The sequence below is a fragment of the Ascidiella aspersa genome, chromosome 3, assembly GCF_963924565.1.
Source record: "Ascidiella aspersa chromosome 3, kaAscAspe10.2, whole genome shotgun sequence".
Lineage (NCBI taxonomy): Eukaryota > Metazoa > Chordata > Ascidiacea > Phlebobranchia > Ascidiidae > Ascidiella > Ascidiella aspersa.
The window spans coordinates 35354388-35426476 of record NC_139449.1 but is presented as its reverse complement, the minus strand read 5'-3'; the positions used below and the strand labels follow the sequence as shown (position 1 = coordinate 35426476).

Sequence of the window (72089 nt, the reverse complement as noted above, 5' to 3'; positions counted from 1 at the left end):
AAATGATTGTGTGGGTTGGTGGGTACAACACACCCCTTTTATAAACGTAGGTAACACAAAGTGAAGCACATAATACAAAACATAACACTCAGGGACGCTGGAGAGGGGGGGCGCGGGGGGGGGTTCAAGCGGCCCTCCTGCCCTTTGCTAACGGGGGCAAGGGGGGGGGGGGCAAAAGTGCCCTTTTCACGAAAAATGCTATATTGCTTTCACAACGTTAAATATTATGCGACGGAAATCATAAAGGGGGTAGGGATTGAGCTACGAAAAAATGCAAAAAAATTCGTAAAATGACATGGTTGACATTTGTTAAAACATTTTTGGTATCATTTTAAGCCAATCTAGAGGGCGTGGCCGCAAAAAATTTTCCGGGGGAATGCCCCCGCACCCCCCCAATATTTCTGCTCGCTACACTCGCTTGCGGTCTATGTTGCCCTTACCAAAAAAGTCGCTCCCCTTGCCCTGCATTCGCTCCGGCGTCCCTGATAACACTCATTTACTCCATCTTCAGATAGTGCATTGCGAGAGAGCCAGCGAAGAGGAATGGGCGGAGAGCTTCATGAACCACTGTAACGCGATAAGGAGACAACGTTTTGCTCATCTTCTAATGCTAACCACAGCTACAGGGAGGAAGCTTAGAACATTCTTCGATTCAACAGGCAAGTGATATGTTTCATAGCGTTTATCGAATGTCTACGGGATTATTTTTTTTTTTGACTTTTTAAAAAAAGTGGAAATTTTGTCAAAGTGGAAATTTTGTCAAAGTTATGTTTTTCAAAATTATTTTAAGTCAAAATCGTACAAAATGCACAAAAACTGTAATGAGATTTTAGAAATGGTCTTTCAGTTTACAATTTTACCAAAATTTTGTTTTGAATTACAGGTAAAAACATTTCAACTGTATTATATATTTATTAGAGCAATATGCTATATACGTAAGCCGACAGAGTTAACCACACAGACTGTTTTATAGCATTATGTGAAGCTCGATATTTGTTTTTGCGTCAGAGAATTATGTATGTCTGATTTTGGCAAAAATATCAACAGTAATTAATTTGTTTGTTTTTTTCAGTGGTAGTTTGCAATTATCCATTCACTATTTCTATAAAGCTAAGTTTTGCTAATTTTTTGTGATTCTTTTTACGTTGTATTTCAATGTAGCGGCTATTGAGTAACTGTTTACTAAAAAAATTCTAAAACAGACAGCAACTTTGTTTTTCTCTGGCATTTTTATTGCAATACTGAAAATCCGTTTTGGGGGCTGTTTTCGTTACTAACGATACGTGACGTTCGATATTTTCTAGGTAGGGTTGCAACATCTGAACGGCCACACAGTTTGCTCACAATGCCACCAACCAACATAAAGGTGGCCACCATGAGGTATAGGGAACACAATGCAAGGGTCAGAGAAGTAAGTTGCAGCAGTTGAGGTTTTATATAAAATGTTCCTACAAGACATATAGTAATGATAATCAAAAACAGCTCCTCTGGTAAATATAATTGTTTACCAACCTTTCGGCAACCTACTTAAATCGCATTCTTCGGGGCGAATGACGCCGAACGCTCGTAGTACAACATATAAAAACACGCGACGAAAAAAATGAAAGAAAAATTGCGAGCCACAACACGATAAAAACAACGATGAAAACAAAAAACGCGTTCAGTAATATTGTTTAGTATTCTGATTTAAAATTACCCCAAGCTATACTGTGCCTCTCAAGTTTGTCATTTAACGTTTTTCTACTTGGTTCGGATGACTTTGAGTTTCACTCTGGCCAACTCCAAAATCCTAATTGGCGTTTTATTCAATGTTTTTGAGTGAAAAGTGTTAAATTTTTCAATAAAAAATTGGTTTGCTTTTCTGCCAAACTTTAAATAGTAGTTGCAGTTTTAACTAAATCTATTACGGGATTGGTAAACGTTGACAGTCACAATAAGTTTTAAATATAGACAAAAAAAAGAAGTGTCACAACTTGTTTTGCGTTAATCAAAGTGGCTCCTCTGGTAAATCTCTCCACCGTCTGTTTTCAATTGTACTACGTTGGATTAACTAATCTTGTGTAATTGAGTTGGACTTATATTTTGCCTCATATGTGCTTACATATGTAGATACCAGAGATAAATGTTTTAAAGATATGTCTTGTTGTCGGGTCAATTGTTTTATACTTGAGGCGTGGCGATTTAAAACTGATGACAAAATGGCTATTTGGCAAAACTGACTTCTGAGAGTGAATATTGCTGCGTTTTTCAGATACCTAATACTAGGGATGTCCGTTAGTTTACATTTTAATCCGGTACAAATACCCGACCTTTTTGAAGAAGCAGTATCGCGATCCGCGCCTATTCAAAAAAAATTTTTTTTTCTTTTTTTTTTTTTTTTTTTTTTTTTTTTTTTGTTCAAATTTTTTCCAGGTTATTAGGCCAAATTTTCCAAAGCGTTAAGAACTTTAATTACTAACAGTTGTTAACCTACTTGTTAAAAATAAATTTACCTTTCAAAATTGAATCGCCGCATTGTATCGCAAATCATTGCTAAAATCCTATGTTTATTTTACATTACTGTAACCCAGTCTTATAAACAAGTCATTTTGAAATGACTGTGTAATTTGACGCAATGACTTAAGTCCAAGTGAAGTCATTTGTCTAAAAGAGTAGAGTTATTTTACCAAAAGCCTTAAGTCAAGTCAAGTCATTTAAAAAGTCAAGTCACGAAAACAGTGACTTATGTATACTTAGTCATTACAACACTGCTGTAATCTAATCACTCGGTCAAACTTTCCCCAGATCGCCCCCAAGGACCAGACCCTCTTTTTCAACCCCAAAGACGGCTGGGGCCCGCTGTGCGAGTTCTTAGGGGTGCCGGTCCCCGATGAACCCTTCCCCCACCTCAACAAGAAGGGGGCTTTGGTGGACAAAATGGTGGAGGATGCACCAATGTTCATGCAACTGCGCAAAGAAATGATGATCAACCTCTCGCTGCTGCTGCTGTTTTTAGCTATTTTTCTTTGCTATTACTTCATGTAGTTTCGATAACGGGGTGGCCGATATGTCAAACGCGAGTAACTTTAGTGATTTCCGACACATTAAATTCCTATACCTGATATTTTCGGCAAATTTTGCGCTGTCCCGATAGCAAATAACATAACCGCTTTGATCAACATAGATATCTGGCTATAAATATGCTTTTGCTACCAGGCATTGTATTTACTGTAAAGAATCGGGGAAAACAAAAAAAGTACAGAAAAAACAACTTTTCACGATATCTGAAAGTTAGTACTTTTCTTGGTATTCTCTTCCGATACCAATACACGATATATTTGGAAAAAATACGGTTAATCTTACCCTATGCCAGATGACATCCTTAATGTGACCAATATTGGTGTAATAATGTGACCAATATTGGTGCAATTCTTGTAATTTTATTCCGCTACCAACGTACTATATTTGGACAACAGTTACAACCGACCGATCCCATACCAAATGGCGTCATTTCCAAGTTCAAACAAGCAAACTGATAACATTGAAACCTCAAAAGAGTTTCTTTTGCAAGGTGTTCGGCTTAAATTTGTTTTGCGTTGGAAATCGAAGTTATTTCCGACTGTGGATTTCACTATTTGCTGTCAAATTTTTTTGTCGTGACGCTGCATTGGAACGGAACTATTAACAAGTAGAATAATTTAATTTTATAACAATGAAAAAAATATTCCTAAGATGTTATAAGTCCGAAAAAAAACGCGACAGTTTCACTAAACTGTCAATCATTCTTTAATTGCTTTTAAAGTTTTATCAATGTTTAACGCATGGCAAAACATAGATTTACTTTTATATAGATTTTCAAATATATTTATTTTTTGTAGCATAAAATATTCTTGAAAAACCTGCGCTGCTTATCTTTTGTTAATTGGCGAACTGGTCGAACTTACGTTTTATTATCGCCGATTAAATCAAGAGCATGTTGGTCGTTGCTTTAAATGTGTTATTATGTTGTTTGTTCACTTGCCGATCCAAATATGCGGCCACAAGTTTTTCCCAAAACTTTGCCCTTTGCGAAAACGCTGCGAAGCGAGTCGAACCTTGTAGAGAAAAAATCAAACTGCGCTGTTGTTTTGCCTGGTAAGAGAACGCCTGGTCTGCAAATCCAATAAAAAAGATCTTCGTTTCTGTAATGAAATCTAAATACCTTAGCTTGCTGCAGTGGCGAAAGTAAGCTGAGTAGGTGCGAAACGGCTTATGGAATGAGAGTTATTTTCAAGGCAATGTCACAAACTATACTTGCGCCTTTTTTAATAACGTTATTGCAAAAAAATATTATTGTATAAGCTGAAATATTAACGCTGGGGGTTTCCGATATCCTAAATTTGAACAAAAAAGAACGCAATCTGATCCAACGCAGAATAACATCATTACTGGATAAAATATGCCATATTGATCAAATTGTTAAGTGACAACTGTAATGGTTTTTAGAGTAATGAGCCCAGATTTGTTTTGCGTTTAAAGCCTGCTTACCATCGACTTTATTAAAATATTTCCAAAAACCTTGCTTTCAAGGCAGTAAACTGTGCGTTGGATAGCAAAACATGGTTTTAACGAGCAAATTTACTTGGTGAATACCTCGCTCCGATCGGATATTATCAGGCATTCCAACTTTTTGCCTGCCTACGGTCTTGACTTGATTGTGAGGTGATAATTTACACAAATCTCTAGTAATAAACCAGTAACATCTGATAAAAGACTTTGTACTGCTTGTATTACACCAGAATATAGGACAGCCGTTTATCAAACAGGATTCGCACATTTTAACAGACCTAAGTATAATCTTACCCAAGAACCCTTTTTTAATGACAGATTGCTGCAGCTTCGGGAAATATGTATGCCAATACATAAAAAATGGGTATTCTACTGTTGAGTAATGCCGTTCTCACGAAATACCATAACGAACTCAAAAGTTCCTTAATCGACGCTGGAAATGGCAGTATGAAGTGTTTTTTTATTAAAAGCACATATGTTGTACGCAACAATCCAACTAAACACATCTCAAATGTCTAAAATGTCTTTGCGGAGACTTCCAATTAAAATATGGTTCAACGCCTAAATTCCAACTAAGATAGTTCAGTCTTGCATTTACGAACTGCGCTCTCACATTTTCGAAATACAAACCTAGCGGTAAAGTTTCAAAGCAACATATTTCCGTTAGGTGGCGCACTTGAAACATAAAATTACCGAAAAAAAGATAAATTCTCGAAAGCCTTATTACAGGCTTACCACGCATGAGTTTGCCGGTTGCATAATATGGCGAAATCGCGGCCGGCATTTTCAGCCAATAACATGATCCCATTTCTGTTTGCGCGGGTTTGTGCAAATTGACTTTGGCCTTTTTCCCCGTATGTTCATAAGGGCGGCTTGTAGGTAAGGCTTAATGTTACGATTAACGACGCGATTCAGTTGGGCCGTAAAACTCTGAACAAAAGCTGGGCGGATTAAGCTAAGCAATTAACTATTTAAAATCTCAATCAAGATACTGATTCTGGAAGGCCTACCTGGACAACAGGACTACATCTATACACAAAATTACACCAGAAGCATCCAAACCTAATTCTACTGACGCCAGACAATGTCCAAGTAAGGCTGAGATATTTTTCTACGTATTTTTTAAAGGCCGTCGACTACTTTTGTTGGCGCTGGTCTGGAATCTTACCAAAGCGTTCAAACAATTATTAAAACAGCGTACAATATTTGGGTTAGGGTGTCGGCTAGTGTTTGGGTGAGGGTGGGTCAAGTATTATTATTTAAAAATATTGCTTAACCTACCCAAACCCAATCGTTAACCCGCACCCTAACCCAAATAATGTTCGTTGTGGTAGGATTCTATCTAGACCAATCAGTAAGCTTCAGATCTATTAAAATCTTAACACAAACCTGTTGTAGTTAATAGTCACCCGCTTAAAACCGAAAGTCAACAAATAATGGGTCGCCGACCACTGATAAGTCGTATTAAACTGGATCTCAAGAGTTTTTATTTTGGGAAAAATACTTAATTGTTGGGCAGGATAGGGTGTGACGTAATGCTTACTGCAGCTATTTACTTGGGTTAGGATATAGCCTACGGCCCTACGGGTTAATGTTTGAATTGAGGTGGTCAAGTATTATTATATTTATTGCAAGTAGCTGCATTTAGCTTTACGTCATACCTTATCCTGCCTTGAACCCAACATTTGGTCACATGTTTTCCGTTATTAAGGCCTTAGCTTAGAGGCACTAAGTGATTATGGTTTTGTCCGTTGAACTGGCACTTAATGCGGTTATTATTCTAAAGACTGGTAAAATGAATCCGGCTACAATCTATTACATGCCAATGACGGTGAAAACGTTTTAAAAAAATACTGTTTTGTTTCTGAGCATCTAGCGCGTGCTTACAGCTAATTAGACGGTAAACCTATGGTAGCATTTCACTTACGTTTTTCGTGGTAATGTTTATCTGTTCTGAAGTGCTTACACAAACTGGCTACCCCACATTATTTTAAGGCCTAACATTACTTCTTTAAAACCAATAATTTTCGGTTCATCTATTTATAACGAAGAGCTATTTTACATACAAAGTATGCAGCAATACATAACACCACTAAAATCAATTTATAGTGACGAAAAAGTAATTAAAAACACAACTACGTGCCTCATTATTGAAACGCGCGATAATGCACTGATTGCAACGAATGGTATAAGCTGTCAGTACCCAGTGTACGTGACTCGTATTTATAGATTTCAGCAATTGGGTCAATAGAAAGGTTTAACACGTGCTGGCGTAAATAAATCGCAGACAAGAGAAAAACTGACCCATTTGTGAATTTTAGGGTCTCGTGATGTTTGTGCAGTGATCATACTTTTACGACTTCAGAGTAAATAACACAGCCCAAAATAGTTCTTTGATGCAGTAACTTGGCTTAAATGTACTTTGGTAACTGTTTTCAAGTCGCTATGACCGGACTTTATGTCTTTAAGTGAAACAACTTGATTTAACTAAAATCATTCGGGCAAATGACTTTACTTAAACTTAAGTCATTATCGGCAAACAATTAAGATTAAGTTTTTTACTTGATTAAATTCGATGGTAAATTGCAGTGTTGTAAACAAGTCATTTTAAATTGGCTTAAGTCCCAGTCAAGTCATTTGTAAAACAACTTAAGTCCAAGACAAGTGTTTTTGAATAAATAACAAGTCAAGTCCCAGTCAAGTCATAATTAGAGCAAGTCAACTTCGAGTCATGTCCTTGTTAAAAAATAAAATTTGAAACTATTAAAATTTTTAAATTTGTACTAAAAAATAAGAAAAAACGCAACACATAGCAAGCAATTTGCTTTATGTGCTAAAATTTGGATAAATAGCTCAATTTTACAAAAAAATACTTAAAAAAACGCTTCATTTTATTTTAACCCAAGTCATTTTTCTCCAATGACTTAAGTCAAGTCAAGTCGTTTGAAAACAGTGACTTAAGTCCACTTAATCATTACAACACTGGTAAATTGGCTTGCCAAACCTAAAGTTTACACGTAGAACGAGTTGCTTGCTATTTAGCTAATTTTTATGTTGCTGGGCGAAATGCTGCTCGAAAACGAATAAGCCAACTTTTAAACTTAAGACTTTTGCTTCAAACCAAATTAAAGCAGTTTCAATGGCGTGGACTTTTCCTGCTTTAAGTTAAAAGTGTTTGATTGGAAACGTTTTTTTACGAATGACCTAACAGAAATTTAAGTCATCTCTTCAAGTCTTTAAAATGTATTTGTGCAGCATTGCCCAATGTTGACAGCAAACTTTGTAATCGACGCTTTAAATAGGCGGCTTGCTCATATGCATATAAATTGAGCTGAAAAACCAACAGGCCATTGCGTGGCGCTTTTACGTGTGATATAATATGCTCGTAGTAAGCAATATAAATGCTTTATATTTAATTGGTCTAGGGCAGGGATGTCCAACATTTTATTATAGTGGGCCGCATTGACACTTGAAACAATTTAATGGGCCGCAGAACCTATTAAGTTTCAAGATTAAGTATTGGCCTTTAGAGTTATAACGGGCCTTTAGAGTTATATATATATATATATATATATATATATATATTACCCATGTTTTATACTATTAGTGCGCCCCTAAACGCTAACTGGTACATTTTAAGTAGGCTAATATTGAACGTTTAAAATACTACTTAGGAGTGAAAATGACTAGCGGGCCGCACAAAAATTTCAGGCGGGCCGCAGGTTGGACATCCCTGGTCTAGGGAAACATTATCTCCATAAGGCCTTATACAGTGGTTCGGCTTACATTTTGCCAACGCTTTATGCCTCGTCATTCTTTGTAAAAAAAAAACGGCGTGTAACACAATAGACCTCGTGACCAAGTCTTGTGACACGGTTATTCCCACCTAACGCGCCTCATGTATTCTGGCTTCTTGGAAAAACAGGGGAATTCAGTTCGCTACATGTAATTTGCTTAATGCATTTACACGCTAATGTGGACGTCAAACTGGTGCAGCGTTGTCCGTTATCTACGTAACGTTTTAATAAGCTAGTGTATTGCTACTTGCTAGCTACAAGTCAATATTTTCATCCATGAAATTAAAATTGTAAAAACATATGTTGTACTAATGTATGTAACGTTTGCGTTTTATATTGTTAATATGCTAAACTAGTACAGTAGACCTCCACGATTAAACACGATTTTTAACCTCTTTGTTTTAAATTGTTAAACTTTTTTGTTGTTAATGAATCACAATCGCAATAAGCTACAGAGTTTTGGAATGTTTGCTTTTGAATTGGTACAACAGTTAACAAGTAAACCAGGGTAACTCTTTGTAAAGCTGATAGTGATACAGACCCAGTACCAGTGTAGTGCAGTTTGTGCTTAAAAATGAGTGCCTGGTTCGAGTCAATATGTGGCTCGTGGGTGAGTAGAAATATAAATCGTTTTATTTATGCTGTCAAATTAGGCCTACAGTACCCTTAATCCGGCCCGGGGTAAGACACTGTGGAGATTAATGATTTAGATCAGATTTTGACAGTTTGCGTAGTTTTAGTTGTGTCGCGTCAAAACACGACGCATCCGAAAAGTGCGCTGTGACCCAAAAAGCATTCGGAAATAACCTTACTGGGCGTGCTGTGATGATGCAAGCAAAAACACGACGAACGTTGTATGTCTTTAAAGGGCGTCAAAGTTCGAAGCATAATGGATGGAGGTTGTAATTATACGTAAAAACAAATACAGAAGAACACATGATGGAAAAGCTTACCGAAATCAGTCGGCATAATTAGGATTTAATGTGATTTTCATGTGTACTATATTATCGTTGGTCAGAACGACTCCAGAAGGGCTTGATCACAGATTGTGTACATGAATGTTTCGGTTGCATTCAAAGTGGGTAGCATTTTGTAAACGTTTCGAATAACTCGGGCGATAAAAAAATAAATTTAAGCAATGAGAAGGCTCTCATTACATTAGTCTTAATTTCATTTGTCAACATTAGGCGTCTAATTTGTCAAAATATACCATAAGGGCAGTTACCCACAGGTTAATAACCACTGCAATGTGCCGTGAAGCTAATTGCACGTTGAGCTAAACATGATTTGATTTATTTAAAATAGGTTCCTCCGTCACCAACGTTTCGGCTATACGGCAAGCCCTTTTAACACTGTGTGTCAGTCCCTGAAGAAGGCTTGTATAGTAAGCCGAAACGTTGGTTAAAGAAATATATGACAGAGGAACCTATTTTAAATATACTATGCCTGGTAGCAAGAGCATATTTATGAGTTGATTTAGTATACATTGCATTCGAAGTGCTAATTTAGCGTGTGTCAATTGTCTTAGCATTTAAACACACAGTGACCTGTGTCACGCCTTATTTCAGGGGTCCATTTGCGTGATATTTTACGAAAAGTATCGAGCTGTTATTGTGACGTCACTCTTGGACAATCGCGTGTTGTATTATTTACCTCAATAAACGCATAAGCCGCAGGAAAATGCCCAGCAAGCATGTTGAACAGAATTACAATCGAGTCAAAAACATCGGACGGTGCTCCGTCAATATCAGGCGAATTAGGGCGTTATTATCGATTAAAACCCAAGGCACCAGCCAATTAATGATAAATCGTTTTGATTTTTAAACATATAAGCGGGGTTTGCAGTTGACGTGAAAAAATACCATCAATATTAAAAATGAGGAAAGATTGGTTTAAAACGGTGTTTTTTAAATGAGGCCTCGTTGCGTTTTATTGAAACCAGTTTAATTTGACAGTTTGTGTTTAGTTGTTTGTATTAGTACTGATTCAAATGGCAAAGTAATTCAAGTATTGTGGCTTTTTTATAAATACTAAAATGGCAATCCATTATTACATGTAATCAAAGTGGTACAACCAGGTTAAAGACTGCGAGAACCACTGGTTTATAATGTTATACACCTACTTCTGTATTAAATTTGATAAATAAGTTTTTCGCATGTAAACAATTCATTAGTTTTTATTGCTGCAATATAGTGCAACAACGATACACCCGCCCTTCTATTTGGTCTTTGCACGAAATACTCGGAGCTCATGTTCTATGACGTCACACAGCACTACAATCATTTTTGTCCTCTCGAAAACTACCGCGGTTACGTCATAACTAAACTCGACCACTTTGCACGACCGCCGGATTTATTATTTCGGTAGCCGGCTCCACTCTTTTTTAGTGAGCTTCATAATTGCGTTTCAAGAGGCTATTCGCCTTGACACCAAAGTAGTTTAAATCGGCATATGATCACTAATGGGTGCACGTAAAACACCAAATCGTGAAAATTATGCAAAACGTAAAAAAATAAATCCTTTGGTAAAAAAACGCTAACCCCTACCCTAACTCGAATCAATAAAAATTATCACGTATTGGTGCGAGCGTAAAAGAGCGATCCGGTCAAATGGCCACTTCGAAAAAACCGGAAACTTTATGCCTGTTGCAAGATGCCGGCACAGGTGAAGGTAAAATCTTGAAAACGAAGGTCACGAGTCGATAAAGAATGTCACGAGTCGAAAAAGAATGTCGCGAGTTAAGCGACCAATGGACGCCGTTGCTTCAGTCACGTGATTGCAAAGGCCGATTTGACGCGCAAAAATATTCGAGAATCGGACGATCCACGCGTCATAAAGGGTTTCGCGCGTCATGTGTGTAACTCACATGACCGGTGATCGCCTTAGACAATAGCTGCGCCTTTTGGGCTTTTCTCAATCCTTCAACAATTGCCATGATCGCTTTGAAAGTACACCTTTCATTTTTACGTTGTATATTCTTCGATATTGGAATTATGGCTTACAGAAAATCATTTGTCGCCTGAAAAAATATATTTTTTATATAAACGTTGGAAAATCGTATAGACACGCAGTTGTGTTTCTCATTGTGTAACTTTACCGGTAGATCGTAAGGCGACATGATGACTGTTACTGGTTGTAGTACAATTAAAGTCTAATTACTAGATTCGCTTACGTTTCTTCAAGTTATATTATAAATTCAGGATGTTCGATAATAATTTTGGATCGCCGCCGATATCCGATGCCGAGTGTTAGCATCAGTACTCGTCCGATACTAGGGTGATATCGGTGCCAATTTGATACCAAATTAATTATAATAGAAATTTCAGCGATGGTATCCAACGCAGTGAATTTACCTTAAATGTTAAACTTAATAAGATAGGTTAACAACTGGAGGTAACTAAACTCCTTAAACGCTAAAGCAGATTTCAGCTTATTAACTAAAGAAAATATATAGAAGGGCGTATCTTTATGGAATTGAAAACCATTGGCAGCAGGTTTTCGCTTGTCGATCACTGTTCCGCTGACGCGTATATTTACAATAAAACTCAAAGTTTAAAAACCAGAGTAAAACCAGGATCAGACATTTTTTTAAAAGGAATATATATTTCGCCTATACTGGCATCGTCAGTTCCTATAGGTAAAGTAAAATACATAATATACAAAGCAAAATAATAATTAAATTAATGAAAAGGTCAAAAACATACGGAATCACTATAGGTTGAGTAAAAAAGTTTAAAAACAAAAACATGAGGCTGAATTAATGGAAAATTCCTTCAAACGTTTTAATTTCACATATTTAGCTTGTTCGAGATTTGTAGTTACGCCAATTGGTATTGGACCGATATCAGATATTTTTGTCCGAAATATCAGCATCGAGGTGAAATGTGAAGTATCAGACATTCCTTGTATAAATCTAGCGCTTTAAGTCAGTGGTTCCCAAACTTTGTTGGATCGCGGCACACTAAAAAAATGCTTCATATTTCGGGGCACACTTTTAACAGAACACAAAAGAGTTATTTTGCATTTGCCTTTAAACACGATAAACTATATAAATCTAAATGTTTCAATATTAATAATTTGTAATGGATAGTGCGTGTTTAAGTCTAAGTGCTAGCGTGTGAACCTATTGGTAATATAAAGACTTTATTTTCCAAAATTACAAAAAGTTTCCGCGGCACACAGCTTGGATATCACTTATTTAATCGATTAAACCCGGTAAAAGTTAGCAGGGACTGGCGATCGCGTTAAACCGCCTCGACTGTTTATAGATTTGACACGAAAACAATGTAAAACGTCAAGCCTGGAAAGCATGTCAGAGATGCCGGGCATTAAGACTACAGCGATGATCACGTGCGTTGGTTGCTAAACTATCGCAGAAAATAACTGAACGTTCGCAGGGCTGCCACAGTTGGTTATCCAAGTAACGATAGTCAATGAAAGTCTTTGGAAAACCCCCATGTTTTTTTCGAAAGTATTCGGACAGTTTTGGAAATTTATTTGTGTCCAGCTTAAGCTATGTGTTTTGAAAATGCCTGTAAAATAACGAATAAAAAAAATAGTTTTTGTTGTGAAGACCGCGGCATTTTCACTGTTTTGTTTTCGAATTATATTCAAAAATCGCCGAGCGATCTAGTTTTAGGGCTTTTAAACTCACAAATTTTCTTTGAAAAGTTTTTAAATGTTTTTCAGTTATTTTCATAAAATCTTGTGGCCAACCCAGCGTACAACTTACTTGCAAGCTACCACGTCGTAAGTAAGTTATCAGTGAGTCCCGGGCAATTTACTTGCTTTGCTTTTTCCACCATACCTTGGACCTTGGTTAATATTCAGAAATTTTATACCATTGGAGTTTTCCAGGGACTTCATACTTTGGCGTTTTTTTAGAAACAAAATTTTGCTCTTTTTGTCATTGATACTTTATGATGTTCAATATCGTACCTATATAGTTGAAAAAAGCGATAAACCAATGTATTTAATTTTCAATAAATATTTATCGGGCCAAATAAGTAGAACAACAATATCAAGTCCTATGCTATTATATAGTTAGCTTTTTGTAGACATTTTTTCACTTTTATAATCCTTAATGCAACCTACTTCTGTATCGGCTGTAAATTACATTCTACGTCGAACCTAATCTTCCGGTTATTAAACATTAAAGTCGAACATATTCTTGTATAGTTTTTCGTATGAAATGTTGCTGGTTTCTGCCCATTTTTACGAGCATTATGTTGTACACTTGTGTGCAACAATTTTTTTTTGTCCGATTTGGCTTTACTTTCTATTTGCGTTCCCGAGCCTCGATAGCCCCCAAAATGGGCGAGTATTTTTTGGGAATACCCCGTCGAGGGATGGCGGGCTTTCGCTTTTTTCGTTAAAACGCGCGATGCATAACACGCTGTGTTGCAGAGTATGGTGCAATCCAGTGTTTTTGCTCGACAGCACGACGTAAAACAAGCCAGTGAGTAACACTGCTTCTCCTTTTTTGCGAATTTTCGTCAGTCAAGGGTTTTATAAGCGTCTGGGATCAGCGGTTTCTTAAAAGGGGTTTGGGGACCAATTGTCATCCGTCGAGCAGTTTTAAGGGTTGCAAAAAAAAGTTTGTTTTAACTTTGGCCTGATGAAGCACGATTGTGCGAAAGATTGTCGAGAATCAATAAAATTTGCCTTTTTATATTGCCATTTGAATATTACCCTATTTAAAATTAGACAAATATGACCATTTACAAAGATTAAAAGAAAGTTTTTTAGTCCTTAGTACAACCTTAAAGGGGTAACCGATTAGCAGGTAAATCATCTTGATAAACTTCGCTAGAAATAATAGGTGCTTTTATTGTGTCTGCTTACTGAAGTCGTTATGCGGAGACGTTTATTTTTAAGTCAGTTTTATTTTAAGGAAAATGAGTAAACCAACTTAAACGGGGCCACAACGTGAAGTTTCAAAAAACTTTTGAACACCACTGGTATTGACCTAACTAACTAACTAACTATTAAATCACAATAATGTCGAAAAAAGAAAGAACCAGCATCGCCTTAAGCACGCATATTTAAAAATTGTAACAAAGTACTTCGTTTTGATGCTGAATTTTAAAGCCAAAAATATTTAGTAGATTAACATCGAACTTAAGTGAACTTAAGTCACTGTTTTCAAATGACTTGACTTGACTTAAGTCCTTTGACCAAAATGACTTGACTTGACTTAAGTCTTTTGGTCAAATGACTTGACTTGGACTTAAGTCATTTTGGCAAATAACTTAGGAGTAAATTAAGTGTTTTTCATTAAAATTTTTCTCAAGTTTTGCATATTAAACACTTTTATTGCTGTATATTGCGTATGTGTTTTTTTAGTTAAATTTTTGCTTATAATCGGACGAGTTTACCAATTTTAATAGTTTAATAATTTACTTTTATGTCAATGACATGACTTGAAATTGACTTGCTCTCATAATGACTTGACTGGGACTTGACTTGTTATTTTTGCAAAAGACTTGACTTGGACTTAAGTTATTTTTCAAATGACTTGACTTGGACTTAAGTCATTTCAAAATGACTTGTTTACAACAGTGCTTACTCGACTCTTTTGGCTTTACTATTCATTATCAAGCTGCATTATAGAATCGTGTATAGTGTTTCCAAGTACAATAATTCGTTTACATATGCATTTCTGCTGTTTTAATTATTCATTTTCTGCTGTGTTAAGCAAATAAAGACCTTTGCAGATGTAAATTTAGCTGATTCAGTGCATTTTAAGCCATGATTCACGCCAAAGACGTCATCGTTTGATTTTGGTCACCGATTGTAGTACTTTGAATGTGTTATGCGTAATATGGGAGTATTTATCTGTTCGTGACTGATTTACAGAACTTAGATTTTACCTTGCTATCGTTACTTATATGAAGAACTGAATTTACCATAAAAAGCAAAGTGCTTGGATTTCTTGTACAGTTACCTATAATTTTCAACCACCGCTTAAAACAATGTGTCTCAACCCATGGGTAGCGAGCCGAAATGAGGCCGCGGTTCTATTTGGCTGACTACAGTCGTTTTAAATTGTTAGATATTTTAAGACCAATTCTGAGTAACATATTTCCAAATTTTAGGAAAATTTAGGACGCTAAACGAAAATTGGCTCGGATTAAATTAATTCGACTTATAAAGCTAAATCTATTGTGTTTTGTTTGCATGTAAAAGGGATAAAAGGTCGCCAAAGCTGTTCAGTTACATACTTGTGGGGCAATGTGGGTGGCAGCGAAAAAAGCTTGAGAAACACTGGCGAAAAAGGTGGTTCATTAATCGAGCAATCGGCAATAAAATCAAGACTTGTCATTGACATGCCGCATTGATAAGCGACGCCCCAAACCAATTGTGTGCGGTCATTTAGAAAGCATCTTACCGAGCTCATGCTTTGTTGTGGTGAACGATTGACCTTTACCACAGAAAAAGAGAGAGGGGGAGAAAAAAGAGAAAAAGAGAGCAGTCGCATTTTTTCCCTTTTTACTGTCCAATTCGCCAAAACCCAAACGTTTTTATTTGCCAGGTTTATTCCGTCAAAACGCCCTACAGCTAGGTGTAGAGTTTGCTTTGGTTATTAAGCGGAATTGCAAGGTTAAAAAGAGGAATTGCTGCAAGATAACTGTGGAATAATGGCGGACCCGCCGGAATAGTAAGTTAGACGAAACGACAAAAACCTTGCTGTACTATGGAGTGTAAAATATGGTCATTTTTAGTATGTTTACCGCAGCGCAAATTGACAAGAAGTTACGCGTTTTTGTCGGGGAAACATTCGTTACGCTGGACTGCGCTGTTTCTAAATGAAAGCTACTGTAGCGTACAGAGCGCTGAGAGAAGCACCCTTGTGTGCTTTGTAACATTAGCCCAAGTCTCTATTCGGCCACTGTTGTTGTATTTCTGCGCAGCTAAAACCTGAAAGCCTACTGGATCTACAAAGCAGACTAAACTAGGTAAACGTTTGCATTAAAAGCCGTAGCTTTCTTGCAAAAAATAAGGGTTAGATTAATTGCTTAGGCGTTATATGCAATCCTAATCAGTTCTAAGAAGTTTTTTGTATTTTTCGTGGTGTGTTTAGTTTAAAAAGCCATGTCTTGTAGACCACAAGAGTTCTGCTTGTTAAGGCTAATATTCGTCCAATATAGTTTCCCTATTTAAGCTAAATTTTTCAACAGAGTCAGCCAATCACTTTTGAGAAGTTTTTAATAGTATTATTGATGTGGTCAGTTAAAAAATCCGTGTCTTATAGTTCAAAGAGTCCTGCTTGTTGAGACTCATATCAGCCCAATGTAGTTTCAGTATGAAAGCTAAACGATCAAAGAGGCCTGGATGTATATTAACCGCGGGATGCATAGCTTGGCTAAAAACGTCAGCGGTTCAATTGATCACGCTTATGTGTACTCCGCGTCGTTTCTTTTATTTCATCGCCCGTGTCATTTGCAGGATAGATTGTACAACGTACATTAACGCTTTCCTGCGTTTTTAAAGTGAAACCCCACACCAAACCGGGTTCATTAAAATGCCACAAACGCTTTTCTGTCATTGGCGAAGATCCTTCGAACATTGACTTGTTTACAAAAGCCCGTGAGCGGGTTTTCTATAGAAGGCAGCGAGATTCTGGGTATATAACTTTGTTTGAACAATTCCCATGTGTACATTGACGCACAGCTAAGCATCTAGTTGTAAAAAGACAATGTAGTGATCGCTAATCTTTGGTGCATAATGGTTGATGTGTTTAGCAAATCCCATAACGAAGTGGGAAGCATTTTGTAAACGTTTCGAATAACTCTAAATATAATGGTTGGAGGTTTTAGCAAGACGCAGAACTGTGATTCATATGTTTAGAAAACTAAAAGAAACCAGGGTCTAAAAAGTTTTAAAATCGCCTTTGTAAGCGATATCACACATTAATATTTGATCCTGGTTAAAAATAACCCGCGTTTTGACCCGCAGTGCTGTTCGCATTTGGCCTGCGCACTATTTTTGGCGCTACTACATAATTTTGACTGCACGAACTGCCAGGCTTATTGACGCGGTTTACGGGTTCCTTTCTAATTTGAGGTTGAAGGTGCCATTTCAACTTTGCGGTGTGTGCATTTGGGGTCGCGATTGACCGTAACTATGTAAATACTATGTTAGGTCCGCGGCAGCATCACGTAATTTATGCCGAGTTACCAAGGTCACGAACTTTTTACCGGATGTAACGAAAAAACGACTTAGGTACGCTATCTGCACGGATCTGTGACGTAGTTTGATGTTGAATGCCAAGGACTTCGTTCTTTTTGTATTTTTTAACTTGTTTGACAGTAGTGAGACGCATTTGCCATCCAATTGGACGCCTAAATTCTTGCCCATAATATCGATCATTAGTATCGAAATAAAATGCCATGTATCGGTCGTTCCTATATAGCCATTTAGTACTTTATAGAAGAGCATTGGATTATGCAAAAGCTACAACGCGCAAATAAAAAACCCTATTTATCTATTCGTAAAATAATTTATAAGAATTCTGAGTATTGGCTTAATGTGTAAAACACGTAATACACTGGTGACCTAGTCGATCCTCATGGGAAACTTGCACATCACTGAAATCTCCAATTCAAGCAAAACGTCTTACGCAGAACGAAGCAGTTGTCGAAAGCGTGAAGTTAAATCAACCAAAACCAAATAGCAGAGGCCACGACACTGTTCTCAGAAAACTATTGGTTATCGCCCTTGCTGCTTTAATTACTGTTAAAAAAGCTTTAATTACTGTTAAAAAGGCTTTAATTACTATTAAAAAATCTTCAATATAGAATATCATAAAAAATTCATCGTATTCAATATAGCAAATCAAGGATCTCAATTTGCGAAAAGCGAAAACAAACGGTTTTTTTCAGTGTTACGCCAAACTGATCGAAAATGTGGCGCAGTTAACTGTAAAAATAAGGGTCTTGCCATACCAGTGGAACACACAAAATAGTGTATTAGAATACAATAAATTGTGTTTTAGGGCTTTAAATGTCTGGTTTCAGCAGTTGAACTGAACTATTTTCAGATCACACAGTATAGCGAAAAATTCTTTCCATGATATATTTAGGGCACAGCAGTTAAATGTCCGTTAAAGCAGACCCATTTAAATCGCCGTTTTACGCTTATTAGTTAATCTAACCCGGTATCACGAAGCATTTACTTGTTTTAAGACAAGAATTCCATTTAACAGCGCTATCTGTCGAGCACAGACGTTAAAAATAGGACAAGCCAGTTACTTAGGTCACAGTAACTTATAGCACAATTACTTCCGGTATACGCCGTCTTAAAATGTCCTTTCGTGCGGCGGCATGAAGACATGCTCACAAGTAAATATAAGGCAATGCATTGACCTTTTGCCCTTCAGTGTAAATATATTGTGCCTTCGGGCATTAAGTGCTTTATTTGCCAAAAACCTCTTAAGCATTTTTTTAGCTTTTTGGTGGGCAACCATAATTCCCCCAAAAGCAAATTGTTTTTTTACTTGGAGCAGAGTCGGCATGACAATTATTAGAGATGACGTCATAAACTGACGTCATAAAATAATTCTGTCGAATTCCTGGCACATGAAACTGTAATCGAGTCTAAATACGTTTAAGGAGATTGCGATAGAGCGTTTTTTTAACTAGTCTATTTGGTTTTTGAAAAACACATTCCTTTATGCAATAATGTCGCTCCATTTTAACAAAATAATAAACTGGCATTTAACAAATAATAAACTGTTCGGCCGTCGAATATTTTTATTATACGTCGTAACGTTACGATGATCAATTCAGGTAATCTATGTGAGGGCAATAAACAATTCAGCAAAATATAAAAATTATCCCCACATGCTTGGCATCCATATTAGTCTACTCTATACTATAGCTTAGAAACATCGTGAAAGTTAAGTAGGTACATACTAAGCGTCGGCAACCAATACCTCAATAAAAACCTGTGTTAACGTTGTAAGGCTATACACGAAACGGCTTTAAATGGCTTGGATATTTACGTTGAACTTGTAGACCCGTGTGCGGTGTACACCAGCATTTACAATGCCGTTTTATGACGTCACACTTGTGTCACGCGCGTCCGGTGCATTTGCCGTGAAATGCGCGTTCTAAGCCTAATGAATAATTGACACCGCGCAATAGCCGCGCTATGCTGATTCTTTGTTATGAAACAGTGGTTCCCAACCGGTGTGCTATTTAGAACGCTCAAGGGTGCCAAGAGATATTTCCAATCACTTTGGATTACAAGTTTTGCTCTATTAGGAAGCTTGTGGAACTATTTGTTGTGTACGATTAGAGCATACCTGGACAAACTACGGCCGGCCAAGCAATTTAATCCGGCCCGCGGCCGATTTTTAATAAAACTTGTTTAGGCAAAAACAGGTCTTAACCTTTTTTTTCTTGATTTCAGAATATTTCATTAAATACATTACTCTTGTAAGCATCCTCACCTACTGATATTTTAGGATTCTTTTAAAAGGTATCATACGTTGTGTTATGTGTTTTCAAAACCCCTTTTTTGACACGGCCCACCGAGACATTTTCTGTTCCTTTTGCGGCCAGCTGTTAAACATAATTGCCCGACCCTGGTTTGGAGTCTAATAAACCCAGAATGTTTTTTTAACCTTGTGTACAGTTTATTTTGCACTGTTTCAATCTCGTTTACTGTGACGTCACAGTAAACCACTTAGCGAAAATGCTAGTAAGGGTGCTGCGGACAATTTATATAATTTTTGTAAAAAACACAGTCATAAAACGTGGCCATTCAACGCCGGAAGAGCGTTGTTTTGCCTTTTCTGCGATGTTAGGCTTAATCTACATTTTAACGTAAACATCTAGGTCGACTGTAGTTAGCAGCGAATAAGAGATTCGTGACCGGAAAACATGTTTTTATAGCTTTTGTGACCTAAAGACACATTTTAAATTGACCCACGGTTTTAGGAGATTCAGGACTTTGCAACACGTATTGCAACCACCATGTCAGTAGTGCGAAACACATTTATCGGACAATATTTTTTAAATGTAATTTTTCTGAATGGATATTTTTAACTTTTGTAACTTTAAGCCACATTTTCATCAATTTTGTGACTGGAGAACACATTTTGAGTTTTAAAGCGATTTTAGCAGACTTTTGACGCGAGAAAATCAATTTATTGTGTTTGCTGGTTCTGAAATCACGTTCTTTATAAACATTTTTTAGCGTATGTCGCTACAGTTTTTGTTGACTGCGGGTGACACATTTCCGTAGTTTTGTCAACAATGTCCAAAAGGGTAATACTAATTTACGGAATGATGAATGGTCGGAACGCTCACTAATTTAAGTGTTACCAGTTAAAACAATTATTAAACCAACGCACAATATTTGGGTTAGGGTGGGGGTTCGATTTATGTTTTGATTCGATTTATGTTTTTATTTTAATGCTAATGTTTGGTTTCACCCTAGCATCAGTAGACTAAAGTTAAACAAGTACTAACTAGTTTATCGGGTGCCTTCGAGAAGTCTATTGTTGGAATTAGTTGCCCTAAACAGGATACTTACTTGCACTATACTTCAAACTGATTACAAAGTATAATATAAAGAGTATGCGTTAACCGTTGGTCATTATTACTTACTGGGCTATACTCGGTGGCTCTGGTTTTACTAAAATCGTTTACTTTTTTCAACTAAAGTCAAAAAGTGCGGTTTTTAGCTAAGCGAACAATCGGGACGCGGTAAAATGATAGCAAATCCCCTTCTAAGAAGTCCCACTAGAGATGCAATGCTGATAGTAAACCACGATTCTGCTAAAATGCTTGCGGCTAACCAATTTTGGTTCGTCTTCCATAATGCTCTTAGGCTTATAACACGTGCTTAAAGCCGTTATTACTCGCCACCTTAAATGGCCAATATCACAGCACACAAATACACCATGTGTAAAGGGTTTACCAAAATAAATTTATTGTTTTTGGACAAAGCAATGCCTCCCAAAAACTGTTTCTATCAACTTTTACTTTATTTAAACGCAGATCGCGAACTTTACTTCTGTTTTTAGTAGTTTTTCACCCCTACGGAAATCTAGTTAGCCCAGATGTGCCACAAATATTCAAACACTTACTGCACTGATGATGGCAAAAGCACTTGCCGAAACGTTTGCTAATAATAGACCAAATATGTCATGATATCGGGCAATATTGGAATCTCTGTTATGTGCCAAATGTTGCACTGAATATGTGAATAATAGAAATCACCTTGACCCTTGCAAGATAATGTGCCAAATGTTCGTTGAAAAACAGCATCTGTTTTAAATATTATTTGGTTTATTACGTAGCGTTATGACGTAAATTTTTCGAGGGCAACTGTAAAAAAGGCCCTATTACACCGCCATACCGAAATTTACTAGCAAGTCTCATGGTAGATCGATGTTAATTAACTTTTCTTCTCTCCTACAGCGAGACAGCAGTTATGAACGGTACCAGCAATGGCCACGCTGAAAAGGCCGAAAAAATCAGCGAGAATGGTTCTGAGGACAGCGATGGGAAAGAGAAAAAAGAGAAAAAGGAAGAGGTGCCGTCGGTGCCATACAAAGAACTGGTAAATATGATTGGATAAAGCTAAAAACAAGTTGAACTGTAGACTAGGGCAGTGGCGTAGCCAGCCGAAATTTTTTTTTTGGGGGGGCAAAAAGTTGGATTTTTTTGTTTAGCTTTTCTAATTGTATTAACTGCCGTAACGAACACAAATAACAATGCTAGCAAAACGTTTCGAGCAGCAACTGACTGAGTGTTAACGCAATACTAAAAAACAGTGAAAGAAAAAACTGTCTAAAAGTAGTAAAACTAGATTTTTGTATAGCAAACGTAATAATAACTACATCGTATGTGACGTAGCAATGCATGACAATCAAATGTGTGGCATACCTGTGATCGACTGTTGTGGTGGTACTGCTCATAAATGCTACAAAACAAATTATTAAGGATAAAATATTTTAAAATTTTTGGTGGGCCATGGCCCTTCAGGTCCCAGCCCCCCTCTGGCTACGCCTATGGACCAGGGGTGGGCAACCTACGCCCCCCTCCAACGCAAATCATATGGCCCGCGACCTACTTTACTAACTGGGAACACCATTCCTAATACTTTTTTCCTATTTCGACAACGTAAAAGCAAATTGTATTGCGAACTCCTGTTCCAGCACCTAGTAAAGCATATAGTTAATTCTTTTTTGAATTGCAAAATACCCTAGTTTTATCCCTGATTAACAGTCGTTGCGGTTGTTATATTAAGGTGCGTGAAGTGTACACCAGGGGTGTCCAACATGAGGCACGCGTACCAAATGTGGCACGCGACCTAATAAAAAATGGCACGCAAGCCCCTAAAAAATACAGCCAATTGTCAAAAAAGCTAAATTTGGTATACAGCATATTGTCATTGTTTATTCACAGTACAAAATAATACAAACAATTACGACAACGAACAATTACTTCTGATATTATAACACTGTACTGTTTTTATTTTTTGTATAAAAGCGCTTTTAATATTAGAAAAAACTAGTTGGCAAACTTTGGCACGGAAGTAATAAGATAAAAATTGGCACATCCGCATGTCTGAGTTGGACACCCCTGGTCTACACAGTTGAAATGGTTCGCACAACCGTGTTTCATCAAGTCCAGAGTAAGAATAGGAACTGCTGTGTAAACAAGCGAAGTAAAGGCCCAAGCTGAACGAGTTATTACTGCTCTGATCTAATCAAGAACGGTTTTGCCGAAGCAAAAGTAACTTTTCTGGTTATAAATAGAAAGTTGGATTTTGTAAAAGGGAATATTTACTTTTGAAGGAGGTTATGGATTAATGTTAAGGGGTAAAGATTAATTTAAAACTACAGCTTTTCACTTTAACCCTCCATGAGCAACAATGAGTCACAAATTTGATAGATTTGTATAAACGTCTATTTTAAATCAGCACTGAATTTTCTTTTCACTAAGTTTTTAAAGATTGTCATTCCTACTTGCAATATCATCTAATTTTAACAAGAAAAAAGGCCCAGTCAACCTACATACATACACACACTACACACACACACACCCCACCCCTACATTGCATTTAAGTTATAACCCCATATTTCGTCGTAATCCACTTAATCTGTATAGAACAAACACGGTGCTTGGAGGTTTCGCAACGCTGTAGCTCTTTCATCGACGATATTTATAGCACGAGGGGCATTCGGTGAAATTTTATCGCGGCGCGGTCTGAAATCAAATAGCAACGCTCCAACAATAGAGCGCTCTGCAGACAAAGCAAAGCCCTAAAAACACATCACTGTCGTTATGTAACGTATTGTTTCCGCTCTGGTCATCGAAAGTTCAACGAAATGTATATTTTGTTGGCGCTAGGTATGCTCTCCAGCAGTGCTCTAAGCAAGTAATTTTGAAATGACTTTTGAAACAAGTCCCAATCAAGTCATTTGTTAAAATACTTAAGTCCAAGTCAAGTCATTTTAAAAGAACTTAAGTCCAAGTCAAGTCATTTTGAATAAATAAAAAGTCAAGTCATAAAATAGCAAGTCAATTTCAAGTTGAGTCCTTGTCATAAAAAAACTTATAATTAAAATTGCCCAACCCGTCGGAATATAAGCAATAACTCAAGTAAAAATTAACATCAACGCAACATATAAAAGCAAATTGTTTTCTGTGCAAAAATTAAGATAAATAACAATAACCCAATTTTAGAAAAAAAATTCTAAATGAAAACGCTTAATTTTAGTCCAAGTCAAGATTTAAGTCAAGTCAGTAATTTGTCCAAAAGTCAATTCGAGTCATTTGAAAACAGTAACTTAAGTGCACCTAACTCAATCCATTGACTTAAGTCATTACAACGCTAGAAACCTCTGCTGTAAAACAAAGGTTCAAGCTAAACATCTGCTATTTTTAGTTCAGGTACGCCAACGCGTTCGACTGGATGCTCATAGTGTTCGGAACATTGGCCGGATGCATCCACGGAGCTGGGCTGCCAGTTATGTTCGTATTCTTCGGTGAACTCACCACCAGCTTCACCGACTATGGGAAGTGGCAACAGTGCAATTTAGACTACACAACCTGCTTCGACATGAACCTCACCGCCGTCAATGAAACGTAAGGCAGAACGGACGCTTTTTGGTTTTTTAATGCATATGCCTGATGTTATCGGACAGTGTTGTAAACCAGTTATTTTTAAATGACTTCACTCCCAGTCAATTTATTTGAAAAGTAACTCAAGTCCAATTCAAGTCTTAAGTCAAGTTCCAGTGAAGTCATTATGAGATCAAGTCAAATTCAAGTCATGTCACTGACATAGTTCAAATTGTTCAAAAGACTTAAGTCAAGTCAAGTCATTCGGGGCAAAAGACTTAAGTCAAGTCAATTCATTTGAAAACAGTGACTTAAGTGCACTTAAGTTAAGTCAATGACTTAAGTCATTACAACACTGGCATCGAATAGGCCGACATCCCATACAAAGTGTTATAGCTTAGGTACATGTCCGATACTAGGCTGGTATCGGCGCTGACCCGATAGGAAACTTGTTTGTGCGCTTCAGCCTTGTTTTGCTGTACGAGGTATATTTATGAGAAAATATTACATAAAAATCGAAGATATATAAGTTTCTTAAAGCAAAAGCCAATTTCGACTAAATACTCTGTTTACCATGGTACTCGACAATTTGATCAATTTTGCATGTTTGAACATAGTAATGACGTAATTCAGGATCGAAGTGGATTGTGATAGTTTTGCCCAAATTACCGGCTATCGTATTGAAATACGAAGTATTGTAAATCCTTGCAGATTTTCTATAAGTTTTTGTAACTGTAAGAGGGTCGTTGCAATTTGATTTCTAAAAGTTTGGGGAAGAGGCTATTTACCTGGCCACCAAAGTAGTTCAAATCAATATGTAATTTTGGTTACGTCAAGTCATTTGAAAACACTTAAGTCATTTGAAAACACTTAAGTCATTGACTTAAGTCATTACAACGTTGCCGAAAACTGACATTTTTGCAGCGCCTAACAGTTTGGAATCATGAGCGCGTTTTAGCGCGTGCCCGAAAGGGTTTGTCTGCGGTTTAGTGTCACTGGGTGCGCTTTGATGGTGCTTCGTGTTGTTTCTGAAAGCACTTTATAATCGATGTTTCAAGTAGGGTCATGTCTGGATCTGAAAAGCGTCATCTACTTAGGAAGTGTTTCCCAACAGTTTATTATTTACAGACACTGTACAAAAATATAGGACTGTTTTGTTTTTCCGCTTCACGCTAACCTTCTTTTATTATATTATAATTGTGTCTATATTCAGGAAATATTTTTAGTCCCGTGTAGCATTGTCACCTTTTCCAACCACAAGAGATTTACCTTCGCCCCCTCAATGTAATTCATCCAGCCGCCACCATTTTTACAAACTTGCCATGAGGTCATAATCAATTTTTTTCAATAAATAAAGTCCCGGTCAATTCCAAGTCAAGTCCTTGTCTTAAAAATCACAAGTTAAGCACTTACAAATGGTAAAATCGTCCAATTATGAGCAATACCTTAACTAAAAAATACCAAACATGTGGCAAGAAAATTGTTTTATCTGCTTAAACTAGGATAAATAACCCAATTTTTTACGAAAAAATGCTTAATAAAAACACTTAATTTTAACCAAAGTAATTTGTCTAAAAGACTTAAATTAAGTCAAGTCATTTAAAAAGTGTGACTTTAGTCAAGTCAAGTCATTTGCCCAACAGACTTAAGTTAAGTCAAGTCATTTGCCCAACAGACTTAAGTTAAGTCAAGTCAAGTCATTTGCCCAACAGACTAAAATCAAGTCAAGTCATTTGCTCAACAGACTTAAGTCAAGTCAAGTCATTTGCCCAACAGACTTAAATCAAGTCAAGTCATTTGCTCAACAGACTAAAATCAAGTCAAGTCATTTGCTCAACAGACTAAAATCAAGTCAAGTCATTTGATAGCAGTGACTTCTCTAATCGTTCGTTTTTTGGCAGAACTTGGAACCAGACAATTCAGCCTGAGATTGACAGTTTCCGCCAGGACACCGTCAACTTCGTCTATTACATCGCGTACATCGCTTGCGCCGTTTTGGTTCTCGGCTCGATACAAGTCATGACTTGGTCTGCTTTTGCAGTGAGGTAAGCTTACCGAAAACATACCCTCGGTTTCCTTATACAGTTTCCTTCGCAACTTTAGCAGCATCCTCCGTTTAAATTGAGACTTTGATGTCTCGCGCAAAACTGAACTTATCAGCCTTAAATACGATCAGCCTTCCATTAGCTTTAGGCCCTAAACTCATCAGCTAATGCAAGGCTGAACTTATTTATATACGTATAAAGCTTTAATGGCAGCTATTTATATTCCAATACGTGTGGTTATAGCGTGTTATATTTAGGTAACCAGTATAATTTGACACAAAACTTTGCAAATAAGTCGTTTATGACTAAATTATTTGCCTTATCGAATATACTCGATGTAGAGATTTTACTTGGCAATTTAAAAGACATAAATGTTTAAAAATGCCCGATTAAGCCTGTACAAAACTTTTTAAGTATGTTTCCATAAACCCTTTTAAGAGTGTGCAGTTTAATAAAATTAGGCCATGTACGGCAGCAATTGATTTGTTTTAATTGTAATTTTTTTCCAGCAAGTTTTTTTTATTAAATGAACCGACGTTTCGTTAACCTATCCAGGAAATGTTTATCAGAGCAATTAAGTTGGTCGAGAAATTTTTTTTTTTTACATTTAAGAAAACAAAATGCTGAAAGAACAATTTTACAATTGATACAATGCCTGGCAGCAACATTTTTTTAATTCTTTATCAAATTTTTTCTACAGTAGCTGAGCCTCTTTGCCTTACCTAAATACACAGACTACCGAATCGGAAGAAATGTGTTATACCCCGGTAAAATTTAAGCCCTTTATTTCAGGCAAACTGCGAGAATAAGGACTGATTACTTCAAAGCGATCCTTCGTCAAGAAATCGGATTCCATGACGTCACGTCTTCTGGAGAACTGAACGCCCGCCTTTCAAGGTTTGTTTTTAAACAAAACAACGTCGGCGTAGAACACTTATTTGCATATAAAGCGTCTTTCGGGGGGTTAAAACCAACATAAACGACGTCAAACTTTATCTTTCTTTAATCTTTACGACTTAGGGGTTGGAGGTTTAACAAAATAATCGTATTATATTCTAGATGTGGAATATATATTTTTAGCCTACGATTTCACACATTTTTGACTATGTAGCGAGTTGGGGCATTGAAGCCCATCAGAATGGCGTTCCCACTTACAGCTTTTCCCCTGTTGGATCCAGCTAAATCTTTGTTAAGTGATTTTTCGTTTAAAATAGTATTATCTAATTTCAAGTATTTGAGACCACAAAGTGACGTGTGCCATAAAAAAGCCTGTATTGAAAAACTAAGCCATCGAAAAGGTGTTATATATTGGTCTTAACAATATTATTGCCAACCTAGATTTGACTATACAGTGGTTTTGAAACCCACAAGAAATACGTTCCCATTATATTTCTACATAAATGTTTTCTAGAATTAATTTCACGTTAGAAGTCGTAACGTTAGGTTTGCGTTACCACACAAGTGCGTTTATGGTAAAGCTAAGCGCGCTAAGTGGATGTTTAGTGCTGCCAAAAAAGATCACTGCATCTGACTGATGAGTGGATGCCTGCTGATAAATCTAAGTCGCCATAGTTCAGCTGGCACGAGTCTTAATTTCCGGACCTGTCTTTCAACTTAAGTGATTACAACGCCAAGAGTTTACCCGCGGCCCTTGAGTCGATATCCTGCCGCAAACAAAATCTAAACTCTACCGTAGGCAACTTTTTATCGCTAAGTTTTTAGGTTTAAGGTGATAGTACTTGGTTGAGTCCTTTTAAATAAACACTCTTTTTGTATTTGAACCATGTAGTTTGTACACATTTGTCTATCTTTGATCAGGCACCTTAGAAGTTGTACCTGTAAACTTATCTTTATTAAGCCACCAATGGTGAGAAGAACCTTTTTGCACACAAGTGCACAGAGTTAAATATTATATTATTATATACATGAAGCATCCTTAATTCGAATGAATACATGTGGTTAATGATACAAGCAAAAATAAATATAAGTAGGAACATACAACAAATGCTAACACCTGATTAACCTGAGGACAGCACTAACATAAATGACAGGCTACAAAATCACTCATGCATATAAAAATCACTCATGCATATAAAATCAGTCATGCATATAAAATCAGTCATGCATATGAATCAGTTATGCATGAAATCAAAGTAAATGGCAATTAAAATACGATTAAGGGGAATTAAAGTTAACAGTACCTATTCAATTCTATTTAAGTTAGGTCGCATGTTACCCATTGGAAGGGTTTTTTAAGTTGGGTTAAATCAGCACTACAAATATGTTATTTCGGTAAAAGTGCTTCCCAAACAACCGCGGCCGTGAGTTCAAATTTTACCGCGTTCTTAATAGGCGATGTTACTTTTGGAATTTAATCATCGTCAGTCTATTGTTTCGATTAGTCAATTTTTTTTTACACATTGAGCTTCTATCGTTGATCAGGGTGGTGTTTAAATTGGCGTATCCAGTTAAGAACATGTTAATAAAAAACAATAAAAAAAATATAGAAATATACACCCTTGCATTGATTCTCCACGAGCTTTCGCATAACCGCGCTTGATCAGGTCGAAGTAAGAAATCTGATGAGGCACGGCTGTCCGAAAATTTCAATGTATAATTTGTCTTCATGCAGTGCCACCTATAACCATATTAAAATACGAACATTTGCAAAAATGTACACCTGTACATCGTTTTAAACCGTTTGTCTTAAATAATGCAGACCCATTCTATCGCATAAACTAGCGTCAATCATAAAATAAGTTTTACTACAAAACGCTGACAAAGGCAAAAAAGCGCCGTGTTTCTTAAAAGGGCCCTTAACTGAGAATGAAAGTTAACGGTGCTGAGCAAACAGGTTAAATCTAAATCTAGCGAGATGCGTCCTTTTGTGCGGCGCCGGTTAAACTGCCAAGCCTGTTTGCCTTGCTTACCGCGTCGCGTGCGTTTAGTATAGAGAAGGTCGTAAAAAGTCACGAGTTCGATCGTTTCAAATCAAAAGTAAGGCCAGGGGGTCAGGTGATTGGAGGTAGTTAAATCGGCAAAAAATTGGGCGATTTTCAACGAAACCGCAGGACATCACGGGTTATGGCGTCATGTAATAACCATTGGCGGTAAACCGAAGCTTTCTCTTTGTTGATATTACGCAATACCGGGATATTTTGAATAGACAAAATGGCAAAGCGATAACATTTATCGGCTATTGTTGTTTAACTTTTGTCTTTTGTTCGGATACATTTAGTTAATTCTCTGTAGCCTTTGCCACATTTTGGACCGTTAAAGCAATAAAACAGGTTTAATCAAGAAATCCAACAGTATACTAAGGGCGGGGCTTTAAAATCCACCCAAATACTTAAAATTACCTCAAAACAAGAAATTATTACTTTCAAGTACTTTATTACTTTTTTCAAGTAAAAAAAAAAACGAGGAGGAATCGAGAAGGTTAAAGCTAAGCATGAAAGGTAAATCTGGTTGGTTTCAAAGCCTCATAAAACTACAAGACTTATTCATTAAACCTATTTAAAAGCGTCATAAAGGGGCCAGCACATATGCAACAATGTTTTTCGGGGTTCATTAAAAATTATCTACCTTAACGAGATTAAGTAATAGATTTTCTCCTCAAGATATAAAAAGTTTGGGATCAGTCATTAAAGAACGCAAATGGGGTTCTTTCGTTTAACCTTATTTCTGATGACAAGTCGGCAAAAGTCAGGCCTGCTCTAATCACGAAACTGCTTTCGATTTAGCCGGGCGGTTTTTTTGACTCAGACCAGAACGCCATCATGTCTAGTCTATCTTTGGTGTTGTAAAGTCCCATTGAAAGGCAAGTCCCAATCCAAGTCATCATTTGCCCAAGCCAAGTCCCAGTCAAGTCATAATTTAAAGCAAGTCAACTTCAGGTCTCGTCGTTGACATAAACTCGTCCAAAAATGAGCAATAACTGAACTTATGGAAATAACAAAAACGCAATATCTAGAAAGCAAATTGTTTTACGTACAAATATTGAGATAAATAAGCTAATTTTATTTAACAATCTTTAACGAAAACACTTAATTTTAACCCGAAGTTATTTAACAACATGACTTAAATCCACGTCAAGTAATCAATCCTAGAGACTTAAGTCAAGTCAAGTCAAATAAGTGTCTTTAGTGCACTTAAGTAGTCAAGTCATTGACCTAAGTCATTACACTGGTGCTTTTTGTTAGTCGCCACGCCTACTTATTACTTATTGTCAAACCAACTTTCTTTTAACATTTTACCTTTCAAGTTACAACCACTGTTTGGATCGCAAATCAAGTCTAAAATTACTTTGGTATCGGTTCGGCAAGAATGCAACCCTAGTATCGTACAATCACCGATAATATCATTTGGCATCTACGATCCGCTATTATCGGGCCTCCATACAAGTAACCTTTAGCACCTAGGAACTTGATAAAACCGAAATAGCTTCGGTCTGAAGTGTTGGTTGATCGGGTTGAGACTTGCCATACCCCCTGTGGTCCCGGCAGTCCACAAGGCACTTACAGTTGCTACGTGAAGCAATGTTTATTGATCTTTGTCGTATACCTGGATAGAAACGCAAACACGAAGGCGAATACGTAAAAGTAAATCGGTTACATTTAAGGTGCAAAAGTACATTGGAGTACTTTTCCTGAACTTGTAGAGTTCAAGGGGCTGTTACATTTTATGCCACCTGCCAACGACAAGTTAGCGCAAAGCTAATATTGGCTGAAAACGCACCTGCGACCAAATGATCGCTTGATCGCTTGACTGGAACCGCTTTATCGTTTGCAGAGGGAGGGTTGTTAGGCGAAACACGCACAGATTTGTAATGCAGCTTGCAAATGAGTGCCAAAGTCAATAAGTTGAGTAGGGGTTGTGCCGTTACAAATTGCCTTCCTTTAACTGCGAAATAACTAGCAGCACAGCGACATAACGAACAACATAAAACAAACTTGACAAATATTTGCAAATACCGGCGTCAGGTTAGGAAGGTAATACAATAATAATATTATTAATAATATTGTTTATATTAGGATCTAAGCCTAAAAAAGATCCAAAACAACTTGATTCTAAAAGAGCAGAATAGTACTATAGTTACGCAAAATGCATCACCAGTTCTGCTTAAAAAGTTTCAAATAAAAGCTATTTTAGTGTTTAGACAATTTTTATTACCTTTGTGGTTCTGTTTGGATCTTAGTTTAGGAAGGTATACACCAGGGGTTCTTAAACCTTTTTTACCGCGGACCCCTAAAAAACTTTTTTGCTTCGCACGGACCAGCGAAGGCAAGAAATTTTTAGTGATGACGTCATAATACAAACAGACTTCAGAAACTTGCTGTTTTCGGTCCAAAAAAAGTGAAATAAAATAAAGTCTAAGTATATTCAGTGCAAAAACGTTTTATTTTTGACACTAGCCTACTCTTTTCTTTGAAAAATAGATTGCTTGTTAAATTTAAATATACGCTAATATTTCAATTGGGCCTTCATGGACCCCCTAAAACTGGCTCACGTACCCCCAGGGGGTCCATGGACCCCAGTTTAAGAACCCTTGGTATACACTATACAAGCACATTGATATACATCTGGCAAAAGAGTTATTACGTACCATCAATTTACGATCCATAGTCGCATTTGTTACAAAGGAGAATTTACAGCGACCTTTTACTGCCTACCAGTGCGTCGTTTTGTTTGCTTTCTCTACCCCCCAAAGCTGGTTATAATGTGCTTTGTTTGTGCGTTATATGAATGGGATGTAGCAACCTTTATTTTAGCAACATCTTCTTTGATTATGTCAGAATCCAATTAACCCGAACAGATTGTTTAAAATTAAAACAGTAATAACTATTAGACAATAATAAATAACGTCTATATACTTTTAAAAGAGTTTTTTTAGCTCCAATCAATGATTTTGAACACCTTTTTTTACGATTTTACACTTTTACACTTCCAAAATGACTAAGTGTGGAAAGAACTTTTGAAGCCCGTACGCTGGGTGCAGCAATAAGGATGTCGTTTGGTATCGGAAGGAGCATTTTTTCTAGCCTTTGCGATATTTTGTACCGTTATTGCTCTAAAATAGGGTTAAAAATAAATGCAACAGCACTTGAAGCGGGGCTTTGAAATTAACCCAAATACTTGTAATTACTTAAAAAAAGAAATTATTTATTTAAATACTTGAAATTACTTAGAACGGAAATAACTTAACAAAGAGGAAATCAATAGGGGTATAGCTAAGCGGGATAGTCAATCTGGTTGATTTCAAAGCCCCATAAAATGTCTGTTGGATTTATTTATTAAACCTGTTTTCAAGCGTCATAATTGCACCACAGCACAACGCATACGCGACAATGTTTTTCGGGGGACAATACAGATTATCCACGATAAGGAAAGTGAATAATAAATTATCCCTTGAAGACATAAAGTTTGATGCAGAAATGACAGTTAAATGACCACGTTTGGCATCAGCCATTTAATGTAGCAGCGCAAATCATTTTCTTTTGTTTTACCTTATTGCTGATGACACTTCATTTCACTAAGAGTCAGGCCTGTTTCATGAAACTGCTTTCGATTTAGCCAGGTAGTTTCAACACATACAAAGCAACCATGACTGGCCTGCTTTAGTGTTGTAAAGTCCTAGTCAAGTCATTTTGAAAAACGATTATTTTGACAAGTCCATATCCAAGTCGTTGACATAAAAATAAAACTTTAAGATATTAAAATAGGTTAACTCGTCCAAAAATGAGCAATAACTGAACTTATGGAAATAACAAAAACGCAATATCTTGCAAGCAAATTGTTTTACGTACAAAAATTGAGATAAATAAGCTAATTTTATTTAACAATCTTTAACAAAAACACTTAATTTTAACCCGAAGTTATTTAACAACATGACTTAAATCCACGTCAAGTAATCAATCCTAGAGACTTAAGTCAAGTGAAGTCAAATAAGTGTCTTTAGTACACTTAAGTAGTCAAGTCATTGACCTAAGTCATTACACTGGTGCTTTTTGTTAGTCGCCACGCCTACTTATTACTTATTGTCAAACCAACTTTATTTTAATATTTTACCTTTTAAGTTACAACCACTGTTTGGATCGCAAATCAAGCCTAAAATTACTTTGGTATCCAAAACAACTTGATTCTAAAAGAGCAGAATAGTACTATAGTTACGCAAAATGCACCACCAGTTCTGCTTAAAAAGTTTCAAATAAAAGCTATTTTAGTGTTTAGACAATTTTTATTACCTTTGTGGTTCTGTTTGGATCTTAGTTTAGGAAAGTATACACCAGGGGTTCTTAAACCTTTTTTACCGCGGACCCCTAAAAAACTTTTTTGCTTCGCACGGACCCGCGAAGGCAAGAAATTTTTAGTGATGACGTCATAATACAAACAGACTTCAGAAACTTGCTGTTTTCGGTCCAAAAAAAGTGAAATAAAATAAAGTCTAAGTATATTCAGTGCAAAAACGTTTTATTTTTGACACTAGCCTACTCTTTTCTTTGAAAAATAGATTGCTTGTTAAATTTAAATATACGCTAATATTTCAATTGGGCCTTCATGGACCCCCTAAAACTGGCTCACGTACCCCCAAGGGGTCCATGGACCCCAGTTTAAGAACCCTTGGTATACACTATACAAGCACATTGATATACATCTGGCAAAAGAGTTATTACGTACCATCAATTTACGATTCATAGTCGCATTGGTTACAAAGGAGAATTCACAGCGACATTTTACTGCCTACCAGTGCGTCGTTTTGTTTGCTTTCTCTACCCCCCAAAGATGGTTATAATGTGCTTTGTTTGTGCGTTATATGAATGGGATGTAGCAACCTTTATTTTAGCAACATCTTCTTTGATTATGTCAGAATCCAATTAACCCGAACAGATTGTTTAAAATTAAAACAGTAATAACTATTAGACAATAATAAATAACGTCTACATACTTTTAAAAGAGTTTTTTAGCTCCAATCAATGATTTTGAACACCTTTTTTTACGATTTTACACTTTTACACTTCCAAAATGACTAAGTGTGGAAAGAACTTTTGAAGCCCGTACGCTGGGTGCAGCAATAAGATGCTTGTTCGGTCATAGTAATGACGTCGTTTGGTATCGGAAGGAAAAGAATACTTTTAGTCCAAAATATCGGCATCGCAAAAAAACCCAAATATCGGACAACCCTACACGTATGGCACTTCTATCTTCCTAGCTTTTGTGTTGGTTGTCGTAACTGTTACGTGTTGATGAACACGTAACACTAACCCAATAGCAGAATACTCTAGCTAAGCTTCAGGTTAAAGACTTTTTAATAGATGGTAAAATATATATATATATATTTCGCCAGCAAAGACATCGTCAGTATGAGTATTCTGGAATTACTGATCAGTAGGGCGATTATTTTTTGACTTGTAAAAAAAGTCAAAATTTTGTCAAAATTTACATGTTAGGTCAAAATTTGTCAAAAATTTTTCAAGTCAAAATCGAATAAAAATGCACATAAATCTTTTACTAAATTAAAAAAAAAACTATATTCAGCTTTTTAAAAAAAGGTCGTTCAGTATTTCTAACAGGTCATAATTTTGTCAAAATAAATTATTTTTAGGTCAAAATTTGTCAAAATTAATTATTAGGTCAAAAAATAATCGGCCTACTGATCAGGAATTAAGGTCGACATTATCTTACAAGGGTTAAGGTGATTTCCAATATCACATATTCAGTCCTACGTTGTTGTAATCATAAAAAAGCTGGTAACTCTGATCAACACTTCAATTGTATCACCACTGACTTATTTTTGCAGCGACATTAACAAAGTCAAAGATGGAATCGCCGAAAAAGTGTCGTTCGTCATCCAGTACCTAAGCATGACGATATCCGGCATCATTATCGGTACCATATATGCCTGGAGCTTGGCCTTGGTCACACTGGCGGTTGCTCCACTGCTTGGAATTGCGTCTGGACTAATGATGGTGGTGAGTGGGAAGAAATGGTTTATCAGTCGTTTTTGGTCCTGTGTTTAGCGTTGCGTTCCCTGATGAAGGGCAACCTGTGCACTAGGTAGCCGAAACGCTGGAGAAGATAGTAAAGAACTTGCCGGAAGAGCTACTTTTTAGCAGTGATGTCAACAAGTCATTTTGAATTGACTTAAGTTCAAGTCGATTCATTTGTAAAGGAACTTAAGTCCAAGTAAAGTCCCAGTCAACTCATTTTAAAAATACCTTATGTCCCAGTCAACTCATTTCAAAAAAACTTAAGTTCAAGTTAAGTCCCAGTCAACTCATTTCAAAAATACCTTATGTCCCAGTCAACTCATTTCAAAAAAACTTAAGTTCAAGTTAAGTCCCAGTCAACTCATTTCAAAAAAACTTAAGTTCAAGTTAAGTCCCAGTCAACTCATTTCAAAAAAACTTAAGTTCAAGTTAAGTCCCAGTCAACTCATTTTAAAAATACCTTATGTCCCAGTCAACTCATTTCAAAAAAACTTAAGTTCAAGTTAAGTCTTTTTAAATGAATAACAAAATTTCAATTTGACTTGTTATTCTTTTAAAGTCATGAAACGAGCAAGTCAATTTCAAATCGGCTCCTTTTCATAAGAATAAGCGTTCGACTATTAAAGTTGATAAAATGTCTGATTAATTATTATCAAGAACTGAAGTTAAATATAACTAAAACGCAACATATACCAAGCAAATTGTTTTATGTACAAAACTTAAGCAACGAACGAATACCTAAATCCTACCAAAGAAAAAATAGCAAGTTGTTTTAAAACTTAATATTTTCTCAACATTTTTGCTCAATTTGTTTTTGTTTTTATCCAGCTAACGAGTGCCAACACCAAGCCCAAGTAAAAGCACATTTCAGCAAACTATTACCAAAAGTACCTTTGTTGTACTATTTTTAATTTTAATCGTTTTTTCATTTTTCGTCCAGTTAACAAGTGCCTACACCCGCAAAGAGCTACAGGCTTACGCGAAAGCGGGCGCCATCGCTGAAGAGACTGTTTCCGCCATCAGAACCGTCGTGGCTTTCGGCTGCCAGACGAAAGAAGTCGACAGGTGACTTATCCGATTAAATTTCCCTTCGTTTTGCCCCTTGGGGAGTTTTTTTGCAATTTGGGAAACGACCCCTTGTCAATTTCTCTTAATTCGGCTTCGAATTTGATGCTATACTGTTTGCAGACTTGGACAACTAAATAATTCTAGTTTTCTAATTCATTGAATTAGAGCAAAATGCGTCTAATTCTAATTCTAATCTAATTTATGAATTGCTAGTTTGCTATAATTCTAATTCTAATCTAATTTAGATCTTACCAAAAATGCTACTTAGTCCAACGGCATTTCTAGTCTCTCAGTTCAAACACAGAATTTCAATTAAATTTTAGGTTGGAAAACGATTTGTATGTAATTTCTGCAGTCTAAAAAGCATAAAAAGGCATAAAAATTAACACACACATATTTACCATTTAAGTTCTTATATGAATAAATTGCGATTGAATTAAATTGGCTATAAAAATAAATGTGATTCTAGTTCATATTTTAGTTAAAATTTGATTTTTTAGTAATTCGGTAATTCTAATTCTACTCTAATTTGAGAAAACTTAAAACGATCTAATTGTAATTCTAATCTAATTTAGAAAAACCAAAATGCTCCAATTTTAATTCTAATCTAATTTTAAAAAGCTAAAAAAAATCTAATTGTCCAAGTCTGACTGTTTGCGTAGCGTTTCCCGTATGACATTTATACTGTCCTGTTTGGGGATTAGGTTATCCTTCCTTTTACTTTCGGGAACAGTTCGTTCGTTGGAAGTTTTATATTTTTTTCCAATTTTATGAACGTTGTCTTTTTGTTAAGTCTGACGTTGCCAAAATGTGGGACACAGTGACCAACTATTTTTTAATCAGGCAATGCCTGACGTTTTGTATTATCATGTTTAAATACGTTTTTTGTTAGTTTTTTTTTCAACTTTCCAACACGTCAGAAAATTAGGCGAATACAAAAAGGAGGAAACAAAATATAAATAAACAGAGTTAAGGCGTTAAGGTGTTACCTGCCACAAACACCACCTATATAGAATGTTTGGAAACGGTTATGATTTTTGTTTGTCGTAACGCTAAAATCTCTGTCGCATTCACAGCTTTGACTCGGAATGCTGTAAAAGATCTGAAAAAATACTTGAAAAAAAAATATTCCTGTTCGTCTCTTAAGTCAACGGTTATAAAAAACACTACAAAACTGTAAAAGATCTAAAATATACTTAAAACAAAAATAAACATTGTTGAGGCGTTACCTTACAAAAAACAGCACATATAGTGTTTAAGAACGTTTCTAAATTTTGTTTATATTGCACCAGCAACTTTTATTCTGAATGTTGTAAATGATCTGGTAACTTAAAAATATATTCCCGCATGTTTCCTAATTTTTTCCAAATTCCACAAAAAAAAATGTAAGTTATTATAAACTATAATGGTCAAAACCTTGAATGAAAAAAAAAGGTTCTAATTCAAAAACAATACGCGTAAATAAAAAAGAAAAGTGTTGCCTTACAGTCCTTACACAAACAATTAATATAGGCTGTAATGTTTGGGAACTGTTGTGTTTTTTTATGTTAAGGCTAAAATCTATGTCTTATTTACAACTTTCATTTGGGAAGTGGTAACGTGTTTCGAAACAACAATATTCGCGTTTGCTTTCTTATTTTAGCGATCTTCAAAATAATCGACAAAATATTGAAACGGTCTTAAATTAAAATGGACGAACACCATTTCACCAAAACCTTGAAATAAATATAAATTTGGTCAAGGCGTTACCTTACTCAAACAGTATAATGTTGAAAAACGGTTGTGATTTTTGTTTGTCTTAATGCTAAAATCTCTGTCGCATTCACAGCTTTCATTCGATTAGATTTGACGCTCGAATACTTCAAACAGGATGCACCAATAGTAAATTTGCAAGTCACTATTGACACATCCAGGAAAAGGACTTACACTTTAGGGCGTAAATATTTGCCTGGCGAGCTGTTTTCGCGTTTTGCTACGCACCACTTGCAATGTAAAGTTGTTTTTCAGGGAGCCTCTTTAGTCACCCCATGTCAACCTTCAAGATGTTTTTTTACCACCACATGTGAGGGGTTACCGCCCATTTCGGGCGAATCTGAAATTCCGAGTATTATTGGCAATAGAAACTGGAAAATTCCATCAAACATTCCAGGCAAAAGATAAATTGTTTTGATTCTCGACAAGCTTTCGCGCAACCGTGCTTTATCACATTTCTACTTGTAGATGTAGAGCAGGGTTTTTTAAACTTTTTTTACCGCTTTTCTTTTATCTCACGTGGACCACTGTAGGCGAAAAAATTTACAAAATGACGTCATAAATTAACGTCACGATACAAATAGACTTCATAAATTTGCTGATTTTGGTCTAAAAAATGTGAATGTGAAAGTGAAATGAAGTCTAAAAACATTCAGTGCAAAACCTTTTTATTTTTAAATAAATTGATTTCTTTAATAATCTGATTACTTCCGAAATATACACTATTATTTCAGATAGGCCTTCATGGACCCCCTAAAACTAGTTCACGGATCCCAAGGGGTACATGGACCCCAGTTTAAGAACCCCTGATGTAGGATAACCTGATGTTAACCACGTGGACCTATGCGAGGACAAATATTTCACTACAATTTGTCGTTATATAGTGCCACCTGATTACCCTTTTTAGAATTAAACAAATGTTTTTTCAGTAACCTACATTGAGTTCATCAAACCCAGGTACGTGAACAACCTTGGAGACGCGAAGGTGGTAGGAATAAAGAAGGGCTTGGTGTCAGGCTTCAGCATCGGCCTCCTGTACCTCTCTATGTTCGGAATGTACGGTCTCTCATTCTGGTTCGGCACCAAGCAAGTGATTGACGGAAATATCACGGTTGGCGACATGATGACTACCTTCTTTAACATACTTATCGCCGCTTTTGCACTTGGAACGGTGAGCAGTGCCTAAACAGTCTGGTGTTGTAAAAATAGTAATTGCGAACCAATCTAAAAAACACAATATACTGTAAGGGTACACTAAAAGCCATTGCAGATTCACCGAATCTGTCGATCATTGATGCAAGCAGGGCAGACTAGAAAAACAACTAGAATTTTAAGAGTATTTTTAAGAGTACTTTAATTTAAGAATATACCCATCGATTTTTTTGCCTGGAACGGTAAGCACCTCTCAATCAGACCTACTGTATCTGGTGATGTAAGAATTAGAAATAATAAAACAAAATAAAAAAATCACTATATTTTGTGAGAGTTTCGAAATTTTAGGGGTATAGCTTTATCTTGAAATTTATGTAAAACGTTTGCAATATGCTACCTTTACTTCTGTATGGGTTTTGATCTTCACTCTATACGTCTAACTACTACCTCCAGTTATTATCTTAAGGCTTACTTACTTCTTGTATGGGTTTTGATATTCATTCTACGTCTAACTATAACACTTCCAGCTAATGTTCCAAAGACGTAGGTTAAGTGAAACATTACCTCTTTAAAAATAAAGTTAGCTCCACCAGGCAACATATCAATAGATAGAAATCACTCTTCTGGGGTTAGCTAATTTATATACTAAAACGTAAAAAATAAAAGCCTATAGATAAAAATAATTTATCTAGACGTCGCTTATAAATCTTTTTTAATTTTTACTATCCTTACTGCCAGCGGACATGAGTCTATAACAGGGGTGGGCAACTTTTTCCAGTCGCGGGCCAAAACCAAACTAAAAAAGGTCTCCGCGGGCCATTATATGTTAGCTGTGTATACTTTACGCATCTTATTGTCACCGCAACGTCGGTTGATCATGGATAAAACTAGGGTGTTTTGCAATTTACACACGATCGAGGAACAAAATTAACGCAAAGCGCAAACAAATATTTACTTTTTCGTAGTTGAAATAGCAAGAAAAATATGAGATATCGCTCCGTGCCCAGTTTGAAAAATGGGTCGCGGGCCGGATAATTTGCGTTGGCGGGCCGGTTCTGGCCCGCGGGCCGTAAGTTGCCCACCCCTGGTCTATAACATAGTAATTGTCTTTTCCACCAGGGCGCCAGCTACATGGAAGCCTTCTCCAGCGCCAAAGCGGCCGGCGCCAAAATCTTCGAAATCATCGATCGCAAACCGTCCATCGACAGCTTCTCAGAAGAGGGAAAGACCCCGAATTACGAGAGTGGTGAAATAATCCTCAACGACGTTTGTTTCGCGTACCCTTCAAGGTCTGACACTGAGGTAATAATTTAAAGCGGTTTGTGGTTAAATTGTGGATTAGTTAATTTTTCGAAGGATAAAAATGAATTAAATTAATATTTGTCCCCAAGACTATAAAATTTAAGCCGGTTCAGGTAAAATTAAATATGGTTCGGGATTGCATCGAGGCCTTAAAGGCGTCTTTATTAATGCAGTCTAGTTTGACTCTTGTTAAACTGCTGCAGTAGTTGATTTTTCCAAGACAAAAATGATTTAATTTTTGAAAACCCTACATGAGACCAGAATGCTGCCCGCGGACAACTTTAAAAACATTGGGCGTACCACTGGCGTTATACATATCACCATTAAAAGATAGCTTACCTTGAAATAATTAACAATAAAACTCAAAAAAGTTTAAAAACCCGAGCAAAACCATCAGGATCAGACATTTTTAAAGGAATATTTATTTCGCCCATACTGGAATCGTCAGTTCGCCGTTTTACCTGGGTTTAAACTTTAATATACGCGTCAGCGGAACAGTGATCGACAAGCAGAAACCTGCTGCCAATGGTTTTGGATTCCATAAAGACACGCCCTTTTTTAAAATAATTAAAAACGGCAACGCAATATGGAAAGCGTTAACGTTTTGATAATATTCGTAACACAAAACACACCTCATTTTAAACACCTTTAAAAATTAAAAAAAAAAACTTTTTAAACATATTCCGATATTGGAATTAAATACCAAAAAATCTTACTAGCCTCAACAAAACAGTATAGACTTTCCTGTCTCAGTCAAAATCAGTCACTATAGGATCTAGTTTATAAAAGAGAAATATATTTCGCCAGTCCCGGCATCATAAGTCTCTAAAAACGAATACAAAATAATGTAAACACTTAAACCAGGTGGTAAAAATTTAAAATTAAAAATTAAAAATCATAGGAAAATAATCATAGAACCAAGAGCAACAAACTACGCGACCAGGTTAAAAATATATAAGATGAAAGTTATAGGTATACGGGCTATAGAAAACCGGACCATCCTGCTACCCAAGTCTTGGGCCTCTAGCCTCGACAACTAATAAGCTCTTGAAAATACGCATTAAAAAAACGTTTAATTTTTCAGATCCTAGACAACGTGTCCCTGAGCATCGAGCACGGCAAAACGACAGCCCTGGTTGGACAGAGCGGATGTGGAAAAAGTACAATTATTCAGCTAATCCAAAGATTCTACGATATCACTGTAAGTTCATCAGCTGAACTTAATTTCTGTATCATCGTCGCTTGTAAGGGTTAGCAGTTGTATTTAGGGTGCCCTACGTAGAATAAATGCCAGGCTCATCTAGATCAGGGGTCACTAAACTTTTTTTTAAAGCGTGGAATCACTGAAAAGCTTACAATCTCAAGCCGGATAAATGTAAGAATTGACGTAACGGGACGGATTTAATTTTTTTCCAACTTTGTAAACTTCAATAGCGTTAAACAAGGAAATATAAATAACTGTACAGCAAAAATTGTATTGAGCTTTAATAAATTGTCGGATCAATATTCGATTTTATTAAAATTTAATTTGGAATTACATTCGCCAATCTTTCAAGTGTACTTTATCTTCATTAAGGAGATAAGCCGCGGGATGGTAGAGTTAATTTTGCAGGCCGGATGAGGCCCATGGGCCGTAGTTTGGTGTTCCCTAGTCCAGATAGGTCAAGGGTTCTTAAACTGGGGTACATGGACCCCTTGGGGGTCCGTGAACTAGTTTTAGGGGTCCATGAAGGCCTAATGGAAATAGTAGTGTATATTTAAGAAGTAATCAATTTTTTAAACAACTTAAAAAATTAAATGGGTTTTGCAATGAATGTAGACTTGATTACACTTTAACATTTTTGGACCGAAATCAGCAGATTTCTAAAGTCTATTTGAATTTGACGTCATATTATGACGTAATTTTTAAAAATTTCTTGCCTTCTGTGGTCCACGCAAAGCAAAAAAATGTTAGGGGTCCGCGGTAAAAAAAGTTTAAGAACCCCTGAGATATGTTTTGTATTATCTTTTCTTGTAGGGACAAACAGTTGTAATTGTGAAGCCAGGTAAAAGGGCTGCCTGAAAACAAGTCTTTTAATAAAAAATGTTTGATTTACTGTACTTGGGCTGTTAAATGATTATCATTGTACCCCATTATCAATATAGCACATATCATTTCATCAGAAACCAAAAAAATCGCAGGGATTTGAGTTGGTTTGTCACGTGCTCAAATCGTGCTCACAAACAAAATAAATTGGCGCCATTCGCGGAAAATCCCCTCGTCACGTCGTGAGAAGATAAGAGTGGAAATATTTCAACCAGAAAGCTTTCGGTAACCTATTTCAACTAGCGGAACGTTGCTTATTCCTTGCACTTCACATTTCCACCGTTCTATCGACCTCCTCGTTAAAAGTTCTGAAGCCGGGGTACGCCTACGCTGAAGAGACGTTTCGGGGGTGCTTGAGAAACTTGGTTCTACTGGCACTTTGTGTATTTGCCCTAACGTTTTAACTTTTATCACCACCATTTAGTTAAATATAATTTATTTCCACGTCTAATGTCTCAGCCTTGCTTGCAATATATCGTCGTTAGTCTAAAGGCACACTCTATATCAGGGATGGCGAACCACTGTCCCGCGTCCAGTGTCCAGTGACCCACCACAGATTTTTAATGACCCACTTGTCTCTCAAGAAATACCGAAATGTTATCAATCATTTCCATGAAAGAACGAATATACAAAAACATTTCTTCGTTAGATAACACTATACTGTTTAAATCAGGGCTGGCAAATCTTTGGGTCGTGCACAAGTGTTTTAACTGCACTTTACCAAATCGTTGCAGAAAAGCAGACAACTAAAAGCATTTTTTTTATCGCTGTAAAACGTATCGGGTGGTGATCCTTTAATTTTAAGGGAAACCATGAGTTCGCGGACTAAAAGTTCTGAAACCCTGGTTAAATCAATAAACCATGCTGAAAACTTTCTGCTGAACTCCTGTAATCCCATTAAAAATGCTGCAGCATTTTGTTAACTATTTAGATTCTTAATTTTTGTGGAATCTGAATTTGGAAATCATCCAAAAACCTTAAATTACCAACCCAAACAATGACACTTGAAACGACGCAACAGCAGAGTTTCGCATAAAATTAGCAAATAATTAAATATATACCCACTTGTGCATTTTGTAAAAATTAAAGTCGTGTTTGTGACCCGCGCGATGAAAAGGTTCGCGATCCCTGCTCTATATCATTATAGCCTTAAGTTCAGTAATGTTATTTTAAATTCGCCGTTTCATTTTCTGTCTAGGCTGGTTCGCTGACGGTTGGCGGACACGAAGTAAGGGACCTCCACATTCGAAAACTACGCGAAACCATCGGTGTAGTGGCTCAGGAGCCTATTCTATTCGCCACCACCATCAGCGAAAATATCCGCTGGGGGCGCGAGGGAGTCAGTCAGGAGGAAATTGTTGAAGCTGCGAAAAAAGCGAACGCTTTCAACTTTATCGACAAGCTGCCTCAGGTGTGTTTTTGTGATATAATGGTTGGAGATTGTAGTTTGACGTGGTAAGAATATCAAAGCCCATGTACAGGTAGTTAACATATTGTTAACGTTTCGAATAACTCTTTATTGGAAATGAATTATGAGATATGGCTTTCAGCCAATTAGCGACTCGCTTTAGGCCACGTGTCCGTCACGCTTCATTAAAAAAAATATTTTTTGGTTATTTTAACAAGAGTTTAGTATGTTTTGGTAATGTTTTACCAAATTTAGCCATTTTTTGAGCTTTTACTTGTTTATGTGCAGAATTTTGACAACCTAGTGCACGAAGCTTTTGTTTTAAAAGTTAATTTTTTGGCTATTTGAACAATGGTACTTTTTCACCAAACTTAACCCTTTATTTAACGGAATATAAAGGCCAAAACTCTTGGAGTTTTACATGTTCCCTGACAGAAATTCGACACTTTAGTTGTCGAGCTTCAAAAGTTTATATTTTGGTTATTTTAACAATTGTTTAGTATTTTTTGGTAATTTTTCACAAAATTTAACCATTTTTTTGAGCGGAGCCCAAAATTCTTGAGTTTTACTTGTTTCTCGACAGAAATTCGAGACTCTAGTGGGCGAAGGCGGCGGCCAAATGAGTGGTGGACAAAAACAAAGGATTGCGATCGCGCGCGCCATCGTGCGGAACCCGAAAATCCTGCTTTTGGACGAAGCAACCTCAGCTTTGGACACTGAGAGCGAATCAATCGTCCAAGCAGCGCTGGAGAAGGCCTCGACTGGTGATTTGGTTGACAATAAACTTCTAGTTTTTATTACCGTATATAAGTGTTCTAATGGATTAACTCAATGACTTGACTTAAGTGCACGTACGACACTGTTTCGGCAGAGTTACTTGACTTGACTGAATTGTTTTGTGCGAAATGACTTGACCTGACTGAGTCTTAAGACAAAACACTTGAGACTTGACTTAAGTCATTTAAAGTAATGACTTGGGTTGAAATAAGGTGTCTTTATAAGGCAATTTATTTATAAAATGAGGCTATTTATCCTAATTTTGCACGTAAAACAATTTACTTGCTAAATTTTGTGTTTTTACTAGTTTTTCTTAAAGTTTAGTTTTTCTTAAAGTTTATCGATCCAGTTTACCAATAGCAAAGATTTTTTTCGCAAAGTACCTGAAAAAACAAGAGGCATCCCCTCTTTTCACCCACAGGTCGCACAACCGTGGTGATCGCCCATCGTCTCTCCACAATCCGCAACGCCGACAAGATCGTAGCCTTCCAGGGGGGCAAGGTGGCCGAGCAGGGGTCGCACGACCAGCTTCTGGCCCTTGCCGACGGCGTCTACCGGAACCTGATCAACATGCAGGCGGGAAGGGAGACCGATGACGTCATCTCTGAAGCAGAAGAGGAGGAAGTAGAGGATTTGGTGGACGTGACTGCTCCAAAAAGCGACAGCGAACAGATTAGTGATATAGGTGGGATGTTGAGCGTTATTTTGGTGGGTGTAAGCAAGGGGCGAAGGTAGAATCAATTTTCTGCTTTTAGGTAACTTAAGATTAACGTTTGATGTAGTGAACAAATATTTTTGTTATTTGTTTGATCTTAGTCAGAGAAGTGAGCTACTGTTTTCCCTGATTGGTTCCACGGACCACGGTGGTATAATTTGTTAAGATTTGTTTAGATTAGCCCACGCATGGTCCCTTTAAGGTTAAAATTGTATTTAAACGTTTACACCATAGATAAGTTTGTCGAAATACAAGTCAAAATCGTTTACAAAATTCACAAACGTCGCTAACAAAATCAACAAAAACTGTTGTAAGCTGTTTGGAATTGTCTTTAGTCTTGAGTTACTTCCAACAACATTTTGACCGTCTTATATGTTCATCAGAGGAATATACGTTATACCTGAGCCAGCAGAATAATGCGATAAACCACGTAGGCTTGGTATAGAAAAAAAAAACCTTCGATTTTTCACGAGTTTTTTATATTCTAGTTTTCAAGAATTCAGGAATTCTAATTCTAATTCAAAAAAACTAAAATCATCGAATTCTAATTATAATCTAATTATGGAAAAATTAAAGTGGATTAATTTCAAATCTAATCGAATTTCATAAAGCTAAAATAAATCTTAAAAAAGTAAAGTATAACAAAGTGTCAAAGTCTGACCTGAACTCTTCGATTTTTCTCGAGCAGAAATCCGCATGCCCCGACAATTCGGGAGCAGTCGTCATCGGAAGAGGACCGTTTCCAGGTCATCCGGGGGATCATTCAGGAGCAATCCGTCTTCAACCAAGTTCGGCGAACACGGAGCAAAGAACAAAGTGCATCCGGAGAAGGAGAAGGGCGACAAAGAAGACGAGGAAGAAGAAGAAGAAGATCTTCCTGAAGTGTCGTTCTTCAGCATTATGGCGCTCAACAAATCGGAGTGGCACTACATTCTAAGTGAGTGGTTTTGCCAGTTGTTCTTCTTACCAGGGCTGCGGAGAAATAACTCGAGTCAGGCTTCCGAGTCCCAAGTCGGATTCTGGACATGGTATCGCACTAGTATGCGCATACTACCACTTGTTTTTGGGAATCGGCTCCAGCGCTGCGGGGTCGGAGTCGGTCGGTTCGGACTCGGGACTCGGGACTCGGGACTCGGGACTCGGGACTCGGGACTCGGGACTCGGGACTCGGGACTCGGGACTCGGGACTCGGGACTCGGGACTCGGGACTCGGGACTCGGGACTCGGGACTCGGGACTCGGGACTCGAGTAAAACCACGTAAAACTACCCGAGTCCCGAGTCCGACATGCGCATGCGCAATACCCCAATTTTAAACTGATATGGCTGCCAACAGGAAATTGTAAAGGTGGAATATTATATGGTGTAATATTTTCCAAGTATTGTGATTGAATGAATTATACGACACCTTATAAGTGGATTGCTGAATATCCACGTTATTTTAGTTAGGTAAATTAGCGGACTGCAGGCTGTAGATCTAGATTCAGGGCAGGACTCGGGACTCGACCAAATCTTACATTTAACGGGAGTCGGACTCGGGTTATTTTTGACCGACTCCGCAGCCCTGATCGGCTCCGATCCGATTGTATCGGACATCCCTAGTTGCTAACTACTTTTTAAACAGACAATCAAACTTTATTAATTTTAAACCCAAAAATTTAACTTTTCAGTGGGCTGCATCTTTTCGTTATGCGCTGGTGCCGTGGATCCAGCCAATGCAATCCTCTTCGCCGAAGTGCTCAAGATTTTCACCATCACCGACGTTAACGAGCAAATGTCGAGGGCTATACTTTATTCCCTGCTGTTCGTCGCTTTGGGGGCGGTTGCCTTTGTGTCCTACAATGGATCGGTAAGTGCTGGTGCTTGTTGGCAAAAAATATTTAAAAACCTATGCAGGGACCAAGAAAAAAAAAATATTTTTACTTATATTTTTAAAAACAACGTAACTAGACAGTTGTACGCTTTAAACAAAAAACAAAACCGAAAATTTTCCAATAAAAAAACAATAACCTGTAAAGCCTTCCAATAAAACCCCAGTGTGCCGCGGTTTTTATTTCTCCAACAAAACAAGTCAATTGACCGAGAATAACGCTAGGGGTCCAGGGACGAATCCAGCATCCTCCAAGCAATTTTAAAAGGCCGGGTGATCGCGAACTGTATATCAACTTTTGTGTTGTGTTTTAATTTTTAACTTGTATCGTTAAACGTTAACATTATTATTCGAGATTTAAATTTATTTTGGTTATTTTTATTCGAGTTTAGTTTGTTTTCTGGTTATGATTATGCAAGTTTAATGTTGGCCTGGGACTTGACTTGCTCCCTTTGTCAGTTTTCGGGGTTTTCAGGTACTGATGTTCGACAAGTCAGGCAGGTAACCAGTCTTGGACAACTAGTTAATTCTAGTTTTCTAATTCAATGAATTAGAGCAAAATGCGGCTAATTCTAATTCTAATCTAATTTGTAAATTGTCTGTGTGCTCTAATTCTAGTTCTAATCTAATTCGGATTTTACCAAAAACGCTACTTTGTCCAACGGCATTTTTAGTCTCTTAGTCAAAACAAAGAATTTGAATTCAAACTCTTTGGTTAAAACAGAATTTTCACAGTCTAAAAAGCACATGCTATGTTAAAAGGCTTAAAAATTAGCACACACATAATCTTTCACATTCTTCTTAAAATACTTCCCGATTTGAACGTAATTGATTGTGAATAATCAAATGTAATTCTAGTTTAAATTTTAGTTCAAATTCATTTTGTTACGAATTCGGTAATTCTAATTCTAGTCTGATTTCAGAAAACTCAAATTGATCTAATTCTAATTCTAATCTAATTTGAAAAAAACTGAAATGCTCTAATTTTAATTCTAATCTAATTTCGAAAAGCTAAAATAAATCTAGTTGTCCAAGTCTGGCAGGTAACCCTGTATAGCACAGCTGGGTTAGCTATGCCTGCACTTCTCTGCCTGTGTGCTATAACATTTTTTCGATTATACCCGATTCCCCTAAGTTTTGTGAACTATTTCGCTTAAAAACAAGTATTTTGTATATTATTTGTTTTATGACGCCCCCCCCCCCCCCCCCCCCCCATCCTAAAAATTCTGCATCTCTCTCTGCACAGTTATAAAGGTAGGGCAAGTCAGGCATGGTAACCCTGCAGCACAGCTGTGCTCTCTATATGCCTGCGAGTTCGAACTGTGCGGACTATTTTTTCTGTTTTAGGATTCGTTATTTTCTATTATCCAGGGACTTATATTTTTAACTAACTTGTAGCGTTAAACAAAGTTTTTCGGTCTTAACTTCTCTTTTCTTGTTTCCAGGGACTGATGTTCGGCAAGTCAGGAATGGAGCTAACTGTTCGTCTTCGCAAGCGGGCGTTTAAAGCGATGCTAAGGCAGGACATCTCGTACTTCGACGATCACAACAACAGCACAGGGGCGTTATGTACCAGGCTGTCCAGTGACGCCTCTAGGGTACAAGGCTGCACCGGGGTCAGGATCGGCACTGTCCTCAAGAACTTCAGTTCACTTGGTCAGTTTGTAAGGCTTTGTTGTCAGTTTTTAAGGTGTTTTTAATTATGCAGTTTGGTTGAATCGAGTATGTACGTTGTTTCAAACCATTTTGGGCAAAGTTAAAGACTTCGTTCCTTTCCAAATGATTTTTTTTTCTGTTTCTTATGCAAACAAGTTCGTTAAACCATCAGCTGGACAAGAAATAAGAAAGTTTTTTTTCTACTTTCGTATCTACTTCTACTTTGTACTTAGGTACACTATGTACGGATCTGTAATGTAGCTTAGTAATGAATTTTAAAGACAAAAAGGTCGAGAAGTCGACATCATCTTAATTAAGATGTTTTATTACGAACTAATGTCAGTTAATCGATCACATTGACTGAAAATCACATTACCTTTAACTGATTATAATACATTAGTTAGTAGCAATCACAGTAACAAATGATGATATTAGAAAAGTTAAAAACAAATGGTATCTACTGTATTTTCAGTACCGGCTTTAATTTCCTTTATGTTGTTGCTTTGCAGGAGTCGCTCTTGGTATTGCGTTTGCTTACGGATGGCAACTCACTCTTCTCACGATCGCTTTCATCCCGTTCATTGTGATCGGAGGATTTATCGAGATGCAACTCATCATGGGAGAAGAAAGCAAGGAAAATAAATCATACGATGACGCCGGTACTAGAAATGTCCGACTTTTTAATTAAAGAAAAACGGCTCATCTGGTAATTGTAATTTTTAATCAACGTTTCGGCAACCTATACAACCGCCTTCTTTAGGGTGAATGGGTGGTTTCATTACGATACCCATACCCAGTGTTGTAATGACTTAAGTCATTGACTTGACTTAAGTGCACTTAGGTCACTGCTTTTAAATGACTTGACTTGACTTAAGTCTTTTTAACAAATCACTTGACTTGGACTTCAGTCATTTTATCAATTGGGATTAAATTCAGTGTTTTTCTTTAAAATTATCTCAAGGTTTACCCTATAAACAGTTTTATTGCTGTATATTGCGTTTGCGTTGCTTATCATTGGACAAGTTTACCAATTTAATAGTTTATCAGTTTAATTTTATATCAATGACATGACTTAAAATTGAACCGATGACTTGGGAGTGGGCCTAGGCTTTGTATTTTTGCAAAAGACTTGACTTTGCTTAAGTTATTGTTCAAATGACTTGACTTGGACTTGAGTCAATTTAAAATGACTTGTTTACAACACTGCCGATACCCGATACTTTATGTCGATACCGATATCCGATATTTCGACGAAAAGCGTCGCGCTCCGATATGAAACGGCGTAATGACTACTGTATGCTAAAACAAGCAAAAAAAGTTGAAAAGCTGAAAGGCATATTTTCTGTTTCTCAGCCAATTTTTTTCTTTAGTTTTAAGAAGTGTAGCCATCTCTAGTGATAAACCAACTTTGTTTTAAAAAAATAACTTTTAATGTTGTAATCTCTGCTTTGGATCGTAAATCATAGCTAAAATTTCTATCTTAATTTGGTATCGGATTAGTGCCGATACCCCGCTAAAGTATCGGACCTAGAAGCTGATATCTGGTGATCGCAAAATAGTCTGACAAAGCTAGCATTTTTTTTACTTTGCGTGCTGTGGGGCTTTGAATGTAACATTCCTTAATGAAGGCCTAGATAGGTAGCCGAAACGCCGGACAAACAAGTATATACCAGAAGAACTTATTTTTGGTTTATACTATATCATTTACGTCCCTACATGAACATTAATTTTCCCTTGCAAACTCAAATTTGGGAATTTTTCACTTCCCGATTAAGAACATCTGATAAAGCGGTATTAAGTTTTTTTTCACGAATTTTTTATTTTCTTACACAGGTCAGATTGCTGTAGAGGCGATCAGCAATATACGAACCGTCGCATCGCTAAGCAAGGAAAAGCTGATCTATGAGCGATACGAGAAGCAGCTGCAGGGACCTGTAAAGTAAGCTGAGATTAATTCACAATTAATTTACCCTTACGGATTTAAAATACCTTTGTTCTGTAGTATTTTATAATAAAGCCCCTTGGATTTATTCTATAACACTTTGATACAGTGGTTTGACTTTTTCATTTTGTATTTAGTAATTCTGTCTTTTGTTTTGATTGTTTTTAGACAATGATGTGGCTCATAGGAGTGAAATATATTTCTCTTAGATAATTAAAGCAAATTATATTCTGTTTTTTTTAAGTTTTGTACTTAGTTTGAACTATATCATCCAAACAAACTTATTTTCGGTTTACTAAGTTCTGTACTTGATCACAAAAATAAAAACAGGACCTATTTTTAAACATTTTTTACGCTTGTATCTTTCGTCAACCTTTCGTCCTATCATTCGCAGAATATCGACTATTTTCCTTATATTTATTTTACTGTTTTTTGCAGGAAATCTACTCGCAAAACGATACTCACCGGGTTGGGATACGGCTACTCGCAGTGCGTCATTTTCTTCGCCTACGCAGCAGTTTTTCGACTTGGAATCGAACTCGTCATCTTAGAAGAAATGACCTTCGATAATGTCTTCAAGTAAAGCTAATTTTGCATTTAATAATAATTTAAGACATAATGTTAATGGTAAACAAGAAATGTAAGACACGTACACGTACGTGTACAAATACTGTAATTCAGTCTTTCTGATTACAAAACCAACTTCAAAGGGCTAGATCACAGTGTTTGTACATACATATGTGTATATGTCTTTCATTAATTTGGCAACGGTGCTATGGTTTTTTTCTCGACCAGCTCCCACTGAGCCTCAAACTTGGGTGCACTATGCACGGATCTATAATTTGATAACATTTGTGTTCCTCCCTTTATAAGTGATGCTTCAATTTACTAATAAAAAAAGGAAAATGAATATTTTCATTTGGGTACATTATGCACGCATCAGTAAAGTAGCTTCCTAATTAATTACAAAGGTAAAAAGGTCGAGTAGATCGACATCATCTTGATTAAGACGTTTCGATGCGAACTTCTTCAGATTAACTGAAGATGATACAAGCTCATATCGTCAAAATGATGTCGATCTACTCGACCTTTTTGACTTTGACATTCATTATCAAGCCGTCTCAAACTTATTTTCCACGTGTTTAAAGGGTTTTGACCGCTGTTATCTTCGGAGCAATGGCGGTTGGCCAGAACAGCTCTTTTGCCCCTGATTTCGCCGAGGCCAAGGTGTCGGCTGCCAGAATGTTCCTGCTATTCGATAAAGTACCTGAGATTGATGCCTACAGCGACGGTGGACACAAACCGGTACGTTATTCTTTCAAATCAGAGGTCAGCAACCTATGGCCCGCGGGCTGGATCCGGCCCACAATTTCTTTTTTAAAACTACACACAAGGCCATGACTCATATTTTTAACTTTTTAAACCATAGAAAAATGCAAAGAAGTTTGGCGCTTCGCGCGAATCGTCTTGTTACATTTTCCACAACTACATGTTCCTTTTGAGGAAGTCTTCTAAGACCAAAGCCCGTGCGTATTAAAACTGAAAGTGGAAACTATTCGTAGCATAAGACTTTCTAAAATCAAAGTTTTTCCAACTTAATCTATATAATCTTGTGTTTGATGAATTCTGTCTTTTACGATAAAGATTCCACATAAGGGTATTAGAAATGTGTTTAATTTTAATTTTGTGTGTGCGCAATGCGTCACGTCTTCGTGCAAATGGAAAATCAATTTAAACACAACAAACGCAATTTCTTTCGCGTTTCGCGCTTTAATTTTTTAGTATAAAATAGATATTTATATTTAATTGCATAAAACATTAGGTCCGGTCCCGATTCAGAGTGCTTTTCTCCTAATACTGAAAAGCCTAACATAAGAAAAAGAAAACATTTGAAAAATAAGACTGATTTTGGTTCTAACTGTAGTTTTTACTTTTAATTTTTCCAACCGGTTTATATGTGGGCATTTTTTCGTTGTTTTTTATAGCGACTAATGATACCTTATTTTGTGGCGAAATATATTAATCTTAAGAACTTATAAATCAATGACTTTGGTTAAGACAGGAATCTCCAAGGTTTAAATCTAAAGAATATACAATAAGTGTTTTATGAACCATTATACTCTTCCATATTCAGGCTCACTGCAAGGGTGACATCACTTTCAAGTCTGTGTTTTTCCGCTACCCTACCCGACCCGACCTTCCCGTGCTAAAGGGAACTGACGTAACGGTCAAGGCCGGTCAGACCCTGGCCCTGGTTGGTCAGTCAGGATGCGGCAAGTCGACCTCAGTCCAACTGATTGAGCGCTTCTACGATCCTTCGGCTGGGGAAGTGGTGAGTTTATTGATTCGGCAATTCACTGATAACGTGTATTCCAATATGCAATGGCTAGAGTAAAAGCTATTGGGTGGATGTACGGTAGCAAAATTATGGGAAGGTACATTAACAAAACCGTTGGGGGAACGATAGTAAATCGCGGTACGTACAATTGCAAAATTATGAAACAAATCAGGGGAGGTACGGTAGCAAAACCGTTGAAAGTACAGTAGCAAACCTGGAGAGGTACAGTAGCGAACCTGGGGAGGTACAGTAGCAAACCTGGGGAGGTACACTAGGCAAATTTGTGGGAAGTACGGTGGCAAAACTGGTACAGTAGCAAAACCATGGGAGGTACAGTAGCAAAATCATGGGAGATACCGTACCAAAACCATGGGAGGTACAGTACCAAAACCATGAGAGGTACAGTAGCAAAATGACAAAGGTACAGTAGCAAAACCATAGGATGTACAGTAGCAAAATTATTAAGGTACAATATCAAAACAGTTGGAGGTACAGTAGCCAAATCATATAAGGTACGGTAACAAATCTGAGGAGATACAGTATCAAAACTTTGAAAGGTACCGAAGTAATGGTTTTATGCACGATGTCAAAAATATATTCAAAAAATTTTGTTCAGACTTCCTAAAACTTTGTCATCCAATTACAATCCAAGGGTTTGGCGGGCCCCAGTTTAAGAACCACTGGCACGCAAACCAAAAAGTAGTTTTAAAAATATGTTCAAGATTTGTAATGGCTTTTCTGTTTTGTCACAGATGTTGGACGGATGTGACATCAAAACGCTCAACATAAACTGGTTACGTCAACAGATGGGGATAGTACAGCAGGAGCCGGTGCTGTTTAACCAAACCATCAAGGAAAACATTATGTAAGTGGCTGGAATTTAGACCCATTTTGGCATTAGATTTGACCAGCAAAATGCAGTTTTTCAACTTTACAAAGTTACAATTTTTACTTTTTTTTACATTAAAAATTGAAATTCAGGCATATGCTGAATGTAGTCTGTATAATAAATGCGTTTTGACAAATTGAAACACATTACCGAAATATATTTGTTTTAACGATATGCATTAGATTTTAGCTTGATAATCGACTTCATCTTGATTAGTTCATATCGAAACATCTTAATCAAGATGATATCAATCTACCCGACCTTTTTGACTTTGTAATTCATTATCAAGCTACATTACAGATCCGTGCATAATGTAACAATTAAATTTACATAAACTCATCATTTTTAATATAAAACGGGTTAAAACAATCTAAGTCTAAGCACGGCTAGGGATAACCATTTTTTTAAGTTTTTCAATTCGTTTTTGTTTTATAAATATAAAAAAAAAAAATCCTCATACCTTACCATCTTTAATTAAACTACTGATTTGATCTGGTCTATTAGGTACGGCGACTGCACTAGAGTTGCAAGCCAGGAAGAAGTCATGCAAGCGGCACAAAACGCCAACATTCACGAGTTCATCGTCGACAAACTCTCAGATGTAAGTTGTCCACGTTTTTGTTCAACTTTATTGTAAAATCACGAATCTAAACTACTCGATAGGAGGTTTTTTGCTCGACGTTTTTTGCTTGCAAGACAATTGGTTACACAGTGAAGGCGTTACTTGCATTAGCATGCATATGGTAGTTAGACGTGGCACTTTTGCCCATATGTTTATTTGGGCGTTTTATTTTGATTTTTGCCCGGACCCTACTTGATTTTGGTGTATTTCGCCTCGCATGACCCCCAAACCCTATAATTTCAACCTTCCCGAAATAAGGACTTATTGAAATCTAACATATCACATATTTTTAGTCTGAAATAGTTAATTCGAATTACGTTTGTAGCATACTTGTATTTTTCAGACTATGAAAATCACCTATAAGTTTTGACTAAAGAGTATTGATTTAAATTATTTTTTTCGACTGGGAGACTAAAAATACCTTTAAACAAAGTAGCATTTTCGTTAATATCCGAATTAGATTAGAACCAGAATTAGACCGCACAAAATTCTCAAATGAGATAAGAATTAGAATTATATGCATTTTGCTCTAATTTATTAAATTCGAAACGTTTAGTGATCTGGTTATAACAAGTACAGAATATATAATCTTATTTGAATAAACCAAACCCAAAAAATTAACGTTTTTATCTTGCAGAAATACGAGACCAACGTTGGAGCGAAGGGAGGCCAGCTATCCGGTGGCCAGAAACAGCGTGTGGCCATCGCTCGCGCGCTATTGCGCAATCCCAAGATATTGCTTCTCGACGAGGCAACCTCAGCCTTGGATACGGAGAGCGAGAAAGTGAGTTTAACAGGTTTTGCGTCGCTTTTGTTAGAAACCATTTTGTTTATAAATGGCCGTTTTTTGTTTTATTCTGAATAGGTGTAATAACAGGTAAATAATTATACCTATACGTAGAGCTTTTTAAAATGACTTTAAGGTTTGACACATTGTCGAAATGAGCATCTGATACTTTTTCCATAGACATTTATATTTGTTGCAATGTTTGAATTTTGTGACGAATTTAATAAACAAGTTCCCATTCAACTATTCAGGTTTTTACGATTTACAGTTTGCCAAAGAGTTTAAAGAGCAAGTCAAATATCAAAAAACAATCTTAGCCGGTTATCAAAGGCCAGAAGAATAACAATTCGTTGTTTTTTAATAGATCCAATTCGACTGATTGTTTAGCTGCCTTCCAAAATGTTTAACATTGTTTTTTATTGTTGCTGTTGTATTTGTAGAAGGTTTATGCCCATGAGAAGGTTGCTCATGGGCATATAGGAGTAAAGTAGTATTAGACAACGAAAAACACTGTATATTATATAGGGCGCAAAAAGTACTATATATTATATAGTGCGCAAAAAGTTATATATTTTATAGTGCGCAAAAAGTTATATATTATATAGTGCGCAAAAAGTTATATATTATATAGTGCGCAAAAAGTTATATATTATATAGGGCGCAAAAAGTTATTTTATAGGGCTCAAAAAGTTATATATTATATAGTGCGCAAAAAGTTATATATTATATTGGGCGCAGAATGCAGTTTTCATTCCAACGTAAACGAATAATTACTGCGCCTTAGGGACGCTAGCAAAATACCAACGCGAGCAACGCGTGCACAAGGCTTGCATACTGCATGGCAGTATAGACTCATAGAGTGCGACAACGAAATACAGATACGAAATTGATACGATGGTCGAACTCCATGACAGTTGCAAATATTAAGAAAGTACAACGTTCAGTACTTTACACAAAGCAGTAGATCAAGATCATTGCTCAAGCTATACAAATGTGTCTAAGTTAGTAACTAGGAGGTGAAGAAATGGTAAAAATGTTGTCCAGGCAGTGAGGTTCAAGTATACGTTGGGCGATAATGGAATAGCTAGCAGTGGGCCAATTATTTTGGGCTTAGACATTTGTAGTTGATTTCGCTAGTTTTGCGTGGTTTTTAATCTTTTTAACCTGCGAACCACCTTCGCTAGGAACAAATACAGGCTTTTTAATTTTTAAACAAGAAAATGAAAAAAAAAACTGTACAAAGACGGATGTGCTTCAGATACAATAAGAATTAGAAATGAAAAAATGCTTCGGCGTTTTTTAATTTTTTGTATTATTTTATTTATCTTAAACGACAGATATTTTGCATTTTAATCCCTTTACTTAAATATTGGTTTTGGGAAACTGTATTAATCTTGAAGGATAAATTTTTTTCGAATTGTTACTATTCTGAAGCTTGGTGACTAGAAACCGTTAATCGGCAGAAATTGTACACTTTACCGATCACCCCACTTACAATGTCGGAATAAATCAGTGGATTGAGAGCGCTATTAATGGGCAGAAGGACCCCAGCACTGACAGCATACACAACTACTGGCAAACTAACCCCAGTCAATTGAATAAAGGCCAATGTACAAAGTGGAACCCAGCAAGCAAAGTCGGTAAATACGAGGCGCGAAATACGGCTTTGCATCTTTTTAGATCGCTTGCCAGACTTGCCAACGTTGTTTGTGCTTTTCCGGTAGATGACCACGTAGCAAATGACCATGTAAAGAAAGAGGACGAAATTTAGAAACATTATAAAAGCAGAGTAACCCCATCCAGCATCGCCAACGTTAACAAAAATTCGTGGCATACATACGCTGGTTTCGCCGTAGTAACCTATGTCGCCCAATATAGGCAAGTAAGGGATTTTAGATTTAACAAATCGCTTTGTTTCGAACCAGGTCGATGAATTATGTTGTCCCATTCTGCTGGCGAGGGTAAACAATTCAGTTTTGCTTATTTGGTCAGTTTTGTAAAAGTAGTTTGGAAACCAAACACCAGAAGCAAAATAATCCTCCGAAATAAAAAGCGGAAGGGTGGAAATTAAGATGGCTAAAAGCCAGCAAGATACAATTGCTATTCGTCCCCAAATAATGGTTAGTGTTCGAGTAATGAAAGGTCGCATAATTGTAATAACCCGAAATGTGGTCATGGCTGTCATAATAAATACAGAGGCTTCTGTAGAGAGAACCACTAACGCCCCCAAACATGAACAAAATACGCTTGTACGCCACGGTTTATCATGGAAGCAATAGGACCCGGAGAACTGGGCGGCCTTAATACATACAAGCAAAAGGTAAAGGCCCATGCAAAAATCGGAAAGTGACAAGTTAAGCACAAACAATGAGTTGTATTGCATCGCGACTGAAGGTTTGACCCAAGTGAGCATTTCATTTGCTGTAGTTGCGAAAACCGCCGCGTTTCCAGCAATGGACACCAGCGCCATGATCCAAAAAATAGCCAAAATAAACTTGTTTCCAATCAGCTCGTATTGCGACGAAAAAATTGTGGCTTCACTGTTATCCGGAGGACATTCGTCACTTCCGTCCGCGCAATCTCGCTTGCCGTCCTCAACTTGACTTTTGTCCACCGAAATTGGAGTTTTATCAAGACAATAGAATCGCGTGCTTGAACAAAGAGATTCCGCTTCATCCTCTGCGTTCTGGCAATCAATTAAACCGTCGCACGTTCTGTCCACGTCTATGCTTACACTGGTTCCAGCCGTGCAGTAAAATCGCATCGTACAGTTTTTCTCGTCAAAGCCGGGCGGGCATTCATCATCAGAACTGCTAGAGTTTACACCGTTGCAATATGTCTCCATAGTATCCAAATACGACCTACATGGGTCGTTGCAAAACCAAGGCTTTTCTGGGCACGTGTCGCATTCGTCTGAAAGGTCCTCGCATTCTGGACGACCGTCGCACAACGTTGCTTGTCAAAAAGGTTGTGGCAAGTGATAGTGGTCTTCCTGTCAAATTCGAATCCCCAGCACCGAGCGGTGTTGGCATTGTTGGTGCAATTTACGAACTCGTTGCACATTCCAGCGGTTTCGTTCATGCATCCCAGCTTCTCGTTGCAGTAGAACTGGCCAGAAGGGCAGCGTGTTCTTGATGTTCCAATTACTTTGTCGCAAACGCTTTGATCGGCGCAAAAGCACTCGTCCGAGACATCGTAGCAGTCTACAATACCATCGCAAACTTGCTTCGGCGAGATTATGAGCTTCTTGTCGAAACACTCAAAGCAGCCCATCTTCCCGTCTACAAAGCACAGATCAGACCCGTCCGAGCAGTGCGCGATTTCGTCGTAGAGGTTTATCTGCGGCAGGATGCAGACCGATCCCGAAAATCCTGTCGGACATCTAAACCCAAGACTGTTGTCGCTTAGATAGCTCGTGCTTGAACAGGTAAACGGGCCGTGGCAGAACCTGTGAGCGACCGTTACTTCCCTGTTATCGCACACAAAAGGCATCTGGCACAAGTCGGTATCGCACATGCTCGATAGGCATGCCCACTCAGGTTCTTTTACGCCTGGAGTGCCGTTAAAGTACGTCTTAGTGGCTACAGGGTGGCAAATGGCCGCGAGCTCGTTCCTAGTGGCTGCATTGTACTGCAGCATTTGATCTTTAGACAAAGTGTCGGGGCAATACATCGTCTGACAAGAGCAAGCAAAATAAAAATTAAAAAAGAAAAAAATGAAAAAACTAACACACGGTTCATCATCACCGCTTTCGCAGTCTTTCACACCGTCATTTATGTCTATCAAGTCGATGCACCTTTGGTGCGGGTCGCAATCGAATTCGTCGAATAAACAGCCGCACCTTGCTTGGTTGCTTGTGCAGTTGCATCCATGTTCATCGCTCCAGTCACCGCAGTCATTAAACCCGTCGCAAACCTGATCCTTCCGAATGCAAGCAGCATCGGGCGGGCATGAGTCTGTTGTGTTTTGTGGGCAACACTGCGTCTCACCATTCTGGCATGGGCAATCCACTTCATCGCTCCAATCTCCACAATCATTCACCAGGTTGCAGCGCTTTTCCCCTTTCACGCTTCCAGCATAGCAAAGCGTTGGAGTTTTAAACGAACTACAGTCGCAAAGAAAGTATAAACAGTTACGTTCATCGCTCCAATCTCCACAGTCATTGACGCGGTCGCACACCTTGCTATGTTCCACGCAACCGGCATAGTTAGTACAGTCCGCACCATACCACGAATAGCAGTGGCATTGAAATAAGTCCGACGGACAAGAATAACACCATTGTTCATCACTCCAATCGCCACAGTCATTTTCGCCGTCACATTCTATGGCGTACCTTTCGGCTGCAAGGTAGTTTCCTGAACAAGTACTGTCGTTCGCACATGAGCAAACGAACCAATAATCCGGCCAATTGCAATCCGCTTCGTCGCTTCCATCCGCGCAATCTTTGTAACCGTCACAGACTTGCCAGTCTTCTATGCACCAAGTATCACCAGCACAAGAATCGGATCCAAAACGTGCGCACTTGCATTCAAACTTCTGCACACACGCGCACATACGCTCGTCCGAGTGATCAGAACAATCGTAAAACCCGTCGCACACTTTGTGCGTCTGCACGTTCGCAACTTTGCCAGAGCAAGTCTGGCCTTTGGCGAAACAGTCGCATATAAACACTTCAGTAGCGAACGTGCAGTTTATTTCATCACTAAAATCACCGCAATCGTCAATACCGTCGCACACTTTTTTGGTATCTAAACAGCCAGACGAAGTGGCGCACCCCACTGGGTTGCAATTGCACTTAAACCGGCCATCGCCGCATTGACATTTAACCTCATCGCTCCAGTCGCCACAGTCATTATTGCGGTTGCACACAAACTCCCAAGGTACGTGAGCAGGAAGTCTAGACTCACATGATCCGTTTCTTGCGCACGCGCAATAGAATTGAATGCCAGCGAATTCGCATTCAAGTTCATCGCTTTCGCAGTGTGGAAACCCATCGCATTTATAGGACAACGGGATGCAACTATGTGGATCTTGACATTTTTCGTTGACATAGTGACAACCGCAAGAAAATTCGCCGGCACATTGGCAGTCGGCTTCGTCGCTTCCATCGGAGCAATCGCTTTTTCCGTCGCAGGTCTGACGGTCCAAGATGCACACTTCCGGGTAGGCGCACGTGTTGTTATCTTGGCACGCACAGCGGAACGTTCCACTTGCACAAGTGCAATTGAGCTCGTCTGTGCCGTCCATGCAATCCAAACGACCGTTGCAAATGTCACTCTCGCTGTAGCAACCCTGTCCATGGTAGCAGTGCTGGGTTCTCAGTGGGCATCCGCATTGATATTCAGACTCCTCACAAAGACAGTATTGTTCGTCCGAACCGTTTGGACAATCTTCAATGTAGTTGCAAACCAACGATTTTTGAATCATAGTTTGATCTGCATTGCTGAATCTATTTGCACTTAGGAAAGGCGATAGGTCTTCGGTTCTTGGTGGACATGAACAAGAAATGTTGTGTTGCTCTGGGTGTGTTCTAATTGCGTTGCACAGCTCTGTGAAATAAACATTTATAGCGATTTTAAAATCTATCATTAGCATGCGCATTAATATTTGGCAGCGAAGGAATTACAATAGCAGTGAATTTAAAAGCGTCATTGCGCAAAAATTTGTGTTTGATTTTACAACTAAATAAAGGTAGCTTAGTAATGAATAGCAAAGCCAAAAAGGTCGAGTAGATCGACATCATCTTGATGAAGACGTTTCGATACGAGCCTAATCAAATGATAGAGTTAGCTCAATCATGCAACATATCAATAGATGGAAGTCTCTCTTCTGGTGTAAACGAAGTATATACCGACGTTTCGGCAGCAGATACCAGCTGATGATCAGGGTTTGAGGTCAGCTGGTATCTGCTGCCGAAACGCCGTTTATACTTCGTTTACACCAGAAGACCGATTTCTTTCTATTGATATGTCGCATGGTGGAGCTGACGCTATCATTTGATTAAACTTGTATCGAAACGTCTTAATTAAGATGATGCCGATGTACTCGACCTTTTTGGCTTTGCAATTCATTATAAAGCTATCCGTGCAAAGTGTAACTAAATAAAGGTAAATTTACAAAAAAGCTTTCGACTCACCAAAGTATTGAAACCAAAGTGCGTCATGGTATCCTTCACTCCTGTTAACCTGACCTCCAAATATCAACAGGAAAATAAAGACTACGAATTGCATTTTATATTCTATCAATTGGCGTTACTCAGAAACTCTACCGCTCAAAAATCGAATACAAATATTGATATGGGCTTATAACAGTCATCACTGACGACCAACTAGAACTTTTCTGTTTCAAACTGAGCAACGTTCTTTATAGAACGATTTCCCTATAATAGGTTAATGAATTGCATGTGATAAATTATTCTCTAATGAATCGCCACGATTTATTTGCGGAAGAACGATCTATAAAACAATCATGGGTATATAATTGACTAATATTTATTTTACTATTTATTCCGTTTGATTTTCTTATTTCAACGGGCTGTCAATATGAAAAATGGTATAGTTTAAATTAGCCGACGCCAATGACAAAAAAACCCTAAATCCATTATGCCTGTGAGGTAAAACAATCATGTGTATATAATTGACTAATATTTATTTTACTATTTATTCCGTTTGATTTTCTTATTTCAACGGGCTGTCAATATGAAAAATGCTATAGTTTAAATTAGCCGACGCCAATGACAAAAAAAAACCTAAACCCATTATGTCTGTGAGGTAGCACGCATTGTTTGCTAATATACCGTTGATTAATAAGACTGTGACGCTGTATTTTTCTGAAGTTTGGGAGACAAACAAAACGCAATTCGCATATGTCCAATTTATATGGTTATAAAATTCCCGTTCCTGTTTAACAAGTTTCGGTGAAAGTACGAATGTGCTACTTTTTATCTTTGCCCTTTTGTATTGTGGCATTATGTTTTGTTGTTGGACATCAAGATTTTATATTCACTTTATTCTTATTTATTTATTATTTTTCGTAACGCTATTCATGATTTTGGCAGATTTTGTCTTAAAAACAAAATAGTTAACTCTTTATTCATTTTCAACCTTGAAAAAATGAATTATGGTTGAAAATGAATAAAGAGTTATTCGCAACGTTTAAAATGCTACCTACTTCTGTATGGGCTTTGGTATTTTTATTACGTCTTATTACAACCTCTAACCATTATGCTCCAAAATAATTTTTAATTTAGAAAATTAATTTAGAAACATAACAAGGATTTTGCATTCCTTTGTCTTCTGATTTTGCGGTTTTGCAAACTTCCGGCAATTTCGGAAGCCAGTGAAACTCCCGTAAATTGTAAACCTTGCAATAACTGATTAGTGAACAGAGGGCTTGTAATAGAATTCGAAAAATAAATAAAATTATCGGACATCCCTATCACTAACCTCAAGGGGCTATTTTAGTCAGGTCGTTTTTTGACTTAATCAGTCAATTTCAGTCTTAAATTAAACACATTGTTTCCCTAAACAAGACAATTTTTGGTTTGGAAACAGTAAAATACCTTTGAAAGCTGTCAGTTGATTGAAGTCCGTCGCCAACACATTCATTTTGAATTAAAAGTGTTTTAGATATTTTTTCAACTTTGTGGTTAGGACAAATAAGACAGGTCCTGTTTTTGTCTTAGTTCGTGTTTTCGTGTTATCAATTTTTCAAAAAAGTGTTTAAATTAAAATCAATTAAAATTTATTCGTATTTGGACTTTATTTAACTTTTACATTTTTTGGTCAGAAATCAGCAAATTTCTGAAGTCTATTTGTATTGCTGTGACGTCAATTTATTACATTTCTTTTTCTTTTTTGTTGTGGTTCGTTTTGGATTACTAAGACAGCTCGTGTTTTTGTGTTTTGTTCCTCCAACATTAGTCGTTTACCGTTCATGTTGCCAACAGCTGTATTATTTTTTCAAAGGTTGTACAAGAAGCCCTCGACAGCGCTCGTGCTGGTCGAACAAGTATAGTAATCGCCCATCGACTCTCAACAGTTCGTAACGCCGACAAGATCGCGGTTATTGACAATGGAGTTGTTGTGGAGGAGGGAAATCACGAAGAACTAATCGCCAAAAGGGGAGCCTACTTCAGGTATTTACCACCTCTAGAATTTACTGCTAATGTTGTATTTCATTATAGTATTTTGTCGCCATACCTCGACTTAGGTCCCAGTCAAGTATTTGCAAAATGACTCTAGTCCCAGTCAAGTCATTTGCTGAAGTCATAGTCATGTCATTTTTAAAATGACTCCAATCCCAGTATAGTTATTTGCAAAATGACATAGATCATTAAGTCCCAGTAAACTCAATTGCAAAATGACTTACGTCATAAAGTCATTTGAAAAATGATTTAGGTTCCAGTCAATTCATTTGCGAAAAACCCCAGTTCCATTCAAGTCAAGTCATTCACCAAATGACTCTAGTCTAGTCCAAGTAACGACATTTAAAAATTGATTTTAGTTCCAGTAAATAATTTGCAAAATGACTCCAATCCTAATTGGAACACTGTTAATTTTTGTTTTGTTTTCCAGTTTGGTCAATGCGCAACTTTCGGAAAAAGACAAAAGGGCGTAGGGATTCGTAAGATGGCGGAATCGCAATATTTTCCAATTTGTTTTTTCGTGTTGTCAGTGTTTTAGGACTTTTCAGCGTTATGTGCCCAAGGAGGCAAGTAGGTTGAAAATCGTTCACCACTTTGTTGTTTTTATGCACTAAAAGTCCTCATTTAATTGTAAAGTAACAGCTTTTGCCTTTTTTAAGGTTGAAAAACATCTGCTGTAATTGTAATTATATCGCATGTCGTTTTTCGCAAAACTCCAAAAAATTTGTTTTAATTGTGTTTGTAAACCTAACATCGGATTTCATCAAAACGTCGATTTTTGTAAGATATAACAATTACGCCAGCGCTAAATACAGAACTAGTTCGTTAATTATAATTTGTACTTTCAACCGCTTTTCTGCGTTTAGGATTTTGTTATGTCGTTAAAGATATTCTAAAATCAATTAACAAAAGCATTGTAAGCCATTATGGCAGCTTGTCCTCTATATTATCACATGTCAAACGTTGTACTCGCCATTTCAGTTGCGGAACTCTAAGCGAGTGTTTTTATCGCCGGTCGTTAGGGAAAGTTAAGTTGGTTATCAAACTAAGGTACGTCGGGAAGTTTCATGTAATCTGCGGAATTCAATTCAATTTAGTTTTAAATCTTATACAATTTTATTTTGAATAATCAATTATCTCGATCCAAAAATTTAAATTTGCCGGAGCCTATGCGTCTTAGTTATATTTAACAGTAAAAACGGAGTACACTAATCCCTATGCGAACTGATTTTAATGTTAAGACCATCATTGCACAGTAATACCTTTTTTAATTTGTACAAACTAGTGGGGTACTCGTTATTTCAATCAAGAAAATTTGGTCCGCAAGATAAAAAGTTCAAGAACCACTACTCTACTTTTGTATCACTACAATCCTACATTTATTCTCGTGTGTTCCTTCAATAAATAATGGTAGTTTTTTTCGTATTTTCTTTCGGAAGTTTTGTTTCAAGTCTACTTTACGATTTTTTATTTAACGAACATAGGGCTTCCCAAACAAGTTTTTTTAAGATTTGTTTGAAATAGCGGATTGCATCTTGTGTAATGATTGACAATTGTATATAAAAAATCAGAAAAGCAGGGCTGCGGAGTCGGCTAAAAAAAGAGTCCGACTCCGGCTAAATGTGAGATTTGAGTCCAAGTCCGGCTCCAACTTCATAGATTCGATCACATACTATTCCACATCTATTATTAACAGTTTGCGGCCTTGGCGGTTCCAAAGTTGCTACTGCGCATGCGCTGACTCAGGCAAAATGAACCGACTCCACCGAGCCCCGAGTCGCGTATACGACTTCGCAGCCCTGTAGAAAAGTGCAGTTTATAACGGTCTAATTTTGTTTGATATCGATGAAGGCCTATACTTTCAACCCACTTAATTTGTTGCGCGATTAAGTTTGGGGAGCCCTGGTGAACCAAGTTATTCGGCTTTGTGCGCTAATATTTGACCGGATCCAATACACGATGTCAACTGGTAGTATCGGTGCTCGCCCGAGCCATTAAAGAAATGTTAACCACAATTTGCGTTCCTAACAGCGATGTATGTGTTCTAAGGTAAATTTATCGAAACACGAAAGGTTAACAACTGGTGGTAACTAAACATCGTAACGCTAAGTAAATTCCGGCCAGATAACTTTAAAAATACTTCTGATCGTTTTATTTTCGTCTTTTTTTTTGCTTGTTTATATGCAAAGTAATGACGTAATTAGGTATCAGATCGTATCGCGATACTTTTGTCCAAAATTTTGGATATCGGAATAAAATGTTTAAGTATCGGACATCTCCAGTATTCAGATAATTATCACAGCCGGAGCGTATTACTTGCTTGCCTGTTACAATAAACGTGTACTGCTGTAAAATCACTTGTGCCAAGAGTAAAATGGACTGAACCGCGTTTCAAAAAAAACTGTATTTGTTTCGGTTTTTTACCACATGGTAGTATCGGTGCTCGCCCGAGCCATTAAAGAAGTTTTAACCACAATTTGCGTTCCTAACAGCGATGTATGTGTTCTAAGGTAAATTTATCGAAACACGAAAGGTTAACAACTGGTGGTAACTAAACATCGTAACGCTAAGCAAATTCCGGCCAGATAACTTTAAAAATACTTCTGATCGTTTTATTTTCGTCTTTTTTTTTGCTTGTTTATATGCAAAGTAATGACGTAATTAGGTATCAGATCGTATCGCGATACTTTTGTCCAAAATTTTGGATATCGGAATAAAATGTTTAAGTATCGGACATCTCCAGTATTCAGATAATTATCACAGCCGGAGCGTATTACTTGCTTGCCTGTTACAATAAACGTGTACTGCTGTAAAATCACTTGTGCCAAGAGTAAAATGGACTGAACCGCGTTTCAAAAAAAACTGTATTTGTTTCGGTTTTTTACCACATGGTAGTATCGGTGCTCGCCCGAGCCATTAAAGAAGTTTTAACCACAATTTGCGTTCCTAACAGCGATGTATGTGTTCTAAGGTAAATTTATCGAAACACGAAAGGTTAACAACTGGTGGTAACTAAACATCGTAACGCTAAGCAAATTCCGGCCAGATAACTTTAAAAATACTTCTGATCGTTTTATTTTCGTCTTTTTTTTTGCTTGTTTATATGCAAAGTAATGACGTAATTAGGTATCAGATCGTATCGCGATACTTTTGTCCAAAATTTTGGATATCGGAATAAAATGTTTAAGTATCGGACATCTCCAGTATTCAGATAATTATCACAGCCGGAGCGTATTACTTGCTTGCCTGTTACAATAAACGTGTACTGCTGTAAAATCACTTGTGCCAAGAGTAAAATGGACTGAACCGCGTTTCAAAAAAAACTGTATTTGTTTCGGTTTTTTACCACATGGTAGTATCGGTGCTCGCCCGAGCCATTAAAGAAGTTTTAACCACGATTTGCGTTCCTAACAGCGATGTATGTGTTCTAAGGTAAATTTATCGAAACACGAAAGGTTAACAACTGGTGGTAACTAAACATCGTAACGCTAAGCAAATTCCGGCCAGATAACTTTAAAAATACTTCTGATCGTTTTATTTTCGTCTTTTTTTTTGCTTGTTTATATGCAAAGTAATGACGTAATTAGGTATCAGATCGTATCGCGATACTTTTGTCCAAAATTTTGGATATCGGAATAAAATGTTTAAGTATCGGACATCTCCAGTATTCAGATAATTATCACAGCCGGAGCGTATTACTTGCTTGCCTGTTACAATAAACGTGTACTGCTGTAAAATCACTTGTGCCAAGAGTAAAATGGACTGAACCGCGTTTCAAAAAAAACTGTATTTGTTTCGGTTTTTTACCACATGGTAGTATCGGTGCTCGCCCGAGCCATTAAAGAAGTTTTAACCACGATTTGCATTCCTAACAGCGATGTATGTGTTCTAAGGTAAATTTATCGAAACACGAAAGGTTAACAACTGGTGGTAACTAAACATCGTAACGCTAATGAAAATGCCAAGAGTAACATGGAATGAACAACGTTTCCAAAAAAACTTTATTTGTATTTTGCTCAGCACCTTATATACTACGTTGTGGCACGAAAAACTTAATGTGCAGTACTTTGTGTTTCATTCCGACACCCGACATACGTTTTGGCGAAAAATATTGTGGCCCAGTTAGCTGCCAAATTACGACATTACTGCAATCAAATTCGCAAACCTGATAAAAATAAGAAAGTTTATTTTATAGGCAAGCATTTTCTTATCGTTAGGAAGTCTTCAATTTGTTAAGTTGCCATCTTATAGTAATTCTACTTTGTGATGTAGAGTGCTTTGCGTTACAAATCATGGCGAAACTGCTCCTAATTAATATCGATACCACTCGAGTATCGGACGAGTACTTTACATAGAGTATCGGCTCCGAACCGATATTATCGTACATCCATAAATAAACATCTAATATAATTCCTCGTAACAATACCGTTGTATATAAAATATTCTGTTTTGCGTTATTAATCTGTGGTTTGTTGTACAGCACTGGCGATTTTTTTTAAGCTGTTTATCAACACGTTGAACATAGCGAAATTGTTTTACTTTTCTACTTTAATTTCAAGTGATCGCCTTATTGTGCTTAGTCTGTCACTTGATCCAACTGCTGTATCTTATACTTTCCTGTCATTCGTCTTTCTACGCGTGGAATATTAAACCAAGTGCGTCGTTTTGGCTACAAATAACAAGTTTTTTTGTTTGTTTTTTTGTTTGCGTTTGATTTGAGAAAGATAGACGAATTTTGAACTAGGATTTTTGTTTCTCAACCTGTTTACCGAAAAAGCGTATGTATAATATTGAAGCTTTGGAGACCCAATTCTTTTCACTGAAATATTTGTAAGCAAACGTAACGTATTACAATAGCATGAATAAATTCCAATTTAATAAATATGAACCATGTCTGCGTACTTCTACCTCAATTTACTCAAGTAGTAAGTAATCTTGTACAGGACTTAATCCCAATAATTCCAACCATGTGAACTACTGCAGTCAGCAACCCAACCAAATCAAATGGCGACTCAGCCCTCAACCAAATCGTACTTCAGATTGAGAAACACCGAATGCGAAAAAGCTGACAAAAAAAGTTTAATTGGCTTCAGTGTTTCTCAACTTTTTTTCGCAGCGATCAAAATCTGAGCGTGTAAGTGTAACAGCAAAGCTTGGGCTACCCAATTATTTTCAATGAACCTTTTTTAGGCTTAAAGTGAACGAATTTTTATGCGATACGCGCGAATCTTTCGTTTTACATTTTTATTTTATTCCTAACTTAGGTATCTGTGTGTTACACTGTATGTTTTGTGTTATAGGAAAGTACTTGCTTTATATAAAAACCTCGCGTCGTAATAGCTTTAAACTTTTTTAAACATAATTATTACAATTACCTACGATATGCTTTTATTTGCTAAAAAGAACTTTTCATGCTGTTTATCAATGCTTAAAAGGTTACAACATATCCCAAAAAGTAAGTTGCGTGTTTTGTCAACTAAAGGAGAAGGTTAAATTTGTGTCAATATGAACAGGAAAGACGTAAAGGCCAAATTTGTGTCTAATTAAAGTTAACACAAAAGCGTAACTCATTTAAAAGTAAAACTGCTTACTGCTAAAACCGCTGCACTACGCGCGATAACCGTTTGGCGGTAACACATCGCTACGCTTGACGAAGTCCGCCATACAAACTACCAAGCGAAATCGCGTCTCATGCGAGTGCAACTCTCCAAATAAAGACTCATTTTTATGTCTGGGAAAAATTAATTAAGATTATTGCGCGCCGTCTCTCGTGCTCTCCCGCGCAAATTGCTCCTCTCCGTTGCAACGAAAGCATCCGCCGGACAAAGCAAGCAAAACATAATATTACAGATTATTATTATATTTAACAGACGGAAGACTGAAAATAGTGAAGCCAAAAAAAGGGCCCCCGCGTTTCAATTTGGGCACTTTTTTGTTAACAATTTGGGGCACTTTGCGCACTTATTTTCGGCTTTTGCGCGAAATTTTGGGCATTTTGCGCACATGGTTGAAAATTAGCGGGAACACTGATTATATCTATTACATAGATCTTTTTAAAAGACTTTAAGGTTTGACACATTGTCGAAATAAGCATCTGATACTTTTCTATAGACATTTGCAATTTGTTGCAATGTTTGAATTTTGTGACGAATTTAATAAACAAGTTCCCATTCAACTATTCGACTTTTAACGATTTACAGTTTGGCGAAGAGTTTAAAGAGCAAGTCAAATATCAAAAAACAATCTTAGCCGGTTATCAAAGGCCAGAAGAATAACAATTCGTTGTTTTTTTTTAAAGAACCAATTCGACTGATTGTTTATCTGCCTTCCAAAATGTTTAACATTCTTTTTCTTGATGCTGTTGTATTTGTAGAAGGTTTATTGCTCCTGGGCGTATAGGAGTAAAGTAGTATAAGAGAACGAAAAACACTGTATATTATATAGTGCGCAAAAAGTTATATATTTTATAGGGCGCAAAAAGTTATATATTATATAGGGCGCAGAATGTTATATATTATATAGGGCGCAGAATGTTATATATTTTATAGGGCGCACAAAGTTATATATTATATAGGGCGCACAAAGTTATATATTATATAGGGCGCAAAAAGTTATATATTATATAGGGCGCAAAAAGTTATATATTTTATAGGGCGCAGAATGTTATATATTATATAGGGCGCAAAAAGTTATATATTTTATAGGGCGCAAAATGTTATATATTATATAGGGCACAGAATGTTATATAATATATAGGGCGCAAAAAGTAATATATTATACAGGGCGCAAAAAGTAATATATTATACAGGGCGCAAAAAGTTATATATTATATAGGGCGCAGAATGCAGTTTTCATTGCAACGTAAACGACTAATTACTGCGCCTTAGGGACGCTAGCGAACTACCAACGCGAGCAACGCGTGCACAAGTCTTGCATACTGCATGGCATGTATAGACTCATAGAGTGCGACAATTAAGTACAGGTACGAAATTGATGCGATGGTCGAACTCCATGACAGTTGCAAATATTAAGAAAGTACAACGTTCAGTATTTTACACAAATCAGTAGATCAAGATCATTGCTCAAGCTATACAAATGTGTTCGTCGTCAAAGTTAGTAATTAGGAGATGAAGAAATGGTAAAAATTTTGTCCAGGCAGTGAGGTGCAAGTATACGTTGGTGGATAATGGAAACTAGAAGTTGACATATTATTTTGGGCTTAGACATTTATAGTTAAATTCGCTAGTTTCGCGTGGTTTTTAAACGTTTTAACCTGCGAACCACCTTCGCTAGGAACAAATACAGGCTTTTTAATTTTTAAACAAGAAAATAAAAAAAAGCTGTACAAAGACGGATGTGCTTCAGATACAATAAGAATCAGAAATGAAAAAATGCTTCGGCGTTTTTTAACTTTTTGTATTATTTTATTTATCTTAAACGACAGATATTTTGCATTTTAATCCCTTTACTTAAATATTGGTTTTGGGAAACTGTGTTAATCTTGAATGATAAATTTATTTCGAATTTCTACTATTCTGAAGCTTGGTGACTAGAAACCGTTAATCGGCAGAAATTGTACACTTTACCGATCACCCCACTTACAATGTCGGAATAAATCAGTGGATTGAGAGCGCTATTAATGGGCAGTAGGACCCCAGCACTAACAGCATACACAACTACTGGTAAGCTGATCCCAGTCAGTTGAATAAAGGCCAATGTACAAAGTGGAACCCAGCAAGCAAAGTCGGTAAACACGAGGCGCGATATACGGCTTTGCATCTTTTTAGATCGCTTGCCAGACTTGCCAACGTTGTTAGTGCTTTTCCGGTAGATGACCACGTAGCAAATGACCATGTAAACAAAGAGGACGAAATTAAGAAACATTATTAAAGCAGAATAACCCCATCCAGCATCGCCAACGTTAACAAAAATTCGTGGCATGCATACGCTGGTTTCGCCGTAGTAACCTATGTCGCCCAATATAGGCAAGTAAGGGATTTTAGATTTAACAAATCGCTTTGTTTCGAACCAGGTCGATGAATTATGTTGTCCCATTCTACTGGCGAGGGTATACAACTCAGTTTTGCTTATTTGGTCAGTTTTGTAAAAGTAGTTTGGAAACCAAACACCAGAGGCAAAA

The 72089-nt window shown here is 37.1% G+C and overlaps 2 protein-coding genes across 2 annotated transcripts in view; both read left to right on the top strand.

Moving 5' to 3' along the window:
- The window catches only part of LOC146162722 (uncharacterized), a 3932-nt gene extending 552 nt beyond the window's left edge, over positions 1-3380 (top strand). Inside the window, exons 2-4 of the mRNA XM_083385278.1 lie at positions 512-659; positions 1305-1411; positions 2785-3380. Coding sequence (XP_083241404.1) covers positions 512-659; positions 1305-1411; positions 2785-3024 — 495 coding nt within the window. The 3' untranslated portion in view covers positions 3025-3380. The remainder of the gene's footprint in view (positions 1-511; positions 660-1304; positions 1412-2784) is intronic.
- Positions 3381-15534: 12154 nt separating this feature from the next.
- On the top strand, positions 15535-65151 carry LOC146162721 (ATP-dependent translocase ABCB1-like). The gene is made up of 26 exons (XM_083384437.1): positions 15535-15984; positions 21758-21899; positions 24234-24433; positions 26311-26454; positions 27247-27351; positions 35252-35423; positions 36382-36506; positions 39219-39432; positions 40533-40715; positions 41800-41916; positions 44000-44212; positions 44793-44973; positions 45408-45671; positions 46390-46638; positions 47370-47548; positions 49015-49225; positions 49735-49884; positions 51059-51164; positions 51606-51746; positions 52316-52472; positions 53302-53499; positions 54258-54370; positions 54899-54995; positions 55654-55800; positions 63771-63940; positions 64380-65151. The coding sequence occupies exons 1-26, from the start codon at positions 15965-15967 to the stop codon at positions 64420-64422; spliced, it is 4041 nt and encodes a 1346-aa protein (XP_083240563.1). The 5' UTR covers positions 15535-15964; the 3' UTR covers positions 64423-65151.
- Positions 65152-72089: the final 6938 nt, after the last annotated feature.

Excerpts from the sequence above, each read along its gene's own strand:
- LOC146162721 (XM_083384437.1), top strand. The coding sequence starts at position 15,965 with ATGGCGGACCCGCCGGAATA. Across the intron at positions 21,900-24,233 it reads CGGTGCCATACAAAGAACTG|TTCAGGTACGCCAACGCGTT; the intron begins GTAAATATGATT and ends TGCTATTTTTAG. Across the intron at positions 41,917-43,999 it reads AAAGATTCTACGATATCACT|GCTGGTTCGCTGACGGTTGG; the intron begins GTAAGTTCATCA and ends TTTTCTGTCTAG.